The sequence below is a fragment of the Neophocaena asiaeorientalis genome, unplaced genomic scaffold (assembly GCF_003031525.2).
Source record: "Neophocaena asiaeorientalis asiaeorientalis breed wild unplaced genomic scaffold, Neophocaena_asiaeorientalis_V1.1 scaffold308, whole genome shotgun sequence".
In the NCBI taxonomy this organism is placed as follows: domain Eukaryota; kingdom Metazoa; phylum Chordata; class Mammalia; order Artiodactyla; family Phocoenidae; genus Neophocaena; species Neophocaena asiaeorientalis.
Window position 1 is genome coordinate 1,160,578 of NW_020172768.1, and position 72,089 is coordinate 1,232,666.

The following is a 72,089-nucleotide window of genomic DNA, read 5'->3' on the forward strand; positions in this document are numbered from 1 at the left end:
AGGCTTCTAGGTTCATCCTGACACTTATCACTTAAGTTGCAATTGTTTTGGTCAAGAATACTGGCTTTACTTTTACAAAAATAATTATTCAAGCTAAGAGAATAGCATTATTTATGCTCTGCTAGTTTACTTAGGGTAGGAGGAGTAATAATGCCTGTGATTACTGGGATGCTAAATTAGTGAAAAACAATGTAGTCGATTATTTAATCATCCCTTTATTTTACATTCCATTGTTTAAAAATAATATTTTAATGCTTGTGGCAATAATATTCTACAATGACATCAATAAGACATCCTTCATTGTCCTGTTGGAAGTTTTTTTCAAAAGTTTTTATTAAATAGTAAACAATTAAAAAATAATATTAATGGAAAATATGTAAAATATACAAAACTCTGATACAATGAACACCTGGGTCCCACTACCTAGTTTAAGGAGTAGAGTGATGTCTGTACCTTGGATGTTCCCAGTGAACCTTGGGCTGATTCCGTGCCCTTCACTCCCTTCACAGTAGAAGTCATCACTCTCCTAAATTTTGGGTTCATTTTTTCCCTTGTTTTAAAGTTTTACCTCATGTGTCCATATTGCAAGTTTTTGATCTTTATATTAATTTAATTCTACTGAAATTTTCTTTTTTTCACTGAAATTTTTACTTTTTCGACATTTATGTCATCGCATGTGTGTGAAAGTAATTCATTAGCCAAAGTGTAGTATCCCATTGTGTGAGTAGATCAACATGTCTTTTTCTGCTGTTGTTTTTATTTATAAATAATATGAATTTCCAGAATGTAAGAATCCTTTGCTTTTAAACATCCATAATGTTTTGGTGGGTTCTTCATACCCGTCAATAGGTATAGATATGACACAAAGATACTATTACCAGCCTCCCTGCAAGAATTCCTTCTATTAGGGAAAAGAAAAATAGAAAACTTTATTCAGTTTGGATTTGCCCAGTAGCAGACAATGAGACGAGGGTTTGGGTATAACCCAATTTATTTGAAAGATGATCCCAAGAAACATGATAAGGGAATGTGAAAGTGAGTCAGGAAAGGATAGTCAATTAAGCAAGTGTCAATGAATAGTTTACTGCTGTGGGGAACGGGGCTCAATCACACTGGAGATTTTCTGGAAAAATGGTCTCTAAACACCTCCAAGTTGTCCCACTAGGGTGAAAAGGAAGCTGGGGTATTTTTGTACTGACTCCTGCCCCACATTGGTTCGTGGCCTGCCTCATATATGTAAACCAAAAAAAGTCCTTGGCCAGAGACTACTGCCAGGCAGAGGATGTGGGGAGTCCTCAGGACATAAAGACATTATCTGAAGGTGACCTCTGGAGTGGGCTGGAAGGGTGTGAACAGAGGTCCTAAGAAATGCTATGGTCATAATTCATTCACTTCTTAAACTATTATCTTTCCAAAATGCAAACCACGTAATACTGCTCTGCTTCTTTAGGATCTTCAATAATTTATTGCTTATACGTTGCATTAAAATAACTTAATAACTTTGCATAGTATTATGGAACTAACACTCAGACCCAGCCTACCTCTGTAGTCCCCTCAAAGCCATTTGTTTACCCAGTAGCACACACATCTCTCTCAGGCACAGTCTACTATTTAGCTAAAATGTCCTCACCATTGCCTAGAGACACCCCTTTCATTTTTCATTCATTCATTGACTTGTCCTTTCAAGAAACACAGATTTATTGAGCATTTACTATGTTGAGCACTGTAGTTACAAAGATCTAGAAGTCCTATTCTTTAGAAGCTCATACCTGAGCATGGGAGGTAAATATACACTTGATGAAAATAAAAGGTAATAAATATTTAACAGAAATATGTAAAATATATAATGATTAATCCTGTACAGATGTTGGAGAAGGTTTCCAAAAAGCATTTAAAATAGATTCATTCACAATTTCGTGCCTTTAAAAATTTTACTCTCGCCACTTGGGATGCCCTTCCCTGATTCTTCTGCTGGAAAATCTTCTATACATCCTTCAAAACCCAAGTTAAATATTCATTTTCTTTGTGGAATATCCCCGTCTCAGACATAGTTAAGTTCTTATTTCTTTGTGTTCCAATTTTACGTCATAGCATACAGCATCAATTAATCATGTGAAAATAAGATTGGTAAAGTGAACCTCAAGAGTAACAGTTAACTAGATGCAGGGAAGTGAAGAAAAGGAGACAATATTTACAGTTCAGAACTGTCCAGCCCTTCATTTGTTAACAATAAATGAAAGTGTGACTTCTCAATGACATTTTGTTGATGGCCAGAACCCCAGTCTATACATTTGTCAGATGTTATTAAGCATCTGTTAAGAACAGATTCGTGTTCTTCTTTGAGAGGAATAAACTGTAGTAATCATTAAGCCAAGAGAAGTGATAGAATCAGAGATAGTTTTAATTTGATCTTAACATGTAAGCATTTTATGACTTGTGATGTTACTTAGCTAATTTAAATTGCTATGTTTTAATTAGCAAAATGGAGATATTTAAACCTACATCATTGAATTGTAAAGATTGACTTGGATGTTTCTTTAAAGCAATTCACACTGTATCTTGAACATAATAGGGATTTGGCAAATGTTATCTTCCTCTCTTCTCTGTTTCTTAAGAAATACATTTTAAGTAATACTTTTTTTAAAAAGCTAAAGAAAGGCAATATTTAGTTTACAAGGTTTTCCTTTGGATATAATTCTTCAAGAATATTAGGGGCAAAGAACACTGTTTAAGAGTGTGCTGGGCTTCATAGCCAGACAGTTTAAGTTCCCACTGGTCATTCGTGTGGTGTTAGGCAGGCTCTCTGAGCACACGCTCTTCAAATGCACTATGAGAAGGATACAAGTACCCAACTCACAGGTCACTGTGAAGAATAGATATTATCTGTAAAGGGCTTAGTACAGGGCTGAGCATGTAATGAGTACATGGTAAATGTTAGCCAGTAGTAAGTATAATAAAATGTTTTAATTTAATATAAACTATTTTATACATTAATTTATAATTATGTAATATTTTGAATTGAGGCAAAATTGGATGAGGCTCTTTCCTGTGATAGTTCTCACAATTACTTTTCCTTCACTTAGTCACTAAAATGCTGAACCCTTGAATATATGATCCCACAAATATATGATAGATGTTGGAATATTGGAATTATACATTTTATCTCAACCCAACATCTATTTATGTTTTTTTTCCACATGTTTATTGGAGTATAATTGCTTTACGATGTTGTGTTAATTTCTGCTGTAAAATAAAATGAATCAACTATGTGCATACACACATGTCCTCATATCCCCTCCCTCTTGAGCCTCCCTCCCACCCTCCCTAGCCCACCCCTCTAGGTGGTCACAAAGCACTGAGCTGATCTCCCTGTGCTATGCAGCTGCTTCCCACTAGCTATCTAATTTTACATTTGGTAGTGTATATATGTCAATGCTACTCTCTGATTTTGTCCCAGCTTCCTCTTCCCCCACTGTGTCCTCAACTCCGTTTTCTATGTCTGCACCTTTATTCTTGCCCTGCCACTAGATTCATCAGTACTGTTTTTTAGATTCCATATATGTGCGTTAGCATAAGGTATTTGTTTCTCTTCTTGACTTACTTTCTATTTATGTTTTATCTACAGCTAACAAATTGTAAAGAGATGTGAACAAAGACTTAGAAAAAAAGCCAAAAAAGACCGTTTTTCCAATTTGCCAAAAAAAGTAGACAAGATAAAAATTCTTAGGAAATATCAGAAATGCTGCTGCCGCTTAAAACTGCTACCAAAATTTGAGACTTTGTCAAAGCCATTTAAAAGAAGCAAAAATACAAGCTTAAACGTTATATTAGATTGAAAAGGACTTATAATAAAGAAGCAAGCTGATAGACATTAAATGATAACTGTAGATGGAAAAGGATAAACTGAAGCTACCAAATCATAACTGTAGATGGAAAAGGATAAACTGAAGCTACCACCAGAAAATGTTTGAGATACCAAGAAAATGTAAATTTTTGTTGTGATTAGCTGAGATTTATAGAGCATATATCATGTGCTGAGCACTATGCTAGGTTCTTGCCATTCTTACCTAATTTTATTCTCCTAATGACCCTTTGAGGTAAATGCTTATCATTATTATCCCTCTTTTACAGTTAGAAAAATGCAACTGAGAGCATGGGAGACTTGTTCAAAACCATACATGTGGTGGGTACCTTGGCTAGCATTCATCCCTGTGTTTGTCTTACTCTGTTACTGGCTGAATTGTGTTTTTCCCCCAAATTCATATGTTGAAGGCTTAAACACCCCCTCCAGACCCCATATCACAGAATGGCCGTTTTTGGAGATAGGACCTTTATAGAGATAATTAAATTAAAATGAGGCTGTTAGGGTGGACCCCAATCCAGTGTGACTGGTATTCTTATAAGAAAGGAAATCTGCAGACACAAAGAGACACCAGGGCTGCACTGCCGGGGGAATGACCACGTGAGGAGGCAGCAAGAGGGTGGCCAGCAGCAAGCCAAGGAGAGAGGCTGGCAGATCCCTTGTCCTCTCAGTGGAAACCAACCCTTCTGTCTCCTTGATCTTAGACTTCTAGATTCCAGAACTGTGAGAATATTAATTTCTGTTGTTTAAGCCACCCAAGTTTGTGATGTTTTGTTGCCAAAGTCCTGGAAAAGTAAGACACTTCCAAGCCCAGCTCTGCTCTACTGCCTCTCATATCCAATGTATGATTTGTGATACTGATAATAGCACGCACTTTCTACGTTTGTTGTTTACCCTCGGCATCACGTGGCTGCCTGCGAGCTGGGGCTCACAGCTGCTGCCCAGCATCACGAGAGAGTATCCCACCACACATCGTGAGCCTGGGAAAATATCAAAATTCAAAATTAGAAGCAGGGTTTCTTCTAAATGAATGTGGGTTTTGCATCATCAGAAAGTCAAAAAATCATTAGTTGAACTATTGCAAGTTGGGGACTGTCTGCATTTCATTGTTTTAAATAGCCTCTTCACCCATTTGTGCCTCACCTTGCTGTCTTTGGTTCAGTAGTATGAAGATTATTATTTATAGACACCTTACTTTGTATGCAGGGCTTCCCTGGTGGCGCAGTGGTTGAGAGCCCGCCTGCTGATGCAGGGGACACGGGTTCATGCCCCGGTCCGGGAAGATCCCACATGCTGCGGAGTGGCTGGGCCCGCGAGCCATGGCCGCTGAGCCTGCGCGTCTCCGCGATGGGAGAGGCTGCAGCAGTGAGAGGCCCGCGTACCGGAAAAAAATAAAAATAAAAATAAATAAATAAAATTAGATAATACATGAGAATGTGTTTCTATAAATGGTAAAGTTCTATACAAATGAGGGGAAACAAGTGACTGAGCAGCCCATCACCACATACAGCCTTTGAAGAAGCAGAGCTAACTCAGAGCCTGGGAGTATGTAGTATCTATGTCAAGTCAGGAATAATTTATTCCTTCCTGTCACAGACAGACCTATTCCTGAACATAAAGACTCAGTATGTACAGGATGGTAGAGGTCAGCCTGTGGCCTGATGTTAACATGAAATGCAAACTCTTGGCTACTCCAGCTGGGCAAACACCCAACTAAAACAGAGAATAACAGAGAATGAAAAAGTCTCCTTTCTACCCATAACAAGGAAGTGAGTGGGTCCAGGAGCAAGAAAGAGTGCATCTATATCACTATGAATGGATATTCTAAGGTTTGTTCTAGGTGTAGAAATTAGATGGCTACAATGGAACCGAATGTAAATCATCCTTCAAGAACAGAAAAGGAGTCAAAATTAAGACATCATTGTTGCATAATGATAGGAACTGAGAATAATTTAGACTCATTTTAAATACTCCTTTCCTGATTTGAACTCATATCCTGAGAGGATTAAAGCCTGTGAGTTTATGACTAATACATTCCAGATTTAATTTTCCTCAATGATTAACTGTTTTAGCATCCTCTAAGAATTCAAGTAGACTATACAACTTTATAATAAATCTCACAGTTCCTAGTCTCCTGAGAAGCCAAGGCAAAGCTCTGCAGTGAGCTCTTTGAAGCACAGGCCTTGCAGATGAATCGTGGATTCCAGGAAGAGTTCATTTTCAGTCTCAGGAAATAACAGAGTTGAGACTGTTGTGGTAAAGACCACAGAGCAGGGATGATGGAAGGTGAAAAAAAATCCTAGAAGCACAAAACCAAGAAGAAGCCATCAGTCAGATTGTTGTCTCTAGGCAGAAATGAAAATGAAATCATTAACTATAATCTTTTCAAGTTTTCCCCAAAAGACATTGATACTCTTTGTTAGTCACCTAGACCATGTGTTATAGTCCTTAAATGTATAATATAATCCCTTCTTCTGCAGATTCCAATTTTCCTAAAGCTTGAAATAAACAGAACTTTGGAGGTAACAAGTTCATTCTTCTATGTCCATAGCAATATACAATAAAGAATATAATAAGGCAGAGCCAGACTGAGACTCTGGATTTTTTTTCCTTCTTCTTGGGATCATTCTGCAAAGTTTTGAACAAGGAGGTGATTGGCTTGGCTATGCTTCTGCCTAGGCTCGTTCACCAGGCTTTGGAAGGCTCTTGTGGGCTATACACTTCCTATTGCAAACATCTACCCTTTCATGTTGATCTGTTATTTGTGAAGAATACAGCTTTTAATACCTCATGTGTGAAACTCTTAAGCCCACCTAAGAGTTAACAGAAAATCATGGATCAGCATTATTCTCTAGATATCCATTTATATTGTTCAAGAAAAAGAATGCCTGGAAACTATCAAGCTGTCAGTTGACATCTGTAAGAACTATCCTGACTCACCTTCACTGATCATTGTTTCTATGACTTCTGTTAGTGAAAGACAGAAGAATGCCACAACGCATAATATGGATTTCAAAGTCAATCAGAGTTTTCTAAGTGTTCATAGTCAAAGACCTTAGTATAAAGAAACCTCAATAAATACTCTGTTGCAGACCTTTATTAAACAGATTTTTTTAAAAAACAAAGCAGAAAAAAAAAAAGAAAACGCTGTGCCTGGGTAAATATTCTTAATTATTTAAAATTTCCTCTCTGATAATTCCAATATTTCTACCATATCTGAGTTGGGTTCTCATGTTTCCTTGATGTCTGCGGAATGTTCTTTACCTTTCCATTTGACGTGTCTTGTGACATTTTAAAAACATCTTTATGGAGTATAATTGCTTTACAGTGTTGTGTTACTGTCTGCTGTATAACAAAGTGAACCAGCTGTATGTATACACATATCCCCATGTCCCCCTTCCTTGTGTTTCCCTCCACCCTCCTTATCCCACGCCTCTAGGTGGTCACAAAGCACCGAGCTGATCTCCCTGTGCTATGCGGCTGCTTCCCACTAGCTATCTGTTTTACATTTGGTAGTGTGTATATGTCCATGCCACTCTCTCACTTCATCCCAGATTACCCTTCCCCCTCCCCTTGTCCTCAAGTCCATTCTCTACATCTGCATCTTTATTACTGTCCTGCCGCTAAGTTCTTCAGAACCATTTTTTAGTTTTTAGATTCCATATATATGTGTTAGCACACGGTATTTGTTTTTCTCTTTCTGACTTATTCCACTCTGTATGACAGACTCTAGGTCCATCCACCTCACTACAAATAATTTCATTTATTTTTATGGCTGAGTAATAATCCATTGTATATATGTACCACATCTGCTTTATCCATTCATCTGTCAGGGACACTTAGGTTGCTTCCATGTCCTGGCTATTGTAAATAGTGCTGCAATGAACATTGTGGTACATGACTCCTTTTGAATTATGCTTTTCTCAGGGTATATGCCTAATAATGGAATTGCTGGGTCATATGGTAGTTCTATTTTTAGTTTTATAAAGAACCTCCATACTGTTCTCCATAGTGGCTGTATCAACTTACATTCCCCCAACAGTGCAAGAGGGTTCCCTTTTCTCCATATCCTCTCCATTATTTATTGTTTGTAGATTTTTTGATGATCCATTCTGACTGGTGTGAGGTGATACCTCATTGTGGTTTTGATTTGAATTTCTCTAATGATTAGTGATGTTGAGCATCCTTTCATGTGTTTTTTGGCCATTAGTATATCTTCTTTGGAGAAATGTCTATTTAGGTCTTCTCAATTTTGGACTGGGTTGTTTGATTTTTTGATACAGAGCTGCAACGGCTGCTTCTAAATTTTAGAGATTAATCCTTTGTCAGTAGCTTCACTTGCAAATATTTTCTCCCATTCTGAGAGTTGTCATTTCCTCTTGTTTATAGTTTCCTTTGCTGTGCAAAAGATTTTAAGTTTCATTAGATCCCATTTGTTCATTTTTGTTTTTATTTCCATGTCTTTTTTTCTCAAAAAGGATCTTGCTGTGATTTATGTCATAGAGTGTTCTGCCTATGTTTTCCTCTAAGAGTTTGATAGTGTCTGTCCTCAAAAGTATTTTGTTGAGGATTTGTACTTCTGTGTTCATCAGTGATATTTGCCTGTAGTTTTCTTTCTCTGTGACATCTTTATCTGGTTTGGGTGATGGTGGCCTCGTAGAATGAGTTTGGGAGTGTTTCTCCCTCTGCTATATTTTGGAAGAGTTTGAGAAGGATAAGTGTTAGCACATCTCTAAATATTTGATAGAATTCACCTGTGAAGCCATCTGGTCCTGGACTTTTGTTTGTTGGAAGATTTTTAATCACAGTTTCAATTTCATTGCTTGTGATTGGTCTGTTCATATTTTCTATTTCTCCCTGGTTCAGTTTTGGATGGTTATACCTTTCGAAGAATTTGTCCATTTCTTCCAGGTTGTCCATTTTATTGGCATAGAGTTGCTTGTAGTCTCTTGAGATGCTTTGTATTTCTGCCATGTCTCTTGTAACATTTCCTTTTTCATTTCTAATTTTATTGATTTGAGCCCTCTCTCTCTTTTTCCTGATGAGTCTGGCTAATGGTTTACCAGTTTTGTTTATCTTCTCAAAGAACCAGCTTTTAGCTTTATTGATCTCTGTTATCATTTCCTTTATTTCTTTTTCATTTATTTCTGATGTGATCTTTCTGATTTCTTTCCTTCTGCTAACTTTGGGGTTTTTTTGTTCTTCTTTCTCTAGTTGCTTTAGGAGTAAGGTTAGGTTGTTTATTTAAGATTGTTCTTGTTTCTTGAGGTAGGGTTGTAATGCTATAAACTTCCCTCTTAGAACTGCTTTTGCTGCATCCCATAGGTTTTGGGTCATCGTGTTTTCATTGTCATTTGTTTCTAGGTATTTTTTTATTTCCTCTTTGATTTATTCAGTGATCTCTTGGTTATTAGTGCATTGTTTAGCCTCCATGTGTTTGTATTTTTTAGTTTTTTTCTGTAATTGATATATAGTCTCATACCGTTGTGGTCAGAAAAGGTACTTGATATGATTTCAGTTTTCTTAAATTTCCCAAGGCTTTATTTGTGACCCATGATATGATCTATCCTGGAGAATGTTCCATAAGCACTTGAGAAGAAAGTGTATTCTGTTGTTTTTGGATGGAGTGTCCTATAATTATCAATTAAGTTCATCTTTCTTAATTTGTCATTTAAAGCTTGTGTTTCCTTATTTATTTTCATTTCGGATGATCTGTCCATCGGTGAAAGTGAGTGGGGTGTTAAAGTCCCCTAGTATTATTGTGTTACTGTCAATTTCCCTTTTATGGCTGTTCGCATTTGCCTTATGTATTGAGGTGCTCCTGTGTTGGGTGCATAAATATTTACAACTGTTATATCTTCTTCTTGGATTGATCCCTTGACCATTATGTAGTGTCCTTCCCTGTCTCTTGTAATAGACTTCATTTTAAAGTCTATATTGTCTGATATGAGAATTGCTACTCCAGCTTTCTTTTGATTTCCATTTGCATGGATTATCTTTTTCCATCTCCTCACTTTCAGTCTGTATGTGTCCCTAGGTCTGAAGTGGATCTCTGTAGACAGCATATACACGGGTCATGCTTTTGTATCCATTCAGCCAGTCTGTGTCTTTGGGTTGGAGCATTTAATCCATTTACATTTAAGGTAATTATCAGTATATATGTTTCCATTACCATTTTCTTAATTGTTTTGGGTTTGTCATTGTAGGTCTTTTCCTTCTCTTGTGTATCCTCCCTAGAAGAGTTTCTTTAGCATTTGTTGTAAAGCTGGTTTGGTGGTGCTCAATTCTCTTAACTAGTAGACAGCATATACATGGGTCATGCTTTTGTATCCATTCAGCCAGTCTGTGTCTTTGGGTTGGAGCATTTAATCCATTTACATTTAAGGTAATTATCAGTATATATGTTTCCATTACCATTTTCTTAATTGTTTTGGGTTTGTCATTGTAGGTCTTTTCCTTCTCTTGTGTATCCTCCCTAGAAGAGTTTCTTTAGCATTTGTTGTAAAGCTGGTTTGGTGGTGTGCAATTCTCTTAACTTTTGCTTGTTTGTAAATATTTTAATTTCTCTGTCAAAACAATTTATGTAGAGAATTTGTAGGAAATTCTGAAACTTGTTGAGGGCCTTTCACTCAGTTCATGCGTGAAGCCAGACATATTGAAGCTGGGTACAAAGGCAATGAACAATTGCATTTCTGGACAATAGAACTCAGAAATATATCCCAGCAAATCCCACAATGGGACAGTACATTTATTATTTAAAGAGAAATGCAGGAATCAGGACTTTACCTTATTTTGGCTATTAACTCTGCTATCAATTACTCACTTAAAGAAAAATGTTCCCTCTGAGATTTGCTAGTTCATAAATTCTCTAAACAGTCTAGAACATAACTCTTGGTAAAGGAGAAAAGGAACACTGGGTCTTTAGGAGAAAGCCTTCTTATAATTTTAACTGTCCTAAAATAATAATTTTCTTTCATATCAGTACTGGAACAGTGTGAAAAATTAATCTATATTAATTTTCCCTATGAATTAATTAGGCCACAGTGTTATGTGGTCTAAGTAGGTCTCTATCAGTGAAGGGAATTATTATCAATTGGAAATTGCTTCAGTGAGAATCTTAGTAAACAGCTCCCTCTGATGGGGACTTTTGTATTAGACAATATTTGAATTAAAAGGAAAAAAAATTGTTTGGAATATCCCAAGAAGGCTTTAAGAACATTTAAAAATATCAAATTAAGATCCTTGAGATATACATATATCTTATTTTTAAAACTGCAAAAGATATTATACATATAGTGTGGAAGAAAAATTGGGTAATTATTTTTCACTCTCTTAAAATGTGAGAGAAAAGAAATGGTCCATAAAATTTAAAATAAACTGGATGTTATCAAAATTAAAGACTTTTCCTCTGAGAAAGATAATATTAAAAGAATGAAATGAGAGAGGTGGTCTGGCTTGAGGCAGGAAGGTGGGTTGTGATCTAGGATGCTCCTGTCAGCCATGTGTCTGCAGGCTGTTGACCTGTGGGAACTTGTTCTAAAAGAAGTGAGTGATAGGAGGAGCTTCAAGATGGTGGAAGAGTAAGATGTGGAGATCACCTTCCTCCCCACAAATACATCAGAAATATATCTACATGTGGAACAACTCCTACAGAACACCTACTGAACGCTGGCAGAAGACCTCAGACCTCCCAAAAGGCAAGAAACTCCCCACGTACCTTGGCAGGGCAAAAGAAAAAAAAAAACAGAGACAAAAGAATAGGGATGGGACCTGCACCAGTGGGAGCGAGCTGTGGAGGAGGAAAGGTTTCCACACACTAGGAAGGCCCTTCACGGGCGGAGACGGGGGTTGGCGGAGGGGGGAAGCTTCAGAACCACGGAGGAGAGCGCAGCAACGGGGGTGCAGAGGTCAAAGCGGAGAGATTCCCGCATAGAGGATCAGTGCCGACCAGCACTCACCAGCCTGAGAGGCTTGTCTGCTCGCTTGCCGGGACAGGTGGGGGCTGGGAGCTGAGGCTTGGGCTTCGGAGGTCGGATCCCAGGGAGAGGGCTGGGGTTGGCTGTGTGAACACAGCGTGAAGGGGCTAGTGCGCCGCAACTACCTGGGAGCGAGTCCGGGAAAACGTCTGGAGGTGCTGAAGAGGCAAGAGACTTTTCCTTGCCTGTTTCCCGGTGCGTGAGGAGAGGGGATTAAGAGCGCGGCTTAAAGGAGCTCCAGAAATGGGTGCGAGCTGCTGCTATCAGCGTGGACCTCAGAGACGGGCATGAGACAATATGTATGCTTGCTACAGACACCAAGAAGCCTGTGTGCAAGCACACGTCACTATTCACACCTCCCCTCCTGAGAGCCTCTTCAGCCCACCACTGCCAGGGTCCCAGGATCCAGGGACAACTTCCTCGGGAGAACACATGGCACGCCTCATGCTGGTGCAACATCACGCTGGCCTCTGCCGCCACAGGCTCGCCCCGCATTCTATACCCCTCCCTCCCCCCTGCCTGAGTGAGCCAGAGTCCCCAAATCAGCTGCTCCTTTAACCCTATCCTGTCTGAGCGAAGAACAGATGCCTTCAGGCGACCTACACGCAGAGGCAGGGCCAAATCCAAAGCTAAACCCCAGGAGCTGTGTGAACAAAGAAGAGAAAAGGAAATTTCTCCCAGCAGCCTCAGGAGCAGCAGATTAAATCTCCACAGTCAACTTGATGTACACTGCAGCTGTGGAATACCTGAATAGAAAATGTATCTTCCCCAATTGAGGAGGTGGACTTTGGAAGCAATATACACATATATATATATATATACACACACATATATATAATATACGTATATATTTAATATATATATTATATTTAATATATATATTAAATATATAATTTGTATTTTGCATATATATATATAAATAGATATTTTCCCCCTTTTTCTCTTTCAGTGTATGTGTATGATTCTGTGTGTGATTTTGTCTGTGTAGTTTTGCTTTTACGATAGGTTTCTATCTGTCGGCTTATTTTGTTTTTTTTAAGTATCGTTTTTAGCACTTGTTATCATTGGTGGATTTATTTTTTGCTTTGGTTGCTCTCTTGTTTTTTTTAATTAAAATTAAAAAATTTTTTTAATTTTAATTATTTTATTTTATCTCCTTTCTTTCTTTTTTTTTCTTCCTTGTATTCTGAGCTGTGTGGATGACAGGCTGTTGGTGCTCAAGCCAGGCATCAGGGATGTGCCTCTGAGGTGGGAGAGCCAAGTTCAGGACACTGGTCCACAAGAGACCTCCCAGCTCCATGTAATATCAAATGGCAAGAATCTCCCAGAGATCTCCATCTCAATGCCAAGACCCAGCTGCACTCAACGACCAGCAAACTACATGCTGGACACCCTATTCCAAAGAACTAGCAAGACAGGAACATAACCCCATCCATTAGCAGAGAGGCCGCCTAAAATCATAATAAGGTCACAGACACCTCAAATCACACCACCAGACGTGGACCTGCCCACCAGAAAGACAAGATCCAGCCTCATCCAGCAGAATACAGGCACTAGTCGCCTCCACCAGGAAGCCTACACAACCCACTGAACCAACCTTAGCCACTGGGAGCAGACAGCAAAATAACGGGAACTACGGACCTGCAGGCTGCAAAAAGGAGACCCCAAACACAGTAAGTTAAGCAAAACGAGAAGACAGAGAAACACACAACAGATGAATGACCAAGGCAAACACCCACCAGACCTAAGTAATGAAGAGGAAATAGGCAGTCTAACTGAAAAAGAATTCAGAATGATGATAGTAAAGATGATCCAGAACCTTGGAAATAGAATGGAGAATATACAAGAAACGTTTAACAAGGACCTAGAAAAACTAGAGCAAAAAAACTGGTGAACAAAACAATAAATGAAATTAAAAGTTCTCTAGAAGGGATCAATAGCAGAATAACTGAGGAGGAAGAACGGATAAGTGACCTGGTAGATAAAATAGTGGAAATAACTACTGCAGAGCAGAATAAAGAAAAAAGAATGAAAAGAATTGAGGACAGTCTCAGAGATCTCTGGGACTACATTAACTGCACCAACATTCAAATATTAGGGGTCCCAGAAGAAGAAGAGAAAAAGAAAGGGACTGAGAAAATATTTGAAGAGATTATAGTCAAAAACGTCTCTAGTATGGGAAAGGAAATAGTTAATCGAGTCCAGGAAGACCAGAGAGTCCCATACAGGATAAATCCAAGGAGAAACACACCATGACACATATTAATCAAACTCTCAAAAATTAAATACAAAGTAAAAATATTAAAAGCAGCAAGGGAAAAATGACAAATAACATACAAGGGAACTCCCATAAGGTTAACAGCTGATTTTTCAGCAGAAGCTCTGCAAGCCAGAAGGGAGTGGCATGATATACTTAAAGTGATGAAAGGGAAGAACCTACAACCAAGATTCCTCTACATGGCAAGGATCTCATTCAGATTCGATGGAGAAATCAAAAGCTTTACAGACAAACAACAGCTACGAGAATTCAGCACCACCAAACCAACTCTATACCAAATGGTAAAGGAACTTCTCTAAGTGGGATCATAAGAGAAGAAAAGGACCGCCAAATAGAAATCCAAAACAATTAAGAAAATGGTAATAGGAACATACATATCGATAATTACCCTAAACGTGAATGGATTAAATGCTCCACCGAAAGACAGAGGCATGCTGAATGGATATAAAAACATACCCATATATAATGTTGTCTACAAGAGACCAGACCTAGGGACACATTCAGACTGAAAGTGAGGAGATTGAAAAAGATATTCTATGCAAATGGAAATCAAAAGAAACTGGGCATAGCAATACTCATATCAGATAAAATAGACTTTAAAATAATGTTACAAGAGACAAGGAAGGACACTACATAATGATCAGGGGATCAATTCAAGAAGAAGATAAGAATTATAAATATATATGCACCCAACACAGGAGCACCTCAATACATAAGGCAACTGCTAACAGCTATAAAAGAGGAAATCAACAGTAACACAATAATAATGGGGGACTTTAACACCTCAGTTACACCAATGGACAGATCATCTAAAATGAAAACAAATAAGGAAACAGAAGCCTTAAATGACACAATAGATGAGATAGATTTAATTGATATTTATAGGACATTGCATCCAAAAACAGCAGATTACACTTTCTTCTTAAGTGCACATGGAACATTCTCCAGGATAGATCACATCTTGGGTCACAAATCAAGCCTCAGTAAATTTAAGAAAATTGAAATCATATCTAGCATCTTTTATGACCAGAACACTATGAGATTAGAAATCAAGTACAGGGAAAAAAACGTAAAAAACACAAACACATGGAGGCTAAACAATACGTTACTAAATAACCAAGAGATCACTGAAGAAATCAAAGAGGAAATCAAAAAATACCTAGAGACAAATGACAATGAAAACACGACGATCCAAAACCTAAGGGCTGCAGCAAAAGTAGTTCTAAGCGTGAAGTTTATAGCTATACAAGCCTACACCAAGAAACAAGAAAAATCTCGAATAAACAATCTAACCTTACACCTAAAGAAACTAGAGAAGGAAGAACAAACAAAATCCAAAGTTAGCAGAAGGAAAGAAATCATAAAGATCAGAGCAGAAATAAATGAAATAGAAACAAAGAAAACAATAGCAAAGATGAATAAAACTAAAAGCTGGTTCTTTGAGAAGATAAACAAAATTGATAAACCATTAGCCAGACTTATCAGGAAAAAGAGGGAGAGGACTCAAATCAATAAAATTAGAAATGAAAAAGGAGAAGTTACAACAGACACCGCAGAAATACAAAGCATCCTAAGAGACTACTACAAGCAACTCTATGCCAATAAAATGGACAACCTGGAAGAAATGGACAAATTCTTAGAAAGGTATAACCTTCCAAGACTGAACCAGGAAGAAACAGAAAATATGAACAGACCAATCACAAGTAATGAAATTGAAACTGTGATTAAAAATCTTCCAACAAACAAAAGTCCAGGACCAGATGGCTTCACAGGTGAATTCTATCAAACATTTAGAGAAGAGCTAACACCCATCCTTCTCAAACTCTTCCAAAAAATTGCAGAGGAAGGAACACTCCCAAACTCATTCTATGAGGCCACCATCACCCTGATACCAAAACCAGAGAAAGATACTACAAAAAAAGAAAATTACAGACCAATATCACTGATGAATATAGACGCAAAAATCCTCAACAAAATACTAGCAAACAGAATCCAACAACACATTAAAAGGATCATACACCATGATCAAGTGGGATTTATCCCAGGGATGCAAGGATTCTTCAATATACGCAAATCAATCAATGTGATACACCATATTAACAAATTGAAGAATAAAAACCATATGATCATCTCAATAGATGCAGAAAAAGCTTTTGACAAAATTCAACACCCATTTATGATAAAAACTCTCCAGAAAGTGGGCATAGAGGGAACCTACCTCAACATAATAAAGGCTATATACGACAAACCCACAGCAAACATTATTCTCTATGGTGAAAAATTGAAAGCATTTCCTGTAAGGTCAGGAAAAAGACAAGGATGTCCACTCTCACCACTGTTATTCAACATAGTTTTGGAAATCCTAGCCACGGCAATCAGAGAAGAAAAAGAAGAGGAGTCCAAATGGGAAAAGAAGTAGTAAAGCTCTCACTGTTTGCAAGTGATATGATACTATACATAGAGAATGCTAAAGATGCCACCAGAAAGCTGCCAGAGCTAATCAATGAATTTGGTATCAAAGTTGCAGGATACAAAATTAATGCACAGAAATCTCTTGCATTCCTATACACTAATGATGAAAAATCTGAAAGAGAAAGAAACACTGCCATTTGCCATTGCAACAAAATGAATAAAATACCTAGGAATAAACCTATCTAGGGAGACAAAAGATCTGTATGCAGAAAACTATAAGACACTGTTGACAAATTAAAGATGATACCAACAGATGGAGAGATATACCATGTTCTTGGTTTGGAAGAATCAATATTGTGAAAATGACTAAATGACCCAAAGCAATCTACAGATTCAATGCAATCCCTATCAAAGTACCACTGGCATTTTTCACAGAATAGAACAAAAAATTTCACAATTTGTATGGAAACACAAAAGGCCCTGAATAGCCAAAGGAATCTTGAGAAGGAAAAACGGAGCTGGAGGAATCAGGCTCCCTGACTTCAGACAAAGCTACAAAGCTACAGTAATCAGGACAGTATGGTATTGGCATAAAAGCAGGTACACTTTAGTTAGGTACCAGAGCCTTGTAGAACATCCCTCTGCTACAGCAATCATGGCTGAGGAAAACTCCCACTTCCAAGCTCATTCAGAAACAATGCTCTAGGAGCTCTCTCTGTCCCTTCACAATTCTTTCTTTCATTCCATTTCTTTGTGAGATGAACAGTGGGTTCAAAAACTGGGCTCTGCATCATTAGCTGTGGGATTTTGATTAAGTCACATAACTATTTCCTTATCTATAAAACAGGATGAGGAGACTTACCTTTTAATAGGAATTAAAGTACAGATTATGGAGTAATCTGTTATGGAGTACAGATTTTCCTTCTGAGAGACAAAAGGGAGGAGTCAAATTACCATGTTGAAAGAGTAAATCCCAGTAGGACAAGGTTTTGCCATATATTATTGTTTGTGTTTTGAAAGCAGGAAATCTTCCTTTGCAAAGGGGAACCCCTGTTTTGCAGTTAGACAAAGAATCCTGACATTACATGTGACAATCTATTCTGTAGCCAAAAATACTATTGGTTAATTTTTAATCACAATCACAATCCACAGATATGTAGACAAGTTGATAACAATTTCAATTACATTTCTGACAAAATATCAGTTGACCAATACCATAAACAGAGGCATTTGTTATTGGTGTGTATTGTGAAAGGTGAGCAGAATAGTGTAGCTGATACATTCTCAAGCATTCTCAAGAATAAAGAACCTTAGTTCAACAAAGTATTCAATTGCTATATATATGCATACTGAAAATCTAGAATAAGAGTGATTAATAAACTCTGAAAAATTCTGGAAATATTTACAAGTTTACCATACCCACAATTTTTGTCATTCTCTGTTTTATGAAATTGTAAGTAATCATTGAAACAGGAAAGGGTGCTGTGTAATGAAACCAAAAAAGAAAAAAAATTGATTAGACAGCATACCCCTCCATGGCTTACCTTGGATGGGAAAGACACAAGAAAAGAAGTAAGTAGTGTTATCCTTAGATGGGAAAGGTTATTGGCCCATTGTCTCCAACTTGTGTAGGGTTACTAAGGGCTGAGAATGATCATCTAGTCCAAGAATAGGCCCATGGGGTTACATCATGTGGCAAGAAAAGAAAAAAGAAATTAGAGAAGAAATCCTGCCAAGAAGAATTTAGAAAGACAAATGAAGAAAAAAAACGAATAGTAGGAAGAAGATAAAGTGGAGCAGGAAGAGAAGGAAAAGACAAAAATGGAGGTATAAATGGTTCAGCTCAGTTTGTAATTCTCTTCATGGTTTTCTTCAGAGCAATTTTGACATCCTTGTTCCTGAGGCTATAAATGAGAGGGTTCAACATGGGTACTACATTGGCGTAAAACACTGAGAAAAATTTCCCCTGACCCACAGACCCAGCAAATGATGGCTTGACATGAATGAGCAGCCCAAGTCTATAGAATAGACTAGCTGTTATTATGTGGAGCCATGGTGCTGAAGGCTTTGGACCAACCTTTATATGATGGTATGTGAAGGATATTGAAAAGAAGGTATAAGAAACAGAGATAGTGAAGCTAGATACCATGACAACTGTACCCACAACAACAGAAACCACAAGTTCATTGGCATAGGTGCTGCTGCAGGAGAGCTGGAGGAGGTGGAAGATGTCACACAGGTAATGGTTGATGATGTTGGAATCACAAAAGATCAGCCTGATCATACACCCTGTGTGGACCACACCACCAGCAAACCCCATCACATATGAACTAGACATAAGCAGAGAACAGACCTGAGGGGACATGGTGACTGTGTACAGCAGTGGCTTACAGATGGACACATAGTGATCACAGGCCATGGCTGTCTACACATAGCACTCAGAGTTGACAAAAAATCAGAAGAAAAATAGCTAAGACATGCATCCTGTAAAGGAGATGATGTTCTTCTCTGAAATAAATCTCTTTAGCATTTTGGGGTAAAGACACATGAGTAACAGAGATCAATAAAAGACAGATTAAAGCCGAAAAAATACATGGGTGTGAGAAGGTGTGAATTTAGACAAATTAGATTCATCAAGCACAAACTGCCTACCACAGTGACCATGTAGTTCACCAGAAACAGGAAAAACAAGAGTAGTTGGAGTTCAGGTTGGTATGTGAATCCCATAAGGATAAACTCAGTCACAGAGTAGGCATTTTCCGTAGCCATTAATTGCACAATTGTGATCTGCAGGAACAGGGGTAGAAACTGACATTAATAATGGACTTTTCCTCTTTGTTTTCCAAGGGAGAGCTGGATCTGCTTGTTTATAATCTCACTTTTATAAAGACATACATTAAGACATCCAAAAAGCAAGACTTATGATTATTCCTGATGATTCCTCATTTTCTCCTTTCTACCCTTACTACCGTTGTTTGTCTCTGTTCAGAAATCATGCTGGTAGACTCCCAGTGTCCCTGCATGTCATTTTCTCCCTTCTCCCCTGTGTCCATTAAGGATCAGGGCTGAAAAGAGCAATTAAACAGGTAGTGTTCCCCACAACCATTGATTTATGTAGTTTGGGGTCTGAAAAGAAAAGGGGGGGTTGATTCAACCCTCACCTTTTTTCTGAATGCCTCACTGTCATTGAACCTTAAGGCCCCTTCTGCCTTACAGTCCTGAGAGGGTCAAAGTTTCTGACAATGAAGGAGGCAATATCCACCAGCACGGTCCTCAGTCTTTGACTTGCTAAAAGAGGTATGCTGGGGAACAAGCCATAATTTGAGAATTTACCCAGAAGGTCCTCTTCAATTGCAAGGAGGAAAGCAACCTTATATGAGCTCCAAAACAATCAGTTGATTCAAATGAGATTCTATTCCATGCCCTATAGTTCTGGGAAAATTGATTGGGAGCACAGAAAATTATTCTCTCCCTCATGATTTCCTTTCAAGTTAAGTGAGCCCACTGAGGGTAGAAATTACTGAGTTTGTGTTTCCATCCTGTATCATAGATCCTTGGAGACACAATGTTCTACTCAGTTTATAATTTCACAATGAGAATTCTTAACCCCCAATGCAGAAAAATGGGTGCCCCTTTTGTACTTTCTTCATCATCTCCTGGTGTCTATGCACAGTTCTAAAAAAGGAACATTTGGGGCATAATCACTTGACTTTACTAGCACTTTCCTAGAGCCTCTGGGATTGCATTAGTGAAATAGTGTATCATAGCTTTAGCACTGTCCATGCTTATGGATTTCACCTCTGTAAAGATGTGTTGTAGCAAAATGGTTAAAAGAATGGGCCCCTTAAGTCAGACTTAGTTTAAATCTGGCTGTTAAACTTCTTAATTGTAAGACCATAGACAATCATATAACCTCTCTGATCCTTGCATATTTTTATATACTTATCCCTATGTATATCTATAAAATGAGGCTAGCAAAAGAGCTATCTCATAGGGCTGTTTTGTGGATTAAATTAGTTAAATCACCCAAAGTTTATTAGGAACATGCCTGACATATAATAGGAGCCTGAGAAGTGTTCCCATTGCTATTAATCCATATTCATTATAGTAGGATTTCTCAAATTAGCACTAATGGTATTTTGAAGTGGATAATTCTTTGTTGTGTTCTGTGTATCATAGGATAGATCACATGGTAGGGCACAAAACAAGTCTCAACAAATTTTAAAGGACAGAACTTATATCAAGCATTTTTCCAACCATATGGTATAAAACAAAAAATCAGTTACATAAAGAAAAATGGGAAAACCACAAACACATGGAGACTAAACAACATGCTACTAAAAAAGCAATTGGTCAATGAAGAAATCGAAGAGTAAATCAGAAAATACTTTGAAACAAATGAAAATGGAAACAACACAATCCAAAATCTGTGGGATGCAGCAAAAGCAGTTCTAAGAAGGAAGTTTATAGTGATACAAGTCTTCCTCAAGAAAGAAGAAAAATCTCAAGTAAACAACCTAATCTACCACCTAAAAGAATTAGAATAAGAAGTAAGAAATCCCAAAGTCCAGGAGAAGGAAGGAAATAATAAAGTTCAGAGAGGAAATAAATAAAATAGAAATAGAAAAACAACAGAAAAGATCAAGGAAACAAAGAGCTATTTTTTTTAAAGATTAAAAAAAAAAAGATAAACCACCAGTCAAGCTCACCAGGAAGAAAATATAGAAAACACAAATAAACAAAATAAGAAAAGAAAGAGAAAGAACAACTGATACCACAGAGATACAAAATATCATAAGAGAATGTTGCAAACAGTTATATGCCAACAAGTTGGACAACCTAAAAGTAATGGACAAATTTCTAGAAACATACAACCTTTCAAGACAGAATCAAGAAGAAACAGGCAATTTGAACTGACCACTAGCAGTGAAATTGAATTTGCAATTAAATGTCTCCCAGGGGAAAAAAAAAAGCCCAAGACTGAACAGCTTTACAGGGGAATTCTACCAAAAATATGGAGAAGAAATAATACCTATCTTTCTCACACTGTTCCAAAATATGAAGAGGACAGAACATTATCAAACTCATTCTACAGGGCCACCATTACCCTGATACCAAAATCAAGCAAAGACACTACAAAAAAGGGAAGGTAGAAGCCAATATTTCTGACAAATATAGATGCAAAAATCCTCAACAAAATATTAGGAAACCAAATCCAACAATATATAAAAAGGATCATACACCATGATCAAGTTGGATTTATTCTACAGTCACAAGGATGGTTCAGCATTCACAAATCAATCAATGTGATAAACCACATTAAGAAAAGGAAGAATATGGGCTTCCCTGGTGGTGCAGTGGTTGGGGGTCTGCCTGCCGATGCAGGGGATATGGGTTCGTGCCCCGGTCTGGGAGGATCCCACATGCCGCGGAGTGGCTGGGCCTGTGGGCCATGGCCAGTGGGCCTGCGCGTCCGGAGCCTGTGCTTCGTGACGGGAGAGGCCACAGTGGTGAGAGACCTGCATACCGCAAAAAAAAAAAAAAAAAAAAAATGAAGAATAAAAAGCACACAATCACAGACAGAAGAAACATTTGACAAAATTCAACATCCAGTCATGACAAAAAACACTTAGCAAAGTGGGTATTGAGGGAACATATCTCAACATAATAAAGGCCATTTATGATGAATCCACATGTAACATCATACTCAATGGTGAAAAGCTGAAAGCCTTTCCTCTAAATTCAGGAACCATACAAGGATGCCAGTCTTGCAACTTCTATTTAACACAGAATTGGAAGTCCTAGCCACAGCAATCACACAAGAAAAAGAAATGAGGTATCCTAATTTGAAGGGAAGGAGTAAAATTGCCACTATTTGCAGATGACATGATACATTATATAGAAAATGCTAAAGTCTCCACCCCAAAGCTATTAAAATAAATGAATTCAGCAATGTTGCGGGATACAAGATTAACATACAGAAATCTGTTGAGTTTCCATACACAATAAACTATCAGAAAAAGAAAGTAAAAAATAAAGCCCATTTAAAATAGTTTGAAAAAGAATAAAATACATAGGAAGAAACTAAACCAAAGAGGTGAAAGATGTATAATCTGGAAAATATAAAACATAAAGGAAACTGAATATGATACAAAGAAATGAAATGATATTCTGTGCTCTTGGATTCAAACAATGTTGTTAAAATGGCCATACCACCCAAAGCAATCTAAAGATTTAATGCAATCCCTAACAAAATACCTATGATATTTTTCACAGAACTAGAAAAATTAATCCTAAAATTCACATACAACCAAAAAAGGCCCCAAACTGCCAAAGCAATCTTGAGAAAAGAAGAACAAAGCTGGATGTATTACCCTAGCAGCCTTCAGACTATACTACAAAGCTAGAGTAATCAAAACAGAGTGGTGCCTGCACAAAAACAGACACACAGATCAATGAAACAGAATAGAGATCCCAGAAAAAAACCCACACATTTATTGTCAATCTACAACAATGAAGTGAAGAATATACAGTGAAGAAATGACATTCTTTTCAACAAGTGATGCTGGGAAAACTGGACAGCTACTTGTAAAACAATGGGATGAACATTTCCTGACCATATACAAAAATAAACTGAAAATGGATTAAAGACCTAAATGTAACACATGAAACCATAAAAATCCTAGAAGAAAACATAAGCAGAACACTCTTTGACATAAACTGTAGGAATATTTTTTTACATCTGTCACCTAAGGTAAATGAAATAAAAGCAAACATAAACAAACGGGACCTAATTAAACTTAAAAGCTTTTGCATAGCAAAGGAAACCATCAACAAAATGAAAAGACAACATACTGAATGGGAGAAAATATTTATAAATAATATGACTGATAACGGGTTAATATCCAACATATATAACCAGATCAACACAAGTTAAAAACGGGTAGAAGTCCTGAACAGACATTTTTCAAAAGGAGGCATATAGATGGCCAACAGACACATGAAAAGATGCTCAACATCGCTAACTGTCAGGAAAGTGCACATCAAAACAACAAGATATCGCCTCACGGCTGTCAGAATGGCTATTATCAAAACTCTACAAATAACAAATGTTGGAGAAGATGTGGAGAAAAGAGAACACTTGTACACTGTGGGAGTGTAAATTGGTGCAGCCACCATGGAAAACAGTATGGAGGCTCCTCAAAAAAATTAAAAAATAGATCTACCATATGATCCAGTATTTCCACTGTTGGAGGTATATCTGGGAAAAAAACAAAAACACTATTTAAAAAGATACATATGCCCCAATGTTCATAGCAGCACTATTTACAATTGCCAAGATATGGAAGCAACCCAAAGGCCCATCAATAGACGAATGGATAAAGATATGATACATAGATAAAGATGGAATATTACTCAGCCATAAAAATATTGAAATTCTGCCATTTGTAGCAACATGAATGGATCTAGAGATTGTCATACTGAGTGAAGTAAGTCAAACAGAGAAAGACAAATACTGTATTATATCACTTACATATGGAATCTAAAAAAATAATAAAATGAATGTATATGCAAAACAAAAACATGCTCACAGATATAGGAAACAAACTACTAGTTACCAAAGGGCAGAGGGAAGGAGGGAGGGGCAGGTTACGTGTATGGAACTAAGGCTTAAAAACTACTATGTATAAAATAAATAATCAGCAAGGATATATTGTACAGTGCAGTGAAATATAGCCATTATTTTGTAATAACTTTAAATGGTGTATAATCTATAAAAATATTGAATCACTATGTTGTGCAAGTGAAACTAATATGATAGTATAAATCAACTATACTTCGTTAAAAAGGAAACATAAATCTTAAGTGTATGGCTCAATGAATTTTACCTATATATATATATGCCCATATAAAATATAATTCAAGATACACATTTCCTAGAAAGTTTCCCTTGTTCCCCTTCTCAGTCAATACCCATCCCCTCGCCAGAGGTAACCACTATTCTTCTTGCCCTCCAAATACATCTGACATTCTAAATATACAAACAGAAAAGTGCTGGAGAAATAGGGAAATTAGAGAAAACAGCATCTACTTTAAATCTGTTTATTATCTTATTGGGTAGACAAGGTGTTACGGTCAAGTGTTGAAATCCTAAACCCCCCAAAGATGATGATATTGGGAGATGGAGCCTTTAGGAGGTACTTAAGTCATGAAGATGGAACCCTCATAATTGGGATTAGTACCTTATAAAAGACATCTCACAGGAATCACTAGCCCCTTCCACCTTGTGAGCATATAATGAGAAGGGAGCGACCCAGAAAAGTGCCCTCACCCATTTATGCTGATACCCTGATCTTGGACTTCCAACCTCCAGAACTGTGAGAAATAAATTTCTGTTGTTTATGTCATTGAGTCTGCGGTATTTTGTTACAGCAGCCTGAATGGACTGAGGTACAGGTTTAAATAATCGCAAAAAATGTTGAAAAAATATAGTTTATTATCTTTAATATACACCTTTTTTCATGATAAATCTCATTAGATAAGTAAAACAATGTCTAACATATTTCTCCTAACTTAATGTGCATTATTTTCCTTTAAAGTGATAAATAACAAACTATGCAGTAAGAGCTATATGCTCTTTTTAAAAATATTTGCTGTCATTGTAGATAATAATGAATGCAAGTTTTATAATAAACCAGTCAGCCCCCTTTCTAGGATCCTAAAGTACACATGTATTATTCCTTTAATGGTACTTTATTAACACCATCTTTGGCAGTAAAAGGTGGAGCTACATGTATTCTCTTCAATATTAAATGAACTGGGCTGATACAGGCTCTCAGAAACAGGTGGTAAATTGTATAGATTTTGCCATTCTCAAAGGGAACAAGAAAGGGCAAAATATAAAAAGGTTGATAAGAAATATAGAACAAAAGGAAAAGATCAGAGAATCTGATGATACTTCAAGTTATATACTAGTTTGTATTAAGACATTTTATTGAATCCTGTTCCCTATACCAGCAAGAGTATCGACAAGAATGAGAATATTTCTACAGTGTTTGGCACTTCTGTTTAGATGAGTAAGATATAATTTTAACTTTCTGTGATTTATGATTCACCATATTTGTCCAGATTAGGAATAGCTCAGAAGATGGAAGTATGAAAAAATTATATTTTAAAAAGGTCAGCATATTTATACCTTTTATAAACATGTTGTTATTCAGTAAACTGATATGAGGTGCAGTAGATACAGAGGCCAAATATGAGACAAGATCAGCAATGAGGGAAGTGATAAGACAAGTCCATACCACATATTAAAAAAATCTGTAGAAGCAACATGGTGATAAATACACTCTTCTTGAAAGACACCAGTAAAAATAAATAAAAAGTTGAATTTCTTTACAATATCGCTGATTCAAATTAGAACATGGTTCTCCTCTGGATTCTTAAACAGGGATTTCCTCAGTGTAACTTTGATATCCTTGTTTCTCAAAATGTAAATCAAAGGATTGACCATGGGCACCACATTAGTATAGAAAACAGAATAAATTTTTTTCAGGTCCATAGATCCAGGAGAAGAATATTTAAGGTACATGAATGCTGCTGAACCAAAAAAAAGAGCAATGATGTGGGAGCTACACGTGCTGAAGGCTTTCGATCTTCCCTGAGCAGATTTGATATGAAGAATGCAAGTAAGGATGAAGATGTAAGAAACTAGGATGGTGAAACTGGGTACTGTGATATTAATACCCACAACAATGAGAACTACCACCTCACTGACATAAGTGCTAGTGCAAGAGACTTGGAGGAGTGGGAGGATGTCACACAAGTAATGGTTGATATTAACGTTGCAGAAGGTTCGTCTAAGTATGCACCCTGTGTGGGCAGAGGCTCCAGTAAACCCCATCACATACACAGCCAAAGATAGCACCAAACAGACCTTATGGAACATGGTGACCTTATACAGCAATGGAGTACAGATGGCCACATAGTGGTCATAGGCCATTTAGGTCAACGTATAGCATTCAGAGATGACAAAAAAGAGAAAGAAAAACAGCTGAGTCATGCGCCCAACATAGGAGATGATATTATTCTTGAATCCAAAGTTCATCAGCATCTGGGGGGTGAAAACAGAGGAGCAACAGAGATCAATGAAGGATGGTTGAAGACTAAATAGTACACGGGGGTGTGGAGGTGAGAATTTAGACCAATAAGAATGATCGAGCCCAGGTTGCCCACCACGGTGACAATGTAGATCATTAGAAACAGGTAAAAGAGGGGCTGCTGGAGCTCTGGATGGTCTGTTAATCCAGCAAGTATAAATTCAGTCACTAAGGAGTCATTTCTAGCCAGCATTCTCAACTTTGGAAATCTGTGATAATAAAAGAAAACTACATTAATAGGGAACCCAGCTCTGTCCTTACAGACTCTCTTTTATATGAGCTTTACAAGAAAGAGACTCAGACTGGCAGAAATCACATCTTCCTTTGCTTCATAGGGTCTGTAAGTACTGCAACACATACCCCTCTACGTTTAAATCACTGTCTTTTGTTGCATGAACTGCATGGGACAAACAACAGCTTTATCTTTACTAGAAGACAGAGGGATGGGGTAGCTGAGGAACAAGCCTACCTGTTGATGGGCTTTGGTGGTGGGGTTGTATCCCCATCTCTCCATCCTATTCATCTGACCAGTCACTTTTTAGTTCCTACTCATGTTTCCATCACTCTACGAGTTATCTCAGTTCCCCTGTGATGACCTTCAAGAAAGAGAGAATTCCCACAGGGCAGAGACCATAACCATATTCTCCTTCCTAGAAGGGAGTTGCTAAGAGTCTCTCGGATTTTCAGGTACTTTACTACAAGATTCCATGAAGTCAACAATTGATAACAGGTATGGAGGAGAGCCTTGGTGGCCTAAACTTTATACTTAACCATATACTGCATTGTTTCCACATATTCTCCTCCTCTATTCCATCCTAGCTGAACATAGAATGAATAAAGGAAGGTGGATGTGCTTTCCCAGGTTTTGTAGGATGGCATGAAAGCGAAATAAATTAATTTGGGTGCTGATTAAATTATCTGTTGTTAGTGAATATATATCAAGCTGTATACTTATTACGACATGTAAACTTGTACAGTACATATATTTTGACAAAAAAATTTTTTCCCCACACTGTATTTTATTTTTACAAGAGATAAATAAACTGACACCAAGTATTGTAAATGGATGCAAACAATGATTGCAATTACCAAACACGAAACACACTCATACTACGTCATAATATTGACATTCAGTCCAGTGATCCTCCACTGTAACAGCTCCTTTACTTTGCAGTGAAAATTGATTTGTATATTTTTTGCCTCTGAGTCCTTGTGGGATTTTCTTTTATACAAACAGAAAGTCACAAAAATTGTAATCATCCTCAGCAGTTCACTCAGTCCCATGTAATTAATTTTTTTATCTCGATCTTTTGTTAGCACTTTTATGAATTCATCAGTTTTCCATTAGAGTTCTGAAAATGCTTATTCATTCAGTTCAGCAGTATAGTCAGTTACCAAAAACCTGTACTTGTCAGAGTCTTTTCCATGAATTCCTTGAAGATGAAACCCTTTTATAGGAACATTTTTGCGAAAGCATCAGAGTACACCCAGAACTGTCTGTAAATGACAAAAGACTTAAAAATGACCATGGTTAAAGATTTGATGAAAGTTCATAATAATGCAATTGACAAGGAAATTTAGTTATTTCTGAGATATACATTTTAAAGTAATAACTAGAATTATGACTTATAACATTATACCAGAACATATAAGATTTTTAGAAATTTCATGTAAGGTCTGAAACATTTATATTAACATATATCCATGCAAATAACTCTGGCAACCACAGACACTACAGAATTAAACATAGCCAAAATCCTAGCCAGGATACCAAAAATTCTCACCCTAATAGCCATTAACTAAGTGGTTAGTACCTGAGACAGCACATTATCTTTCAACAAAATATTACAAGACAAAGAAACAGTCTTAAGAGGTAATGCAAGCCACAGAACCAGACTCAGATAAGAATGAGATGTAGAAGTTATTGAACAGGAAATTAAAATGTCTATAATGAACATGTTAAGGACTCTAAGGGAAAAGTAGACAACGTGTAAGAATCGATGGGTAAACAGATGGAAACCCTAACAAAAACTATCAAAAGAAAATGCTACAAATAAAAGGCACAGTAACATAGATGAAGCATTCCTTCTATGTGCTCATCAAAACCCAACAGTTTAGAAAAAGAACCAGTGGCTTGAAGATCAGTCAATTGAAACTTCCCTAAATCAAATCCAAAGAGAAAAAGAGTGAAAAACAGAACATTCAAAAACTCTGAAACAACTTCAAAAGTGAAAAAATATGCATAATTGGAATATCAGAAGGTGAGAGTGAACGGCTGATCCTCCTCTTCCTTACATTTTCTTGAGAAGTGATTTATATAACTAAGTTAATTTACACTTTTAAATCATTTACATTTCTTTTTTTGATTTCTTACTATTATCTCCATAGCTTTATATGTTGTTTGCCCTTATGAGGATTTGGCATCAATAACTAACACAGATTTCATTCAGAACACCCTTTTATGCAAAGTCTTACTCAGTGCAACTTGGACATCTTTGTTCCTCATATTGTAAATGAAAAGATTCATCATTGGCCCCACAATGGTGTGAAAAACTGTGGATACTTTATCTCGATTCAGAGACACAGCAGGAAAAGGCTTCAGTTACATGAATGCTGATGATCCAAAGAAAAGAGAAACCAGAATTATGTGAGAGCTGCAGGTACTGAAGGCTTTGAACCCACCCGCTGTAGAACAGATGCAGAGGATGTTGGAGAGGATCAAGGTATAATAAATGGAGTTGGTGAGACTGGGCACTATGACATTGACACCCACCACAACGAAAACCACCAGCTCATTGATGTAGGTGCATGCGCAGGAGAGCTGGAGGAGAGGAGGAATGTCACACGTGTAATGATCGATGATGTTACCGTCACAGAAGGAGAGTCTCAGCATACACCCAGTGTGGGCCATGGTACCCACAAGCCCCATCGCGTATGCACCCACCATCTGCGTGAGGCAGACCTGATGGGACATGGAGACCTTGTAAAGCAGGGGCTTACAGAAAGCCACATATGGATCATAGGCCATTGATGTCAAAATACAGCACTTTTCAATAACAAAGAAGGAGAAGAAACAAAGCTGAACCATGCACTCTGCTTAAGAGATGACGTTTTGGTTTACAAAACTCATCAGTATTTTAGGGGTGATGACAGAGGAGCAGCAGAGATCAATGAAGGAAAAGTTGAAGAGAAAGTAGTACATGGGAGTGTGCAGGTGAGGGTTCAGACCAATCAGAATAATCAAGCCAATGTTCCCCACCACGGTGACCAGATATATTCCTAGGAAAACGAAAAAGACAGGCAGCCGGAGTTCTGGCTGTTGTGTTAGACCCAGCAGGATAAACTCAGTCACTGAAGAGTCGTTCCCTGGGGCCATTCTTCCCTAGGACATATCTGTGGGAACAGGACAAAGGGTAACACTAAAATGAGTACCCAGCTCTCTCCACCCAATCCCACTATAATGAGGTTGAGACCCAGAATAGGAGAATGAACCCAAGCCAACCCTCTGTGTGCCTTTGTTTTCTCCTTTGTGTAAAGGCTGAGGGAATTTTTAAAGATAGTATATATCAAAAACACTAACGGGCAAGTTCTACAGGGATAAGATTCAGTAACCCTGTGACCACTCATGACTACAGCATCTCTGCTCCACTTCTGCTTTGATAGCTTACCAGGCCCACCGAATGATCAATGATTGTCTCAGCAGAGAGAAGGTGTGTCATTTCAGGGAGTCCTTGGCTTTCTGAGATGAGGTTTGGAAGAGTAACATGACAGATAAAATTCAACACTCACCCTTTTACATGGGGACCTCAATCCTGCTGGATTAACTGAGCTCAGAGAAATAAAGTAACTTCCATCCTCCCAGACTGTCAGACTTCCACAAGCTCTCAGAAAGGTCCCTGCTGAATGCAACACAGACTCAGATCAAAGTTGCTAAGCTCAGAGAAAAGAATATAATTTCCATCCTCCCTGAATGTCACAAAGAGGACTTCCACAGACTCTCAGAAAGGTCTCAATGTCTCTCCCTGACTGCCTAGACTCAGATCAAAAGGCAGATTTGGGTCAATACAGGAAGTTTTCAAATGCCAAAATCAAGGTCAGCTCACTATGAGAGGCCATTAGGAACCATTCGACATTTTTACTTCTTTTCTGACACAGGATTGAACTAATCTAAGTGCAAGCTTAGAAAGAGTAATATGGCAATGGCTGGCAGAATGGACTGGCATAAGAGAGACCGGAGGCAAGGTGACTCGCAAGAGGCAATTACAATAGTCAATGAATGATAAAAATGCCCTGAATTAACAGTGCTACTGTGAGCAATTCCAAGAAACAAACACATGCAAAAGACACTGAAAGGAAAGAGTCATCAGAACTTCTCACAAAGGGGATAGAAGTAGACCAAACAAAATCCCAAAGATATTAGCCTAGGTGCTTAGTTAAATTATGGTGTTAACTACAGAGAGAATTCAGAAAGAATGGAAATATTCATAAACAATAGGCATTCAGCTTTGAACATGGTGATCTTTAGTTGCCAGCTGGACAAGAAGTAGAAGTATACAACCTAAATAAGGCTAAATAATGCTCAAGAGGAAGACCAGAATCTGAGAAAAAGATTTGGGGACCATTTCCACAGAGGTTAAAGCCATGGAATCAGGTGAACTCAATGAGAAAGAATAAAAAGAAAAAGAGCAGAGAGGCAAGAAATACATGTGGGAAATCCCTCATATGGGTTTTACACGTAGGATAGTTGAAAACCTAATCATTACAAAAATGAGTCCCAATTATTATCATCAGACCCTTAGAAATTACAAGGGGACTAAAAATTCCTTAGGGCAAACTTGAAATGTGTCTCACAAGACAGACATTCTTGGGCTTAGCCTTGATGAGGACCTTAGAGATTCATTAAAACTATTTTATTTCCTGGAAATGTTAAGAACTCTTATTTAGGTGATGCAAGAACCAGAAACACTCCCTTTAAGTTTATATTACATCAAATCACATTACAAGAAAAGTTTATAGCAAGGTACTAAATTAGAATTAAAGGTCATTCTTTCACTTTTAATACAACCAGTTTAAATACAGGCAGAGAATGAGTGTAGAGATACTCTGAGCTTATTCTTACATTGCAAAACTACCTATTACCCTCCTTTCTTCTACCTACATGATGGTCACAGTAGCCTGATCCTTTTCACTGAGATATACCATGGTATCTTTTGTTAATTCTTGGCTCCTTTTTAAGTAACTCAAGCCCAATATGTTCTAATTTATCAATGTCAGTGGTAATTTAAGTTTTATACCATACTATATTATCATAAAGATGCAAAAAATGTAAACCTTTTTTAACTAAATAGAATTTTAATTTGCAGTATTATGTCACACTGAGCTAAGCTGCTGCAAGCATCTGGAATCACTGGCTAATAATATATTTTTAAATGTAAATATATAATGGAAAGAAAGTTAAATCTGCAAGTGTCAGGAAGAAAATGGGAAGGCAAAATCTAATTCAGCAGATCTTGGGTGGGGTCCTAGATTCTGGTCCTGATTCTGGTTTTTTTTTTGTTTGTTTGTTTGTTTTTAAACAAAAGTCAGTAGAAGTGAAGTGATCCATGCAAGATTTGACTGTTAGTGACAGAACCTGAGGTAAACCCAGGTCTTCTGACTGGAAGTTCAATGGATAAACAGCATGGTAGAGCTGAAGGAAGAAGCCTCTACTCTTTTTTTTAAAAAATTAATTAATTAATTTTTATTTTTGGCTGTGTTGGGTCTTCGTTTCTGTGCGAGGGCTTTCTCTAGTTGCAGCAAGCGGGGGCCACTCTTCATCGCGGTTCGTGGGCCTCTCACTATTGCGGCCTCTCTTGTTGCGGGGCTCAGGCTCCAGAAGCACAGGCTCAGTAGTTGTGGCTCACGGGCCTAGTTGCTCCGCGGCCTGTGGGATCGTCCCAGACCAAGGCTCGAGTCCATGTCCCCTGTATTGGCAGGCAGATTCTCAACCACTGCGCCACCAGGGAAGCCCTGTTTTGTTTTTGAAAGGTGTAAAGTCTGTGTCTAAACTCATGTTTTTGCAAATGGGCATCTGATTTTTCTAGAATCATTTGTGAAGAAGACTACCATTATTCCATTGATTGCCTTTGCTCTTTTGTCAAAGATCAGTTGACTATATTTTGTCGGTCAACATCAGGTTCTCTCTTCTGATCCATTGTCTTTTCTTTCATCACTACCACACTGACTTGATTACTGTAGTTTTATAGTGAGTCCTGAAGTTGGACAGTATCTGTCCTACAACTTTGTTCTCCTTCAGTATTGTATTTGATATTTAGGGTCTTTTCCCTTTCCATATAAACTTTAGAATCAGTTTGTTGATATCCACAAAAACTTGCTGGGATTTTGATTGGGATCACATTGACGATACAGATGAAGTTAAGAAGAATTGACATCTTAACATAATTGAGTCTTCTAATCCACAAACATGGAGTATCTTTCCATTTATTCAGATTTTTTATTACTTTTATTAGAGTTTTGTAGTTTTCCACATATAGATCCTTAATATATTTTGTTAGACTTATAACTAAGTACTTCTTCTTTTTGGAGGGTAGGGGTGGGGTGACAATATGAATAGTATTGAGTTTTTCATTACAAATTCCAATCATCCAGTGCTTGGTATATAGGAAAGCTATTAACCTTTGTATGTTAACTTTGTATCCTGTGACTCTCCTCTAGCTACTTATTAGTTCCAAGAGGTTTTTTATTCATTTGTTTGTTTTGTAGTTGTTGCTGTCAATTTTGAGGGACTGTCTACAGAGACAATCATGTCATCTGAGAACACAGACAGTTGTATTTCTTTTTTTCCAATATGTATTTAAAAATGGTTTAAAGTTATCATTCCAAGAAGCAATACAGGCTCAAATATTAATAAATTTGAAAAAATGTATCTCAACATCCTTTGTCCTAAGGAAAATGCAAATTAATATTATAATGAGATACCACTGCATACACACTAGAATGGCTAAAATTACTGTCTATACCAAGTGAACATGTGGATGTGGAACACCTGGAACTTTCATACACTGCTGTTAGAAGAGTAAACTTATATAGGTACTTTGGAAAACAAACTGGTATTTTCTAATAAAGTTGCACCATATGTAGCATCTGATCCAGATATTCCACGGCTATCACATATACAGAGAAGTTAGTGCATAAGTCAGAAAAAATACTTGTACAAGAATGTTCACTGAGGTTTTATTTCAATAGCCAAATTTCCATCAATAAGAGAATAGATAAGAAAATTGTAGAAAATACATTCAGTGAGATATTTCTCATAAAACAATGTTCTGATACATGCACCAATACGGTTGAAATACAAAAATCATTATGTTGAATGAAGATGGAAGACTCAAAAGAGTATAAACAGTATGACTTTATTTATAAGATTTTAAATAACAGGCAAAATTAAAGTGATAGAAATGAGAGCAATGGTTACCTCAACTGGTGTATGGGATTTGTCTATTGACTAGAAAGTGACATAAGGGAAATTTCTGGGGTCATGGAAATGTTCTGTATCTTTTTCTGGGTGGTGATTAAATGAATTTATACTTAGGTAAAAAGTCATCAAGCTGTAGACCTCATATTTGTATATTTTACTATATGTAAACTAGACCTCATAAAATATAATTTGAAATGTTTTTATAAAACTTTATAAGGAAAATTTATTTGTGTAAAAATTTATACAGCTCAATAGTTTAAACTATTCAGTAGATCTCTCAGGACTTACTATGGAAAACTAGTCTGTGTTTTTGTAACACATCTCTAATATCTACTATCAGTATGGGTAGGCCAATCCACACCTTTCCATACCAACCTTAGAGTCTTAATACTGGATCAGATGGGTCAGTAGTCTTACACAGGATTGGGCTTGGGTGTTTCCATAAAGAATATTCTGACTTATATTGAATCCATGTCTCCAACCTGGGGAAATTCAATGAAGTTGACATAAAGAAAGAAAACCGAGAAAAAAAATAATCAGATACAACTGGGACATTAATCACTTCCCATTTAAGCTTGTGCTCCATGAGCCCTGCCAATTATTACAGTGTGTTTGTGTTTCTATCACCAATAGTGACAGCCAAGCTTCAATCTCTTTTTATCTTTCTTATAAAAAATTTACAAATGAGTAATTTCAGTTTAAAAATATGGCAACATTTCATGTTTAAAATAACAGGAAATCCAACTAAAAACTAGCTTAAAATTTGGCATGCAAAAAGCAGGAAAATTCAATCCACAGTGAGGAAAAACCTCAATCTGTAGAAACATACTGAAAATAACATATTTTAAAATCAGCAGACAAGAAAAAAAAAGAGCTGTTATTAATATATTCTATATATTCAAGAAAAAAAATGTCAAGGCATGACAAGGCCCATATTGACTTCCTTGATCTGAAAAATACAACGTGTGAAATGAAAAATACACCAAATCCAAAAAAATACGGAATCCAAAAATAATCATGAGAAAAACATTAGAAATCCCAATTGAGGGATATTCTACAAAATACCTGACTAATACTCTTCAAAACTGTCAAAGTTATCCAAAACATGGGAAGTCTGAGAAAATGTGACAGCCAAGAGGAACCCAATGAGACATGACTAATCAACGCAATGTGGTATCCCGAATGGGATCCTAGGATCGAAAAGGGACATTAGGTAAAAACTAAGAAAATCTGGATAAAGTATGGACTTTAACAATAATTCTCAATATTGGTTCACTAACTGTGACATATGTAACACACTAATGTAAGATAGCAAGAGGAACAAGATATGAAGTATATAGTAACTCTCTGTATTATATTAACAATTCTTCTATAAATCTAAAATAATTCTAAAAAATTTATGTAAAAATAAATGTGTTGAATGGAGTTAACACCACATCAGAAGAAACGATGAGTGAACTTAAAGAACAGCAATAGAAAGTAACCAAGATGATATCCAGAGACAACAAAAAAAGCCTAGAAAAGAATGAACAGAGCATCAGTGAGCCCTAAGACATCGTATTATGTAATTGGAGTAACCTCATATGTAATTGGAGTCCCAGACAGCAGAGAGGAGGAGTGGTAGAAAAATATTTGAAGACATAACAGCTGAAGACATCCACCTAAAGTATCACTATACAGTGAATGCCCCCTTACCACCTAATCTAATTTGAGAACAAAGTTGACTAAATAAGCTATTTAACAACTGTCATTTCTGGTATTGTTGGGCTAGGCTATTGGGTCTACCACCCACTCAAAACAGCTAAAAATACTGAATAAAATATTCTATTTTATGAACTGGTTTGTGATTACATAAATTTTGCATTATTTATTAAATTGAAAATGTATGTATTATGAAGTTTTCAGGATATATTTGATGGTAAAATCAGAAAAGTTGGTATATTCATTACCTACTATAATAATGTAAATTATTCAAACATCAAAAATATCTCTTAAATGAGATTTATCATTTTTTATTAAATAACATTCCCAAATAAAATATACTCATAATTCTAAATGAAAATTGGTACTTGCTTCTGGAATGTAATTTCTTTGTTAACAGGCTTTGTGCTTGAAATAGTTATTTGCAATTCTTGAGCAAGAATTTTTAATGACTATATCTCCAATTTCTTTTATAATCATCATCAATGAGAAATTTTGTATGCACAGTGGTAGAGTTTAGATCATTCTTACCACCATTTAAAACTTTGCCATTGAAATCATATTTAAATAATGTGAGTTATTTTTTTTTTACTGACAAATTTAATGTTCAACAAATTTGGAACTAATTTCGCTTTTTCATTTCAAATATTTCAAAATAACAGAGAAACCCAATTTGCAGAAGGCTTGTGCATTCTTAGAGCAATCACACTTCAACTAGTTTAGATGCCACGAAAAGGATAAATTGGCTGGAGATGGACAGAAGTACATGAAATGGGGAGCCAGAGACTAGGGCATCTGCCTGGAGCTGCGAACATCAGGACTCCTTGCCTGGCATCCACCACAGGCCAAGCACTGTGCTCCTGGGCACCTGAAACAGACTCCCCCAGCATCCCTGTGGGACTCTGGTCCACCACAGGCACTGAACCCTCTGCGTGTGGCTGCTGTAGCTGGTAAGCAGGTGGTGGAGTGCCTTTTTGGTCGGGCTGTTGAAATAGAGCAGTGAGTGCCTCACTTGGCTGACCATTCTTGACGCTGGCCAAAGTACGGTATATGCCATCACGTCAGACACATTCTATTCTTACCCTTCCAAGAGCATCTGTCTAGGATATACTCTAGGCTCAATGCCTTTAATGTGAATTCATCTGGGGATTCCGCATGAAGAAAACAAATATTTTTCCCAATTAAAATTGTATTTATGCAGCATATACAGAAGGATAATAAAGCCATATCTACCCATATCTTCAAGAAATTCATCAAGTTATGGACATAATACTTCCAAATATCCTAAAGGTGTTTTAAAAACGCTTGATATATTGAAATAATTTTTACTTCAAATTCTATAATTATTTTTAAAACACTACAATTGAATTTTTAATCATTTTAGTTTTACATGAGTTGTGATTTTAATAATTTTAAATGATCATTTTTGCCATGTTGATCAAAAGAATATAAAGTCAACCTGATTCACAAACCAAGCCAGGCATTTTACTGACTCATACTGCCAGCAGAGTGTGCTGGGAAATTGGATATCACATTCAGACTACAAGGCATGTGTCATGCCTGCAACTATATTTTGCCTACATAAACCAACATAATCCCAAAAAGTGTGTGAAACTGGTAAGTCATGAATATACATGGCCTTTTATTTGGCTGGACAGGGCCAACAATTCATGGAGGCGTGTCTCTCTCCACGCATTTTGTCTGCTTGGTTCTACTGCATTTTAACCTCAGATAAACTCTCCCCATGTAGTGAAAACAGGACTACTAGAATCCCTAGATTTAATCTTACCAATTCAGTAACTGCAAGAAGAAAAGTTTGTTTAAATAATTTTGGCAGAAAAGACTGTAGTCAAATGACTATTTCTGACTAATCACTGTCATCAGGGTTTGGCATGTGCTAATTAGACAGGATATATCTTGTGAGATGGGCAAGTCAGTCCAACAAAATCACATAAAAGGTGTTCCCTGTTTCAGGGCTTCCCTGGTGGCGCAGTGGTTGAGAGTCCGCCTGCCAATGCAGGGGACATAGGTCCGTGCCCTGGTCCGGGAGGATCCCACATGCCGCGGAGCGGCTGGGCCTGTGAGCCACGGCCGCTGAGCCTGCATGTCCGGAGCCTGTGCTCCACAACGGGAGAGGCCACAACAGTGAGAGGCCCACGTACCGCAAAAAAAAAAAAAAAAAAAAAAAAAAAAGATAATTGGATATATAGACATTGCAAGGAGGAAAGAGCAAAAGATGAAGCAGAGAAAACATAAAGACTAATAACCTATAAAAAATAGCTACCCAGAACTGATAGAACAAACAGAAAGAATAAGAAGCATAACCAGATTCTAGAATCTAAGAGGAGAAGCTCTATAGGATTGGTGCTTGGATTAATGGAGGGTTTGGAGATGCCCCACAGCTGGTGCTTGGACCTCTGCAATAGAGGCTCCAAGAGGGTGCAAGGCCCAACATGGAGGGAGACCAAGAAGAAGGCCTGACAAGTGCTTGAGCCACTCAAGGGGCAAAGTCAGGGCAATAAAGTGAGGGAGGATACTACAGCTGTTAAGGAGCTGTTGTCCAGCTATTCACTATACATAAGGGGGTTTACCAAGTTAGGCACATTTCCATGTGCTTACTGGCTATTTACATATGTTCGTTTGGGATGTGTCTTTCAAATCATTTGCCAATATATGATATGATCTTTTTATCACTGAGATACATTTTAATTAATTTGTTATATATTCTGGATACAATACCTTTATCAAATATATGTTTTGCAAATATTCTTCCAGTCTGTGTCTTGCCTATAAATATTTTTTTGATAAACAGAGTGTTCTAATTTAAATGAAACTCATTTTCTCTTTTAGATTTAGTGCTTTCCAGAATATGTTTAAGAAATCTGTGCCTACACTAACATACTTTTCTATGTTTTCTTCTAGAAGGTTTATGTTAAAGTTTCATGTGTATAGTTTTGATCTATTTAAAATTAATTTTTGTGTATGATGTGAGGTAGAGATCAAAGTTCATTGTTTTCCTCATGAGTAGTATTTCCAGCATCAATTGCTTAGAATGATTTTTCTTTACTTACGGATTTACACAGTTGCTCAGTTAAAAATCAATCAACTATATAAGTGAGGATCTGTCTCTGAATTTTCTATTGTGTCCCATGGATTTATCTATATTTATAACAAAACCAATCTGTCTTGATTACCATATCCTAAAACTAAGGTTTAAAATCAGTTAGTGTTAAGTCCTCTATGTCATTTTAGAGTTCTCCAAGAAACAGATGCTAAGAAATGATTAGACTTCCAAGACATTTATTGTGGTAAGTGCCTGTGAAGGATAAAATGGGAATGAGTGGGAGTCAGTGAGAAAGCCTTCAGACCAGGATGAAAGTGTGATACCTACGAAAGGAGAGAGAGAAGAAAGGATTGGGTAGGAAAACCTCAGACCACAGTGCAGTTCAAAAAAATCTCAAATAGGATGATAGGAAGTCCCTAAACAAAGACTGCCTATCAGAAGAGATTCACGTTACACAGAAATTGGCCAGGTCCGGTATGATCCACCATGCTAAGCCATTGGCTGAGGCCATCTTAGAGTAAGCATGGACTCTGCCTGAACACTATGGTGGATACAAAGGAGTATTGGCTATAGACAGTCAATGATGCTCCCCACAGGTGGCTCTACTGAAAGGGAGTTAGCAGCACCTCTCTATGGTTGCCACACTTTACTCCTCAAAAGAAATTTTACCCCAAAGTTCTTTCTGACTTATTTTTTGTTATTGTCATTTATTACTATATTTTATTAATTATTATTTATAACATTAAATTTATTACTGTTATTATTCAAACAAGATAATCCAATTCAACAAGAATATTTTTGACCTACAACTATATTTGATACTCTAAATATATGAATGGGAAAAGCATTGGAGAAATAGGGAAATTATAGGGAGAAGCATCTAGGTAAATATATTTATTGCCTTACTGGTGAGACGAAGTTTAAGTATGTTCAAAAAATGTTGCTAGGAATATGGTTTACTATATTAATACACAACTTTTTTCATGATACTTCACTGGATAAGTGAAACATGGCTAAAATGTTTCTCCTAACACCATGTGTAGTATTTTCCTAAAGTGATAAAAAACGAAATTGACAGTAAAACCATGTGCTTTTTTCAAAATATCTGGTGTCATTTTGGAGAGTAATAAACACAAATTTTATAATAAACCACCCATTATGCTTACTGGGATCCTGAGATACATATGTATTATTCTTCTAATCATCCTCTCTTAATACCATGTTTGGCAATAAATGGTGGTGTTATATGTATTCTCTTCAATATTAAAGGCATTTGCCTTATAGAGGTTCTCAGAAGCAGGTGGCATGTAAAACAGATTTGGCCATTTTCAAAGGGAACAAGAAAAGTAGTAATAATAAAAGGAAAAGTGTATGAAAAATAGAACAAAATGATAATATCAGAAGGATCTGATCCTACTTTAAGCTATATATGCAATTTGCAATGAAGACATTTCTTTGAATTCTTCTTCCTATACCAGGAACAATATTGTTTTAAAAGACAATTATTCTGCAGTGTTTGGGCACTTCTGTGTCTAGAACAGCAAGCTCTAATTTTAACTTTATGTATTTATGAAACTCACCATATTTGTCCAGATTAGGAATAGCCCAGGAGACAAAGATGGTATGAAAAAAATCAGTTCATATTTTCCTCTTATAAAGATGCTACTAGTTATTTAGGAAACTGGTACAAGGTGCAAGAGATAAGTAGGAAAAGTTAGACAAGCTATAAGGAAAGTGATGAGACAAGTCTATTATACCACATATAACACAATCTGTAGAAGAAACACAGTTATGAACAAATATCATCTTGGAAGACAATAAAAATTGAATATCTTTACATTATTGTTGTTTGTAATTAGAACATGTTTCTCCTCTGGATTTTAAACAGGGATTTTCTCAGTGCAACTCTGAAATCTTTGTTCCTCACACTAAATCAGAGGACTGAGCATGGGTCCCACATTAGTATAAAAAACAGAAGAAACTTTTCCCTGCTCCATAGATCCAGGAGAAGAATATTTAAGGTATATGAATGCTGTTAAACCAAAAAAAAAGAGAAAGAGCAATGATGTGGGAGCTACACATGCTGAAGGCTTTTGATCTTCCCTGAGCAGATCTGATATGAAGAATGCTAGTAAGGATGAAGATGTAAGAAACTAGGATGGTGAAACTGGGTACTGTGATATTAATACCTACAACAATGAGAACTACCACCTCACTGACATAAGTGCTGGTGCAAGAGACTTGGAGGAGTGGGAGGATGTCACACAAGTAATAGTTGATATTAACACTGCAGAAGGTTCATCTAAGCATGCACCCTGTGTGGGAAGAGGCTCCAGTAAACCCCATCACATACGCAGCCAAAGACAGCACCAAACAGACCTTATGGGATATGGTGACCTTATACAGCATTGTAGTACAGATGGCCACATAGCGATCACAGGCCATTGAGGTCAACATATAGCACTCAGAGATGACAAAAAAGAGAAAGAAAAACAGCTGAGTCATGCACCCAACAAAGGAGATGATATTCTTCCTGAATACAAAGTTCATCAGCATCTGGGGGGTGAAAACAGAGGAGCAACAGAGATCAATGAAGGATGGTTGAAGACTAAATAGTACACGGGGGTGTGGAGGTGAGAATTTAGACCAATAAGAATGATCGAGCCCAGGTTGCCCACCATGGTGACAATGTAGATCATTAGAAACAGGTAAGAGAGGGGCTGCTGGAGCTCTGGACGGTCTGTTAATCCAGCAAGAATAAATTCAGGCACTAAGGAGTCATTTCTAGCCAGCATTCTCAACTTTGGAAATCTGTGAGAATAGAAGAAAACTCCATCAACAGGGAACCCAGCTCTGTTCTTACAAACTCTCTTTTATATGAGCTTTATGAGAAAGAGACTCAGACTGGCAGAAATCACATAAGTCCTCCTTTGCTTCATAGGGTCTGAAGGTACACACCCCTCAACATTTAAATCACTGTCTTTCATTGCATGAACTGCATGTGACAAACAACTGCTCTATCTTACTAGAAGATAGAGGGATGGGGTAGCTGAGGAACAAGCCTACTTGCTGATGGGCTTCAGTGGTGGGAATGTATCCCCATTTCTCCCCCCTATTCCTCTGATTCATCACTTCCTAGTTCCTACTCATGTTTCCATTACCCTACTAGGTACCTCAGGTCCCCTGTTTTGACCATCAAGAAAGAAAGGATCCCTACAGGGAAGAGACCATACAGATATTCTGCTACCAGGAAGTCTCTCATAGTCTCTAAGGTTTTCAGATACTTTACTATAAGAATCCAGGAAGTTAATAATTGATAACAGGTATTGAGGTGAACCTTAGTAACCTAAGTTTTATACTTAACCATATATTCCAGTGTTTCCACACATTCTCCTCCTCTGCTCTAACCTAGCTGGACAGCGAATGAATAAAGGAAGGTGGATGTGCTTTCCTAGGTTTTGTAGGATGGCATGAATGAGAAATTAATTTGACTGCTGATTAAGTTAGTTATTAAGTTTGTGAAAACATTTCAAGCTGTATACTTATTATGATATATCAACTTTCCTCTGTTTATACAGGTCAATAAAAAAATTTTAGAAAGAAAACACAAATTTCTTCTGATGTTGCTGTCTGGATTTGTCACTTGGAACTGCTACAGTTCTCCTGCTCCCAGAATGAAGATGGAGTCAACACAGAGTGTATGCTGCGAACAATACAGGCAGTAGAGTCAGAGCTTCAGACTTTGGAGTTTCTTGTTATTCAATATAAATACTTCTCATTTTTCAGCAACAGAGGGAATGAGCAAGTATACAAACTTGGTTATCTCACTCTCCATCCATTGAGGGAACTCAGTGCTGACCCTTTATACGTGTTTTACCTCCGCTGTCCTGAAAGAAGAACTGGCCTTGGAGATATCAAAGCTGAGCAGATGTAGTCACAGAATCTTCTTCCTTCCCTGGAAAAGAGTCATAGCATAGATCTCACAGTATGAATGTTCCAACAGTCAGTCTATGATTTAGATCAAACTTGTGGTTATAAATTTACTAAGAGACCATGAAGGGTAACCACAGGCTTCACATCTGAGCCACAATGTCATAGAGCACACAGCATTTGCTTAAGGCTTATAATTCTTTTGGACCTGATTAGAAATTCAGGTATAGGGGTCCCCCAGGACTTTCCCATCATGATACGCTCTGCAGGGGAGAAATGTGTCTGTGTTTACACCCTAATTGTTACAGTAAATGTTAATTTCCCATCATTCCCCAGAGCATAGGAGAAAGGCTCCTCTGCTGTCTCTTATAAAGATGCAAATAATTAATGTCATTGAAAATTCACTAATTATAATTCTAGGTAACATTAGTTTCAAGAATTTAAGTTCATAAAGATATATGACCATTTCAGAAAAGTTTATTATGGCCCTTTATAATAGTGGAGTCTCTTTAAATAATCAGTGTTTATGCAAATTTTATAGACATGAACCAAAGAATCTTTTTAATTGATTTCAGAGATTATTGTTTAATAAAACACTATTTACTATAAAAATTATTCCATGGAAATTTAATTACCTTGAGTTGTTCTGATTCAATATGCTTTTAATAGATTAAAATCAAATGTATAAGAAAAATCACTGTAAATAAGCTACTATTACAAGGAAATATGACTTTAAAATTCCTATGTATGTATTAGCTTATGATCATGCTTATGAGAAAAAAAATCTAAGTTTAAAAAAAATTTTAAATTATTATACATTCCCAGGAAATTTCAAAAATAATGGATAGAGTCCCCTGAAATCTACCCAGCTTCCTATCATGGTGACATCTTTGACAACTGTAGTATAATAGCAAAACTACAGACATTATTTAGCTTTGAGCAATTTTATATGCAGTATGTGTTTCTGTCGTGTGTGTGTGTGTGTGTTTGTGTGTGTGTGTGTGTAGATCTATGTAATGTGATCACTTGTGTAGATTCATGTAACTACCACCATCATGGTACAGAACTCTTCCACTAACATAAAGGAACCCCTTACACTACCTCTTTATAGTGACACCTATCCCCTCCCACCTTCATCTGTCTTGCAGCAACCACTAACCTGTTCTTCATCTCTATAGTTGGGTCATTAGGAAGACAACGGATGAAACTATACAATATATAACTTCTGAAATTGGCTTTTTTCACTAAGCATGATGCCCTTAAGTCCATCCCAGTTGTTGCATGTATCAACAGTCTGCTCCTTTTATTGCTGAGTTGCATTCCATTTTATACAACCCACATTTATTCGAACTTCTGTAGTAATTTTAAAACTACTAGGTTCTTGTTTAATGCAAAACTAAATCTGTTTTATTTATGGAAAATGTTTAAGGCGCAGGGGATATAAGATCACAGTTCAGATTGGCTCTTCCTATAATATTCTCTTTTTAATCAATTTTATTGTGGCATAATCTGGATACAATAACATGCTCTCATTTTAAGAGTACAGTTCAGTGACTTTCAAAAATAATAGTCATGTAAAGACCACCATGGTCAAGATCTAGAGCATTTCCCTCACCCCCAAAAGTATATTCATCTCCCTTTGCAATCCACCCCCTTTTTTATCATTAAAGGATGTTGAAATTTGTCAAATGCTTTCTCTGCATCTAGTGAAATAATATGATTTTTATCTTTCATTCTATTAATCTGGTATAGCACATTTATTGATTAGTGTACGTTGAACCATCCTTGCATCCCATGGTTAAATCTTGCTTGATCATGGTGTATGATCTTTTAATGTGCTGTTGAATTGGTTTGCTAGAATTCTATTGAGAATTTTTGCATCTATATTCATCAGACATTGGCCTGTAGTTTTCTTTTCTTATACTGTCTTTACCTGACATTAGTGTGAAGGTAATTCTGGTTGTAAAATGAGTTTGAAAGCTGTTCTTTCTTCCATTTTTGGAAGAGTTTAAGAAGTTTTGGCATTTATTCTTGTTTAAATGTTTAGTAGAATTCACCAGTGAAACCATCTTAGTTTTTGGTCCTGGGCTTTTCTTTGTTGGGAGGTTTTTGATTATTGATTCAATCTCCTTACCCGTTATTGATCTGTTTTTTGTTTTTTTTTGTTTTTTTGCGGTACGCGGGCCTCTCACTGTTGTGGCCTCTCCAGTTGCGGAGCACAGGCTCCGGACGTGCAGGCTCAGTGGCCATGGCTCACGGGCCCAGCTGCTCCGCGGAATGTGGGATCTTCCCGGACTGGGGCATGAACCCATGTCCCCTGCATCAGCAGGCGGACCCTCAACCACTGCGTCACCAGGGAAGCCCTATTGATCTGTTTCGATTTTTCTGTTTCTACATAATTCAGTCTTGGTATATTGTTTGTTTCTAAGAATTTATCCATGTGTTCTATAGTATTCAATTTATTTGTGTATAATTGGTCATAGTAGTCTCTTATGATCTTTTGTATTATTGTGATATCAGTTGTAATGTTTCCTCTTCATCATGATATCACTGCCGTCTTTGTCTCTTGTTACAGCTGTTAAAGTTTATCTTGTCTGATATATTTATCACTGCTGTTTTTTGGTTTCCACTTGCATAGAACACCTTTTTTTATCTCCTCACTTTCAGTCTGTATGTGTCCTTAAAGCTGAAGTAAGTCTCTTATGGACAGCATATAATTGGGTCTTGTTTTTTATTTCATTTTGTTTTAATCCATTCAGCCACTCTTTTCTTTTTGACTGGAGAATTTATATCATTTACACTTAAAATAATGATTGATGGGTAAGGACTTACTAATTCCATCCTAATTGTGCTCTAGCTGTTTTGTAATTCCCTTGTTCTTTTCTTCCTCTCTTGCTGTCTTCTTTTGTGATTTAATGATTTTCTATAATGGTATGTTTCTATTTCCCTTCTCTTTATCTTTTTATATTAATGTAGGCTTTTGCTTTGTGATTACCATGAGCCTTACAAAAAATATCTTATAGATATAACTCTATTTTAAGGTGATAACAACTTAACTTTGGTAACACACAAAAACACTGCCCTTTTACTCCCTTCCCACATTTTATGTTTTTGATGTCACAATCTACCTCTTTTAATATTGTGCATCCATCAGCAAGTTATTGAAGTTATAGTTATTTTTAATAGTTTTGTTCTTTAGTTTTGTCAACCTTTACTACAGTTGACTGGTTAACACACCACCGTCTTATAGTATTATATTCTGAATGTGACTATATACTTACCAGTGTACTGTATACTTTTTTACATTTCATGTTACAAATTAGTGTTCTTTTGTTTCAGCTTGAAGAACTCCATTCAGCATCTCTTAGAGCAGGTCTAATGCTGATTAATTCTCTCAGCTTTTGTTTGTTTGGGAAAGTCTTTATCTCACCTTCATTTTTAAAGACAGCTTTGCTGGGTAAAGTATTCTTGATTGGCAGGGCAGTTTTTTCTTTCAACACTTTGAGTATATTATCTCACTCTCTCCTGGGCTGCAAGCTTTCTCTTGAGAAATCTGATAGTTTAATGGGGGTTCACTTGTATTTGAGTATTATTTTTCCTCTGGATGATCTTGAATTTTTGATTTTAGACAGCTTAATTATAATGTGTCTTGGAGAAGATCATTTTGAGTTGAAGTATTGGGGTGACCTATTAACTTTATGAAGTTGGATGTCCAGATATCTCCCCAGATTTGGGAAGTTCTTAGCCATTATTCCTTTAAACATGCTTTCTGCCCCTTTCTCCATCCTTCTCCTTCTGGGACTCCAATAGTGTCTACAATGTTTCTCTTAATGGTATCCCACAGTTCATATAGGCTTTCTTCACTTTTTTTCATTTTTTTTCTTTGTTCTCTACTGACTGCATAATTTCAAATGTCCTGTCTTCTACTGCATAGAATTGTCCTTTTGCTTGATCTAATCTGCTTCTGCTGTTCTTATCACATTTTAAAATTTCATTCATTGTAATTATTCAGCTCCAGGATTTCTATTTGGTTCTTTTTTATGATTCTATTAAGCTTCTCATTTTGTTTGTCATGATTTCATTGAATTGTCTTTCTTTGTTTTCTTGTAGCTCACTGAGCTTCCTTAAAACTGTTATTTTGAATTCTTTATCAGGCAAACTGCAGATCTCCATTTTTTTTGGCTCTGATTCTGGAAAATTATTGTGCTCCTTTGGTGATGTCATGCTACACTGATTTTTCAAATTCCTTGAAGACTTTGCTACTGTCTTCAAATCTGGAGAAGCAGTCACCTCCTCTGGTCTTTCTGACAGGCTTCAGGAGAGAATTACCTTCTGTCAGCTCTGCTAGTAATTCTGAGGCTTTCTCAGATCTTTTCTATGGTGCTCCACACTTGTTTCAACTTACAGCAGAGTTCTTATGCTTGTATGCCTTCTTTCAATGCTGCAAAACTAGTTCAGTTACTGATAGCCTCCTTTTTGCTTTCCCTAGGGTGGTGCTGCATGCTCAAGTTTGTGGTTTCTCCCAGGCCTGCGCAGTTGGGCCAGAATTTGAGTTGGTCTTATAATCAGTCAAAGACAGGGTATGTCCCACTACTAACTCTTTGTGAAAATTCACAACATCATCATTATGTGCCTGTGTTTGTGTATGTATTGTGTTTTCTTGTTAACAACAAAATGTGCAGAATCTCACTTTAGGAGATGTCTTATGCAGCATGGTGTGGGAGGATACAGATAGGAGGCTCTTAAGAGTCTTGGCTGGGGTCCCAGTCTTTGGCCTCTCCATGGGCAGAATGCCTGTTAGGGTTTTCCCTTAGCAACAGGCCTGGAATGGTCTGCTCAGAACAGTGACACACCAGGCCACATGAAAACAAACTAAGGAGCAAGCATATTAAGGCCAAGAAATGCTCAAGTTCATCCAGCTCCCCAGTGACCTTTTCCACCTGAACAAAAGTCCCTGGTGTCACCACTCGCTGGACAGTGGCTTTGGTGGACAGAGAGATAAAAGGGAGTGAAAGTGACAGTGTCCCCCAAGCCCCACCATTCTCCCTTCTCCATGCTGGGAGTCAGAACTGCTGCCTTTGCTCAGTGGCCTTGTTTCTTAAACTCTTTCTCTCTTGGGATTTCTTAGACTTAAAAACAAAAACAAAACAACAACAACAACAAAAAAGCTATTTGTAATGATATAGCAGAAACACTAATTTCACAATGCTAACACCTACATGTTGAGGGGGGGATTGGCTTTTGGTACCAAAAGGTATCATTCCAAATCAAAGTTACTCTCTGGAGGTGAAAAAATACAAGAAAGTTAAGAGGACAGATTTTGCAGGTTGGTAACAAAGAGGAAAGGCTCCAAGAACAGGGTAGAGATGGGGTCTGCTGGGCACCTGTAGAGCAAGGACCACTCCCACCCCATGGGGTGCCAGGACCCCTCCAGAGCAGTGGGTTGGGGCTCAGCAGCCACCATACTCTGCCTTCACCTGTTCAAGAACAAGCGCTCCACATTCAGCCCCTTTCCGGGCATAGCTGGGGATGGTGCCTGTGAACACGTGTCTGTGGGGCATGCCAGGGACTCTTCGTGAGGCTGGGGCATCATCCATCCATACCAGGTTTTATCGTGTACAAAGCCTAGTGCGCTCACTCCTCACCAGATGCTGGCCACAGCCTTGCTGGAGGAGGGGGCCAGGTCTGCTTCAAGGGCTTGTCCTATCACACTTGCCAAGAAAGGCATTTTTTGAAGCTGGCTCCACCCCTCCCTCCCAAACTGCCTGCAACCAGCTCGCTTCCTCACAGCAAAAGGATGGGCCGTCAAGAAAGGTGTCTGGAGGCAGGGAGGGAGGCAGTGAAGGAACCGGAATACAAGCAGGACAGGAAGTGAGCCCCCAGCTGCCTGAGATGCAGGTGGGAGAGAAAGGGTCTGAGGAGGACAGAGAGGACGGGGGCTGCCAGAGACAGCAATGCAGCAGCAGAGTAAGGAAGCTGCAAGGTCGGGAAGTCGTGAGCAGAGGGGAACCCCAAGACCACGGAAGGCCCAAGACAGGAGGCCTGAAAAGAATGGGGAACTGAAGTACAAAAAGGTGACCCCTACAAATGGGGGACTGAGGCACAAAGCGATGGGACCCTGAAGTGAATGAGGGCCCAAAGGGGGCCGGAAGCCCAAAGAGACAGTGGAGGCAGATGCGTAAGAAGGGGAGGCTGAGAGCCCAGACACTGAGTGTGAGAAAAGATGGGAGTTGGGGGAGCAAGGCCTGGGGCAGTAGGGGCCCAGAGCCCCAAGACCGGAGAGGCCGATGGGCGAGAGGCAGGGCATCCACTGGTGGGCCTCAAGGGGAGCCGCGCTCCGCCGTGTTCAGCGGCTTCCAGGCTGCTTCGGCACGAGGGCCAGGTGCCCGTCTGACGGGCGGCAGTGACGCGGGAACCCCGGCCTGAGCAGCTGCCCGGGAGACGGACTTCTTGTTTTAGAACATATCCAGGGTTATGGACGGGCACTTACCCAGCTTGCTGCCCCTGGTGTCCTTCTTGGCCAGGCCCTGGCCCGGCAGCCCCGTAGGGCTTTGCTTCTCCATTTTGCGGAAGACCCGAGGCGGCAGCGGGCGGGCTCTTCGTGCGCATGCTCCTCACACGGCGCCACAGCCGCCGGCTCCTACGAGGCGGGTGTGCAGCTCGGCGGGCCTGGGGTCCCCATGCTGCAGAGGAGAGGACGGACGAAGCTTTGTCCTTGCGGGACCGTCAGGGGCCAGGCCACGGGCAGCTGGTGGGCGGCCTAACTGGGGGCTGCAGTGGGCCGGGGCGTGGGCTGCAGGGCACTTCTGGTGCTAGCCGCTGATTTGCCCCAGGGTGCTTTCCGTGCCGTCCATCTCGCAGTTGCTGCCGTAGGAGGCCTTGGCGGTGGCCCAGGCCACGCGTGCCCGCAGGCCCCACTCGTCTCCCGTGACAGCCTCCGAGCGGTCACCCAGGCCCAGCCGGCCGCCCGGGGCTCTCAGGCTGCCTGTTCTCTAGCGCCGCTTACTTCGGGGCCCAGCAGATGCCGGAGACCAGGGAGCCCTCGCGCAGGACCTCGCAGGGTCCGCTAGCCGCCTCCTGCGCCCGCCGGGTCTTCAGAGATTCTCCGGAGAAGGTAAGAGTGAGGCTGCGCCTGCGTTTGGGCACAGGGCACAGGCCTCCGGGCTGCCCCTGGGCTCCGGGAGGCTGCGGTGGAGCCAACCTTGGCCCGCGCGTCGCGTCAAGCGGCGGCGGTAAAGCTGCGGCGGCAAAGCTGCGGCGGTGGCGGCGGCTGTGGGAGGAGTCGAGCGGGTGGAGCCGGCCGCTCTCGCTGCTGAGGCGCTGGCTCCCCAGATCAATATTATTCTTCATAAGCAAATCAGCCGGGAAAAGGCATTTGAATGTAACAAAATTTCTTTTATCTACAATTTATTATTATTCCGTCAACCCCAGTATACGTGGAGTAGGGTTTCAGAGTTGGAAACACATAGCCCTGTGAGACACAAATTCAGCAACTAGAGTACGGTGTTTATACACAGTTCGAAGAGCCAGGCAGAATTTGGCCTTGGGAGGAGTCCTGTGTAAAATATCACAGACTCGCATTGTTCTTACATAAACTTCAGCACTTTCTGAAGCATCAACATTTCTGATTGTTGTGTGCGTTGGTTGATTTCCAGAGTGTTGAAATCATTGTGTTTGTCGATTTTGGCCAAGTTTATGGATGTTCTTGTGGAGAAGATTTGCTGACCTCACTCAACCATAAGTTCCACTGAAGAAGGTCCTTTTGATTTGACTTACCCATATTTTTCAGGAAATATAAACTATGTTTGTAACTTCTAATAATTTTCTGTGGAAAAATCCAAAGTTGTAGCAAATGAGTTTATGTTGCATGAAACAGGACTTACTGGGAAAACCAATAGTGACATTGTTTGCCAAAGAAGAAGCTAGAATATTCTCTTTTGAGAAGTGAGGTACAAAGATTACACAAATTTCAGTGATTAGCTGAGAATTAAAACACCCTGAAATCTTGTACACCTTATCCATATTTCTAACTTAGAATTTAACCCATTTGACAGATACGTGTTTTGCCAGTTAGACCATACTTTGGCTGATACATGTGGGGGAGAAATATTGTATCAGGGTTTATGTGCACAAATAATAGAAAGTGACTCTAATTCAGTGCTGTATGTCAATTATACCTCAATAAAACTAGAAAAAAATGGCTAGCTCTTTCAAATAGAAAAGAGTTAATATAAAGAAGATTGGGAATTCAGACAATTGGTTTGAAGTTCTAAAACCAGGGTTGGAGAATAGGCAGATGTGGCAGGTATCCGCATCTATAAGACATCTTATAGACAGCTTGGTAGACAGAGGTTCTGCAAAGGTGGGGCAGGCCAAAAGGACTGGCAGCTGTGCTACCACTGACAAAGGATGCTCACCCAATTCTGAGCAGTTGGCAACACCCACATCATGTAGTGTAATTGTGGATATGTTATTCTCTCAGTGTCAGGAGAGCAGAGCAGGTCAATGATTCTGCTAGTCTGAGGTTTTGACTTGCGGCAAAGCGTTTAAGGGAACGGGTCGTCAAGTCAGACTTTCTGAAATTTAAACCCAGATGGATTCTCCACTTTCTAATTGTGAAATTTTAGACAATTTATGTGACCTCCTTCACCGTTGGTATCCTCATCTGTGAGATGAGAATAATTGTCTTTTGGCATAAATGACTTACTACATGTAAAATGTTAGAACACTGCCTGGAACATAGAGTCTGATAAGTTTCTGTTCTTCTTCTCCTCATTCATATTCACCTGAATGTACAGCCTGAACCTGTTCCCTGCCTCCTGGACGGTTCTGTTTTATGTCTGTTTATGTTCCTCAAGTTAAAGTGCCCCAAACTGCAGTCAGCGTTTATTTGGCGATTCTCAGCACTGCTTCTCCTCTGGTCATCAATTTATAAGCTTTTTTTTCACTACCACCTAGGCAACAAATAAATTGTAAACATCTTCTCACTCAACTTCTTCATCCAGCCTCCAAGTCCCAGAGAACTTATCTCCTTGAGATCCTGGTCTGGCCTTTCTTTCTCAATTATACTGATTTGATAAGCTTCTCCTCATCTCATGTTTAGATTACTCTAATAGTTTCCAGTGTGAGTTCCTGTGGAATCTTACCTCCCTCTCACCACCACCCCCACACACACACGCGCGCCTCTCTTTCTTGCAATATGGTTATAACTGTAAATTGTTAGATAAATCTTGGCAGTTAGATTATTAAACAGTATTTATAGATAGTACATAAAATGCTATTTTTGCTTTCGTTTCCTATTTTGTTTTCCTTGAAGTGAATATTTTAGGTGCTTTCATTTGCTTAATATTCTATGGATTTCTGTGATTTATCCCTAAACTCGTGCCCATTTGTACAGATCTCCTCTCAGTATGTACAGCTGTAGCTATATGATGTTAGCTGGTAGTCTGAAAGTGTTATCTTCTTTAAGATGTCTTTCCAATAAATTTATGATCCACTCCAGGGACGACAGGATGCCCTCTTACTTTGTTGAAGATTTAACATCTTGAGATCCCTCTTCACCATCTTTCTGGGGATACTCTTCACCTCTTACCTATGTTAGGTCCCTGTACCTATGTTAGGTCCCCTATTCTCTGGATCCTATATCTTCCTGTTTCCTGGTTTCCTTCTTCATTTTTTTAAATGAATTTTATTTTTTAGAACAGTTTTAGATTTATAGAAAAATTGAGAACACAGTACAGAGAATTACCATATACCCCAAATTCTGTTTCCCCTATTATTAACATCTTACAGTACATTTGTTACAATTAATAAACCAATATTGTTATGTTATCAATAACTAAAATCCATATTTGATACAGATTTCCTTAGTATTTACCTAATGTCCTTTTTTTTAACATCTTTATTGGAGTATAATTGCTTTACAATGGTGTTAGTTTCTGCTTTATGACAACGTGAATCAGTTATACATATGTTCCCATATCTCTTCCCTCTTGCGTCTCCCTCCCTCTCACCCTCCCTATCCCACCCCTCTAGGTGGTCACAAAGCACCGAGCTGATCTCCCTGTGCTATGCGGCTGCTTCCCACTAGCTATCTATTTTACGTTTGGTAGTGTATATATGTCCATGCCACTCTCTCGCTTTGTCACAGCTTACTTTTCTCCCTCCCCATATCCTCAAGTCCATTCTCTAGTAGGTCTGTGTCTTTATTTCTGTCTTACCCCTAGGTTCTTCATAACTTTTTTTTTCTTAGATTCCATATATATGTGTTAGCATACGGTATTTGTTTTTCTCTTTCTGACTTACTTTACTCTGTATGACAGACTCTAGGTCCATCCACCTCACTACAAATAACTCAATTTCGTTTCTTTTTATGGCTGAGTAATATTCCATTGTATATATATGCCACATCTTCTTTATCCATTCCTCTGTCAGTGGACATTTAGGTTGCGTCCATGTCTTGGCTGTTGTAAATAGTGTTGCAGTGAACATTGGGGTGCATGTATCTTTTTGAATTATGGTTTTCTCTGGATATATGCCCCAGGTGTTATTTTTGAGAAGACTTTCAGGAAGCCAGAAAAAATGACAGCTGCCTAGATCGGCACCTCCCAATATTTCTGGTAAAAGCAATACAGAAGAATAAGATGAACAAATAAAAATCTGTAAAAACAATATCTACAGCATAATCCAAAGACAAAAATATGCCCGAACTTCAAAATAACTATAAATTAAGAAAGAAAAACTCCAAATCCCAGGAAGCAATCTCTCTCACTCCTGCTCTAGAGACCTCAAGCTTTTGCAATGAGCAAGAGCAGGTGGAAAAAGCTTAGGTAAGAGAGAAGAGTTGTGATTGTGATGGATCTAGTTTGATCCAAAACCATGGTCAGAAAGAGTTAAGTTCACACTAAATGTGAAAAGGAAGAATCTGTCTCGAGAGATGAGAGTGAGATATACAGGAAGGGAAGGGAAAGGATGTGCAATTTGAAGTGTCACCTCTTGGTACCTTGAGAGAAGAAAAAAAAATAAAATTATAAAAGTACTATGTGTGGAGTAAAGAAGTAATAGACACTAATAACAGAGAGGTCAAATACAGAATAAAATTTGTGTTGTAACGGTTTTAAAAATAAAATCTTAAAGATTAGAACACGGAAAAGAAGAAAAATAGGCAAAATCAAACAAGCAATGAGATTCTTCACTGGGTTGGTCTCTCTCCAGTCCCTTCCTGGGAATGATATTCTCTTGAAATCTCACCCAGAGTTAAGCAGTTGAGGGTGAGATCATTTTCTTGGCATCAGTCATGGTTGAAAGATGCATCTCTTTTAACAGAATACTGAAATTAAAAGTACAGGCATTGCGCAGCATATATTGAGTCTTTTCCTTTCTCTTTATTTCTTCTCCTCATTTTGGACTATAAAAGCTCAAAATACCTGTTGGGTAGTCTTGGGTGAAGGGTGATAATGTTGATGCCTGCCACATGTTGACACTGGAAGTTACAAACGTAGGTACCTAGATAAGAGCTACTCAATTTCATGTGATCTGAGTATATGGAAAAGGGTGGTGGAGCCCCACAGAACAAGCTAGTCCCATATGGTCTCATGGTAAGCCATTTTCCCCTTGAGTTATACCCCAACTCTTAGTAAGGTCCATTTTGAAATTTCAGCTAAAATAAGATCAAGCAAAGGAAGTGATCTTTTCATTGCATGAGTCAGAATAATAAAGGTGGAGATACATATTCGTGAGGAACAGAGTAGAGTCTTCTGGTCTACACAAGGAGAAAGTCTGTCTGAGAAAAAAGCCAGGTAGAACCAAGCATATTCAAGTAATTGAAAGAAAGAGACACAACCCTCTGGATTCCTCGGATGCATTCAATTCTGAAGCCTAATGCATCCCTGGATTTGCCAGTTAAGTGAACTTTTTTGTTTGTCTCAATATCATTTCACTTACAATGAAAAGTAATTATTTATTATAATGAAAAGGTTTTTAATTAATACATGTCACTACTGTACCTTGTACAAAGTTCTATGATAGTAATTACTCCCTTTTTTCTGTAGAGCACTGTAAGAGAAATTAATTTTATATTAAGAAAGATCTGTGTTTAAATCCTGGCTCTGCCATTAGTTGTTATGACTTTGGCAAATTTCTTTTTAACATCAGCTTTGGTTTCTTCATATGTAAAACAGAAATACTGTTCTCAAATAATTCTGAAGATTATAAAGGATAAGTTAATTAAAGAGTTTAGTATTGTAGCTAGAGCCAGATATCTATAAATTGTGCAGTTCTCACTTTCTTTTGTTGCTTCTCTAATTAGAATGAGAGAACCAAGGGGCAGGATCTGCATCTTATTCCTTTTTGTATTCAGAGTACCTTGCAGCTTAAATCCACCGAGACCATTATTTACTCTAGAGAAAACAGGCTTGTGAAGGAAAAGTAATCAGCATATTTTACTCCTTAGTTGTGCAAAGCATTTACATCCTCATAATCATGTAAACACTGAATATTAATGGAACTTTAAAAATTAGCTGTACTGGGAAGATGAAGACATTAGGAAGTATGTTTGCAGTGGTAGAAGGTGAAAATTGGCTAGATTTCGTTTCCCAGACTTAAAGTCGATTGACAAGACATAATAGTGAAAAATCAAGAAACAACCGCATGTTATTTAGAAATATAAAGATCAAAACAAAAAAAAAGAAAAAATAGAAAGAAAGACCTGTTAATAGCAGCATGAATAAAAATAAATAAGATTGACTTCCTGCCCTCTAGGAGTTTACAGTTTAAATGAAGGTCCGCATGTAAACTCACTGTATGTAAATGGGAGAAGATAAATGCAGGAGATGCTTCAGCAGCACACAGAGAAGGCACTTTAGGTTCCGGGAGTAGAGACAGGAGAAGAGGTCAGAATAGATGTTCTATCAGAAATGATGACAGAACAAGTCTCGGAGAATGAATAAGTGGTATCCAATGCGAACAAGGGAGAAGGCATTTCAGGCAGATGAAATGGCATGAAGCCAAGAAATCATCAAAATGCGTGAGAAGTACTACTAGAGAGTAAAATTCAAGAAGTAGACACACGGGAGAAGAGGCTGTGGACGCCAAATTTGGGGAGCAGACCCTAGAAGGCTCTTTCTGAGGAATTTGCATCTGTGTTGAGAGAGAAGCCAAACAAGGGAATACAGCATTTTCACAAGTAATTCCATATAAAATGTGTGAAGAATAGATTTCCAGAGAAGATAGATATGGCAGGCAAAATTCTGAAACATGACCCGCCCCCCAATGTCTTTTCCTCTTGTATAATCCCCTCTTATTTGAATGTGGAAGGAACCATATATATAATGATATATCACTTTAGGGATAATGCATGTTATATGGTACAGTTGACCTTAAATTAGGGAGATTATCAGGGCAGGCCTAATGTAATCACATGAGCATATGAAAACAAGAGAGTTTTTCTCAAGCTAGTGGCAGAAGGGGAAGTTGGAGAGATTCAAAGCACAGCAAGGATTCTCCATTTACCGCCAGGTTGAAGACAAGAGGGCCACATAATGAGGAATGCAGGCAACCTCTAGAAGCTGAGAGTGACCCCCAGCTGACAGCCAGCAAGGGAATGGAGCTCTCAGTTCTACGACTACAGGAACTGAGTTCTTCCGACAACCTGAATGAGTTTGGAAACAGATTCTTCCCCCAGAGCCTCCAGAAGGGAATGCAGCCCTGCCTACACCCTGATTTCGGCCTGGGCAGAGAATCCAGCCACGTGATTCCATACCAGACTTCTAATTTACAGAACTATGACTAATAAGTGGGTGTTCTTTTAAGCCACTAAGTTTATGATAATTTATTACATATCAATAAATTCTTAATGTGAACTGATAGTTGGAGAAGAACATTGAGTCCCAAATGTACCAATATCAACTTACTAACAAAAGATGTAAACACAGGCTCAGTAATTTCTTCCCTAAGGAGCCTGATCAAACTGTGATCCTAAATGAGGCTCATTTTCCAAGCTTCCAAACAAGTTGCTGAGATCCACAGAGAACAAGATGCGTTCACACTATTAGCCCGCTGATGGTTTGGAGACATAAAGCTGATGCATTTGCCTTGCCCTGAAGACATATGTGAATCTACAGACAGAAGGGATGTTGTCTCCTCCTTTGTCAAAACCTCTGTCTCCTTCCCGCCAATGAAGGGAAAAGAGCACATAAGGCCTGGTAGTAGTGAAGTCTCCAGGTTGAAGGAAGTTGGGTGGCGAGTCTTCTCTGTTCTGATGTTTTCATTCCCACTGCTACAGCAGTGGAGAGATGTGGGAGGTCACCTGCCCTTCTTAAACAATCCATTGTGATTTTGAGGTAAGATTGGATAAAGGGAATGGGTGGGAGGAATGCAGGATCGCAGGGGACACTCTCAGTACTTTTGCTAAGCCTGGTGCTGAGTTTCTGAAAGGTAGGAGGAAGAGAATAGGTTGAGCAGTGGGCACAGTGGGGATCACAGTGACCTCACTGTCCCAAGCTTCAGGAATTTCCATAGCAAGGAGTCCCGGGTACCACTCTGGACTCCTTTCCTCTCTTGCTGTATGGCCTTGGCCAGCCTACTCATCTCTTCAAGATATTTTTCCTTAGCTCTCAGATGTGGACACCACTTTGGACCCCTGCTGAAAGACTTTATCCTGGATCGTGTCAGCCCAAGGGAGGTGAGGAGTTGCAGCTGAGATTTGAAAACATGGAAGGGAAGGACAGATGAGAGAAGAAAGTTGAAAGATACGGAGTTGTCACTCTGGCTCTTCTAGAGTGCTGTCCCAGCAGTCACCCTTGAGCCCCCATGGAACAAGTCCTCGGTCTAGAAAGAAAGGATTTCAGTCTCTTCTTGATGTGACATTGTTTTCTCATTTCCTCACAGATCACACCCCTGCCGATAATGTCTGTGGAAAATGGCTCAGTTCATCCTGGTAGGACTTACAGACCAAAGTCAACTCCAGATACCCCTCTTCTTCCTCTTCTTATTGAACTGTATGGTCACTGTGGTAGGGAATTTGAGCTTAATTCATCAGATATGCCTGAACTTTCATCTTCACACTCCCATGTATTTTTTGGTCTTCAACCTGTCCTTCATGGATCTCTACCACTCCTTGGTCATTACGCCTAAACTGCTGATGAGCTTTGTGTCAGAGAACATCATCTCCTTTGCGGGGTGCATGACTCTGTTGGGTTTTTCTTTTCTGTTTCTTTGTCCATTCTGAATGCTATGTGTTGACAGCCATGGCCTATGATCGCTGTGTGTCCATCTGTAAGCCCCTTTTGTACACAGTCACCATGTCCCCTCAGGTCTCTTCTTTGCTGATGTTTGGTTCATATGTAATGGTGTTTGCCGGTGCCATGGTCCACACAGGGCACATGGTCAGATTATCCTTTTGTGATTCCAGCATCAACAACCATTACATGTGTGACATCTTCCCCCTCCTCCAGCTGTCCTGCAGCAGCACTGATGCCAGTGAGCTGGTGGATTCCATTATTGTGAGCACAGTTGTAATAATATGTAGCTTCATTATTTTTGTTTCTTATGCTTTGATCGTCTCCAGTATCCTCCACATCTCATCAGCTCAGGGTTGGTCCAAAGCCCTCAGTACTTGTGGCTCCCACATAATAACTGTTTGCCCTCTTCTATGGTTCTGGGTTGTTTACACATCTCAAGACCTTTTCTGATGGTTCTGTGGGCCAGGGGAAGTTCTTCTTAGTATTTTATACCAATGTAGTCCCCATGTTGAACCTCCTCATCTATAGTCTAAGGAACAAGGATGTCAGACTTGCTCTGAAGAAAACCCTAAAGAGTTGCGAACTAAGCAGAACCAGTATTGCTGGGTTGTCGGGTGTGTGTGTGTGTGAATGTGTTTTCCCGTAATTTTCTTCAGAACAAGGTTTTTGCCTTAGATCCTTTTTTCTGTCTAATCATGCCATTTAAACATGCAGGTATTATTGAGTCTCATGATTGTCCTCGGTTCCATGCTTACTCACTGAATGAGCTTTATTCTTAACAGTGGGCTCCAGAGACTCAGCTTGACTCCTGCTCCTTTTCGCACCACCTCCCACTTTGCCTCTTTCCATGTACTTCTCATACATCAGCATGAATGTGGTCTGATGCAGCCACCCCTCTTTGTTTTCCCTAAAAACAATGTTAATGTAGCCCTTTCTGTTTTTTTAACCATTTGAGGAGTTCCTTCTGTGTAAGTTATAAATTTTCTAGAATTTCAGTGCTCTTTTAGGCATGGTTTCTTTAGTACTGCATTTCCATACTCAGCAAAGCTTCAGTAGTATCTATGAGATATTTATGCTTAGTTAACAGGGATCACAAGTGTTAGCTTCTAAGTATGGAATGTGTTAATACCAATTAGGAACTGAGAGAAATGAACCTAGTTACTTTAAATCGATTTAGTCTTACTCGTTGTAATAGCATCAGGGGTATGATGTATATGTATATATACATGTATCAGATATGTACATAATATGTAATGTACATGTCCATAATTTTGTTTACATCTCTGCCTAATCAAATAGAATTTGACCACCTAGTGTTTACTCCTTTCTCCTATACGGTTAGACTAGAATCTGGTAAAATAAATATTCATGAAATTAATAGTTTGAACTTGTTTGATACAGATGTTTTCTCTAAAGCAAACTAAAAGTTTTTGTTAGTAAAAACTTCCTTTTTTTCAGAAAATGAGTTTTCTTAAAATTCGTGGCCATAAATCTTCAAAACGGTGAAGAGTCTGGTTTGATACAATAGAAGGAAATGCCATTCTTTTTTCAGTTTGAAGTATAGCCTTCTGCATTTCCGATTAGGCAGGTCTAGTGGTGATGGAATCCCTCAGCTTTTGGGTTTTCCTGGGTCTATTATAACATAGGTATCTTTCAAATTGACTGTTTCAGGTAAACAGCACTCCTGTTTGCAAACTAGCATGTTCCTCCTGAAGAATTTGGATCCCTTTTGGAAAAAAGAAGAACTGTTTGGTTTGGTTACAAAATAAATTAGGAAAAGCATGCAATTTTACCTTCAGAAACTAAGATAAAATCAGGATTTGTTGTACTACTTATTATATACATGAAATTTAAAACCTGTCTCCAGTGATTAATGATGTTGAGCATTCTTTCATGTGTTTGTTAGCAATCTGTATATCTTCTTTGAAGAAATGACTATTTAGGTCTTCTGCCCATTTTTGGATTGGGTTGTTTGTTTTTTTGTTATTGAGCTGCATGAGCTGCTTGTAAATTTTGGAGATTAATCCTTTGTCAGTTGCTTCATTTGCAAATATTTTCTCCCATTCTGAGGGCTGTCTTTTGGTCTTGTTTATGGTTTCCTTTGCTGTGCAAAAGCTTTTAAGTTTCATTAGGTCCCATTTGTTTATTTTTGTTTTTACTTCCATTTCTCTAGGACGTGGGTCATCTCACACCGGTCAGAATGGCCATCATCAAAAAATCTAGAAACAATAAATGCTGGAGAGGGTGTGGAGAAAAGGGAACACTCTTGCACTGTTGGTGGGAATGTCAATTGATACAGCCACTATGGAGAACAGTATGGAGGTTCCTTAAAAAACTACAAATAGAACTACCATACAACCCAGCAATCCCACTACTGGGCGTATACCCTGAGCAAACCATAATTCAAAAAGAGTCATGTACCAATATGTTCATTGCAGCTCTATTTACAATAGCAGAAAAAAGTCATGAAGAACCTAGGGGTAAGACAGGAATAAAGACACAGACCTACTAGAGAATGGACTTGAGGATACTGGGAGGGGGAAGGGTTAGCTGTGACAAAGCAAGAGAGTGGCATGGACATATATACACTACCAAACGTAAGATAGATAGCTAGTGGGAAGCAGCCGCATAGCACAGGGAGATCAGTTTGGTGCTTTGTGACCACCTAGAGGGGTGGGATAGGGAGGGTGGGAGGGAGGGAGACGCAAGAGGGAAGAGATATGGGAACATATGTATATGTATAACTGATTCACTTTGTTATAAAGCAGAAACTAACACACCATTGTAAAGCAATTATACTCCAATAAAGATGTTAAAAGAAGACAAATAAAATAAAATAAAACCTGTCTCCAAAATGTAACCTATGCATGTGTTAGTAGAAGATAATAAAACCAAGTAAATAAATTAGGTGTGCCTGCAAAGCGGCTGTGGCATTTTTAGAACCCCAAAATGCATCATGGTAGGTAAAATTTTGTTTCTAAGGGTGGCAGCAGAAGTATAACAGACATATCCCTGCTGTTGTGCACAGTCCCCATGCTTGGCTTGAACCGTGGCTGAATTGGATTGCATTTCAGTTTCCTCGGTAGGATTGACAGTTGCCTTGCCCTGAATTTTAGGCTGCTAGAATGCTAGGTATCAGATACCACACTGAGAAAACTACCCTTCATCATTGGTATGTTACCTTCAAGTCTTTTCTCTTTACATCTGCAGATATATTTAGGGGGAAATGGGAGTGATATTACACATAAATTTATGCATTCTTTTTCCCACTTTTACTGAGATAAAACTGACAAATAAAAATTGTATATATTTAAGGTATAAAACATGATTTTATATATATATATATATACACACACACACACACACATTGCGAAATGATTACCACAATCAAGCTAGTTAACCCGTCCATCAGCTCACATAGTTACCACTTTTTGTGTGTGGTGAAAACACTTAAGATCTACTCCCTTAGTAAATTTAAAGTATAAATCTCCAGAACTTATTCCTATCATAATTGAAAGCTTGTACCCTTTGACCAACATCTTTCCATTCCCTACACCTCTTAGCCCCTGGCCACCACCATTCTACTCTCTGCTTCTATGAGTTTGACTTTTTTTAGATTCCACATATAAGTGAGATCATGCAGTATTTGTCTTTCTGTGTCTGGCTTATTTCACTTAGCACCGTGTTCTCAGGGTCCATCCATGTTGTTGCAAATGGCAGGATTTCCTTCTTTCATGGATGAATAATATTCCAGCGTGTGTGTGTGCGTGTGTGTGTGTGTGTGTGTGTGTATCACATATTCTTTATCCATTCATCCATTGATGGACATTTTGGTTGTTTCCATATCTTGGCTACTGTAAATAATGTTGCAATGAATAGAGAATTACAGATATTTCTTCAAAATCTTGATTTCATTTCCTTTGGATATATACTCAGAAGTGGAATTGCTGGATCATATGGCAGTTCTACTTTTAATTTTTTGAGGAGCCGCCATACTGTTTTCCACAGTGGCTGAACCAATTTACATTCCCACTAGCAGTGTACAAGGATTCCCTTTTCTCTGCATCCTCACTAACACTTGCTATTGCTTGTCTTTTTGGTAAAAGCCATCTTAACAGGTGTGAGGTGATATCTCATTGTGGTTTTGATTTTTGTTTCCCTGATAATTAGTGATATTGAGCACTTTTTCATATACCTGTTGGCCATTTGTATGTCTTCTTTGGAAGAATATCTATTCAGTTCTTTTGTCCATTTTTTAATCAGGTTTTTTCTTTTTTTGCTATAGAGTTGTATTGAGTCCCTTGTATATTTAAACCCTTATCAGATCTATGGTTTGCAAATTTTTTTTCCCATTCTATAGGATGCCTTTTCATTATATGGATTATGTCCTTTGCTCCTGCTCTCTGTTTTTTGATCCCTTTCTGTCATGAGCATTTTCCTGTGTCAGTAAATATTTCCTTCTATGAAAGCACTGTTCCTGATGCCATGCTCTCTCATGCCTTTTAGACTTCTTACTGATATTTCTTCTTAGGGTGGTACTTCCTCTGGAAAGTTTACTTTGACTGTGTTCTTTTACCACCACCACCATCTCTGTCTAGATTTTTCTCCTTTCCTATATGTATATATAGAATTAATAACTCATTATATAAGGGAAATATGGCTTCTTAGTATTGGGGTCCTTTTTAATTATTTAGTTTTTGAGTCCATAATGCATTCACATGGTTCAAAATTCAAAAGCTACAGAAAGGGTATACAATGAAAAGTCTCCCTTACATTCCACATACCCCAGTTACCTACTTGTTCTCCCAGGAGGCAGGCAGTCCTATCAGTTACTGTCAGTGCTGTCAGTGACATTTTATTCACATATAATAAAGTTCATGTATATTAGCCCACTGATTTTACATAAATGGTAGCATTCTGTGTGCACACTGGTTTAACCTGCTTTTTATCTTATATATACCATTTCTTGAGACACAGCTAGAGAACGAGTAAGACTTAGGATCCAGGAAAGAGTAAATTCAGAAGACTAGTGAAGTCCCAGGATGACAGCTGTGTAGCTAGCCTAAAAGCAACCAGTCCAGACTGGAACAGTGGTTTAGGAGGGTTTTTTCCACTTAACAATACATTTTGGATATCATATCATATATATATATATATATATAAAGATAGTCATATATGATATATTCTTATATATATAAAGATAGTCTTAGTTTTTAGTACACCTACATAAAATTTTTGTACAAATGTCCAAAAAAGTATTTGAACAGTCTCTTTTTGATGGATAACTAGGTTAATCCCAGTTTTTTGTTATTGTGAAAAAAGGTTAAAATTAGTAAACCAGTACATAAATCGTTAGGCATGTGTATAGGTTTTTAGAGTGCATTTATTAAGCCTAAGGATATGTATATATGTAAATTTGATGAATATTGTCCAGTTGCCCTAATAGACCTGTTTCTTTGATTCATGTAAGTTTAAATTACCTCTCAGTTCAAATCCACCCTTCTGTACTTTTTTCATGATACTGGGGCTAAGCCTCTGGAGCTTATATTTCTGCTTTGCCAGCTGGCTTACTATTCGGTTCCACTAGTATTCAATGTCGATGCCAGAAATAAAAAGCATCTTAAAATTATGAAAACAAATTGAAACAGGTTACAGGAAGATGACCTGAATCGTCTTGGCATCGATTTAATCACATGCAAGGAAAAAACAGCAAGTGCTCCACTCCCAAATGTCATATTGGATATTATGTAAATAAACAACTAACCAGAGTTGAAAGTATAGGTTCACTCTTTCAGTAGATATGAAAAAAACAAATGTGTGGGCATGTATCTTGGAGGATAATCTTCCATTCAGTGTCATGTTGATGAGATTGAGTGCCCAATTTCCCACTGGAGAATCCAGGTAGGAGAGAAACACCTCCCCCATGTCCCTAGGCTCACAGAAAAGAGGCACATTGACCTAGACGCAGCCAATTGCATGCTTCCACCGGAGAAATTAATCTGATGGGAATGATGTGAACACAGTGAGACAGTTGGGAACCATTTTGGTGGCTGCAGCATGTCCAGGGGCCGTGCCAGTTGTATGGAGCAGGGTGTGGCGTTGTAGCAAGACTGTTCCTGCTGAATACGCCCTGCTCTTGGCCTCTGGGTTGCCTCGGTTCTGCCTTTTCTCCAAGTATAGCTTTACAGGCTCACACCAAGTGCCTGCATCCCCAGTATTCTTTCTGTAAATTACTAGAGTGACTTGCTTATCAACATAAATCCTGAGACAGGATTTTCCCCTGCATCCATATATGCCAAATCATGGACAAACTGGCCAAAGATATGTACATGAAAAGTTAAACATTGTGAAAACTGGTTTTAGGGTGCTTTGATTCATGATTAATGATTGAAAGTGGTAGTTTTTGTAACCTCCTCTGTACCTCACTTATCAAAAGAGAAAGTTCTAGCTTCCTCCTCTGGCAAGTAATGTCATTATTGGCTTTGCCAATAATGAATCCTCTTTCATGTAACATCAACCTCATCTGCTATGATTTTGGGGTTTTGCCTCTAGAAACTGTTAGAGATGTTATGCACAAATTTTCCTTCTATTAAAAAGTATGAGGAAGACAGGATCAAAAAGACTTAGTTCACCTGAATTGTCTAATTTAAGCTACTCTCAAGTCACATTCTCAAGATATTTGGTGATAATACCGTGGCACTTTGGTGCCCAGCTAAATTCAGCATAATGTTAATTTAACTCACTGTGGACTCTAGAACCCACAATATTTATTCAGGATTAAATGTGGAACAGAAGAGAATAAACAAGACAGCAAGTCCCAGATAATGCTCATTGTCTCTCAGCTCCACACTCTTCTCTTCTATGTATTTCCAAGGTTAGAAACCTGTTGCCTACATATCAAAAACACCCCTGACATCTTGACACAATGGCAAATAATTTAAACATGTCCCTTGTCCCGGAAGAACTGAAAGTCTGTGGTGGAATCTGACAAATATTTATACTTACAGTGAGGATAATAGGTACATTTGTATCCAAGCATATAAGATTGATTTAAGAGGCTGGGAGACTTAATGGAGAAAGTAATGTTTCAACGGAGGACAGAAGAAGGATATGAGTTACCTGAACAAAAGTAGAAGTGTGTATTGTCAGGTGAGAAGTGTGGGGGCACAATAGGGAGAGTGAGGAAAATTCAACAAGGAAAAGCATGAAGAAAGGGCCAAAGATGACAGAGCATGAAGCACTTCAGGGAGAGCATAAGCATGCAGTGGAATTTATTTGGAAATTACAAATTAGGATTGTAAGGAATTACAACCAAATGTTAACAGCAGTACATTTTGGATGATGTCTAAGGTGTGGCATAGAATTTAGGGTGAGGATCTACTCAGTCCCCGCAGGGGCTCGAATGTAATCAGGTGTCCAAAACTAAGGTTGGGCACCAATAGAAGAAGCTAGGGGAGATTGCAGCAGGCCAAAGAGGATGAAGGCTCACAGAGATTTAGCATATGCCCACCAAATATTGAGTTTAGGAATAGGGCTGATATCTCTGCTTGATGGGCATAGATACCCATATTGCCCATTTTGGTTACTTTCAGCTCAGGAAGGAATATAGATGAACCAACAGAACACAGACTTCAGAACTTGTGACTGTGTATTACTGGGGAAGCATAGAAAGACGCCTCCCTCTCCAAGGTATCCAGTCTGAGAAACTCTTGCTGTTTTCTACATACCTCTGTTATTTAGAAGTAGAACACTAAAGGAATTCACTGCTCTGATCTTTCTTTCAGTGATGACTCTCCTAAATTGCCTGAAGAAATAATTAGGGGTAATACTCATTGATTCATTAATTCAATCATTCTACAAAAAATTTTTGAACACCTATCATAGTAGGTGCTACGTGTGGGATATAATACAGAACAAAACAGAGTTCCCTACATTCATGAACTCACACTATGGTAAGGAATTGTAGTTATGAAATATCCTATTCTCCTAATTTTTATGATTGACTATCAAACAGAAAATAGGTCAAAATGTGATTAAGAAAAATCAACCCATGAAGGGAGTAATTTGGTTTTACTCAGAGAAAAATGGCCCTTTTTCATTTGTGATTAATATTGTTCCTTTTTAAAGGAGAGAAGTTTTTTTGGTATCACCCCATCTTTCCCAAGTATCATCAGAATTACAATTGTAATTAACAAATGAAACGCACCAAATAATTTATTTCATTATGAAAGCTAATGATAATGGGTGTTTGCTAATGAAAATGTTCGTGATGGGATTTACTCTGACTCACAGAGTCTCCTGATAACAGTAGAAGAGGAAAAGTAAACTCTTAGCTAAGATCACTGAGAAAACCTGCCTGGAAGATTTTGATCTTCCAACACCTGTTTCTAAAACTTTCTCTTCTATGTAGGATGGACAGAGTTGGAGGTTAAGACAGAAACCCAATAATGTTAAACTTGTTTAGCTGGCTGAAAGAACAAAGATTTGGGGAAAACCTTTATGATCTAGGGCTAGGCCTAGATTTTTAAGACTTGACATCAAAAAGCACAGTCTATAAAAGGAAAAATTTGTAAATTTAGACTCACCAAAATTAAATGTTTTGGCTCTGTCAAATACCCAGTTAAAAGGATAAAAAGACACAGAGATAGGGAGAAAATATTTGCAAGCATATATCTCACACGTATCAAGATTATAAAAAGAACTCTCAAAAACTTAAAAGTAAAAAAAAAGAAACAAGTAGAAAATGAGAAAAAGACATGAGTAGACATTTCACTAAAGAGGACATGCAGGTGGCAAATGAGCACATGAAAAGATGTTCAGCATTATCAGGGAAACATAATTAAAACCACAATGAAACAACATTACATATTTATCAGAATGGCTAAAATAAAAGTGACAGCACCAAATGCTGGCAATGATATAGAAAAACTGGATCAGTCATAAATTCCTGGTGAGAATATAAAGTATTATAATCACTCTGGAAAATAGTTTGTTTCTTCTAAAACTGAACACGTGATTACCTCGCAGTTAGAACCTTGGGCATATATCCCAAAGCAAGGAAAACTTTCTTCACACAAAAACGTGCGTGAACTATTGATACAGGCAACAACCTAGATGAATTTCAAGGGAATTATGCTGAGTGAAAAGAGTCAGTCCCAAAATGTTACGTATTGTATTGTTCCATTTTTATAATATTAAATGAAAGAGTAATGCTGGTAGAGAGCAGATTAGTGGCTTAAGGATTAGAGTTTAAGGCTGGGAATGAAGTTTAAGGAGGAAGATGAACATCATAAGTTAAGAACATCACAAGAGTTTTTTTTTTTTTTTTTTTTTTTTTTTTTTTGCGGTACGCGGGCCTCTCACTGTTGTGGCCTCTCCCATTGCAGAGCACAGGCTCCGGACGCGCAGGCTCAGCGGTCATGGCTCACGGGCCCAGCTGCTCCGCGGCATGTGGGATCTTCCCGGACCGGGGCACGAACCCATGTGCCCTTCATCGGCAGGCGGACTCTCAACCACTGCGCCACCAGGGAAGCCCCACAAGGGATCTTTGTGGTGATGAAACTGTTCTGCATATTGGCTGTGGTATCGAATACACAAGCCTACATATGTGATAAAAATTGTACAGAATTAAACACACACACAGGGACTTCCCTGATGGTGCAGAGGTTAAGAATCCACCTGTCAATGCAGGGGACATGGGTTCAATCCCTGGTCTGAGAAGATCCCACATGCTGCAGAGCAACTAAGCCCACACACCACAAATACTGAGCCTGCGCTCTAGGGCCAACAAGCCACAACTACTGAAGCCTGCATGCCCTAGATTCTGTGCTCTGCAACAAGAGAAGCCACCGCAATGAGAAGCCCACGCACCGCAATGAAGAGTAGCCCCCACTCGCTGCAACTGGAGAAAGCCTGCGCACAGCAAGGAAGACGCAACGTAGCCAGACACACACACACACACACACACACACACACACACACACACACACATGAATGAATAAAAGTAAAACTGGGAGAATCTGAATAAGATCAACGCACTGCATCAGTGTCAATATCCTGGTTGTGCTATTATACTGTAGTCTTAGGATGTTACCATTGGGGGAAATTGAATAGAGGATACATGGGATCCCTGCATTATTTTTAAAACTGCATGTTAATCTACTATTTAAAAGGTTTAATTTTTTTTAAAAGATATAGGCTTTTATCTCAGAAACAGAGAAATTAAGGCATTTAAGGGAATTTGTAAATTTTATTCTCCTTGAAACTAAAATCTTAGGATATCGCCCATTTAGATTAATTTTATTGTTATCTTGAATTTAACTTGAGATGAACAATGTCAATGTAATCAACGTTGTAAGTACTAGAACAGCTTTCTTAAACTTTAGTGTGTCCTTAGCACATATTGTTATGGGGCATCCTATGTGCATGTTGCTCCTACCTGAATAAATTTCCCCACTAATAAAGCCACCCAACACACCAAGGGATTCCAAAGATTCAAAATGGGCCCACTAGAAGTGTGTGTCTTTCATCTCACATCAGTACAGGTTGATGAAAATAAAGTTACATTCAAACAACTTAGGCTCAGTATTCAGAATCAAAGAGTTGATAATATATGCCCGATCCCTACATGCTTTTATGACTCATTCTCCTTGTGTGTACGAGGTTGCCCATGCCCAACACGGCCAAAATCCACCTTTCTTCCCTACCCCTTCCACTACTTCTGCATCCAAATAACTTTTTAGTTATTCTTCACCTGGACTATCCTTCCAGAAATTTCTCTTCAATTCTCTCCATTCCCAAAAGCATCCATACTCTTCCTTTCCAGGGAAGATTTCTACCAGCTTTATAGCAACGAAAGCTTCATACAATCCTGAACATAAAGGAGAAAGGAAGACCAAGGCTTCAAAATACTCAGTTTCTGGGCTGCTTAAAGATTTAGGAACTCCATCATCTCCATATCACATATCACATCACGTATCACAGTGATTGATGATATGGCTCACTCAAGTGAATCACAGATGTTTTTAATCTGTGATTCACTTGGATTTTTATTATTTAGATTAAGCCTACAATTTCATCTAAAACTCAATAAAGATTGTGTTATTTACCAAAGCAAGTAAAATCAATACTTATTTAGCAGGAGTTCAGATGAACCCAGAGGAGATTCATAATGTCTGATGAAGTTGTGGATTTCATTAATTCATGGTGAGATGATCTGATTTGGCTCCATATTTATTTGTTGGGATGAATGCTTCATGAGAACTAGAACCATATCTGCATAGCTCAGTGCTGTATCCCCAGTGCCAAATGCAGGGCCCAGTACATTATAGATGCTCATTTAAATGCTTCTTACAGGGATATGTGGAAAAGGATAAAAGCAATGAAAGTGGCCACCATCCAAAGCAGCAGATGTGTGTGGGAGGTGGGAAACGAGGGACCAAGGAAGGGGAATTCTGTGTCAGGGCCTGGTAACAGCCTTGGAGAATGTGTCTGTACTCCCATGGGCTGGTCTCTGAGCTGTGGCAAGAGAGGGCAGCAGGCACATCTGACAGAAACTCAGGGGCGGGAGCAGCTGATCTTCTGCTCTGCAGAGCAGTGTATCCTCCAGTCTTGGGGTACAGGGAAGGTTGCACAAGGGATTAGTGTGCTGCCAGTGAGACGACTGGTTCCTGAGCACAACAAGATCTTTCTGGAGATTCCCAGAAATTCTTGAGGAAATTTCACAGGAGTTGAATTCCTGCATTAGCTAGTGGAAGTACAAAAGCAGAAGTGGAAGCAGACAAAAATGATCTATTTTAATGAATCATTAGTAGTTTTAAAATCTTAGAATTAGAGGTCATCTAGTGCAACCACCCCCATCCATGGTGAAATACCTTTTAAGACATTTCTGGCAAATGATCGTTCAGCTTCTTCCCAGTTATTTCTAGTCATGATCACTTGGAAGAAGAGCCATCTCAGATTATAGATATCATGAATCTGACAAGACCCCAGACTCTATTAAATGGGTATAAATCACCCGCAAAACACACAAACCCTTTAAAATGTTGCAAAGCAGTAAAACAATAATTGCTTTTAATTTGCAGAATATTAAGTTCCTGTGGAGAGCAGGATTATAATTTAAAACTTCGTGAGGCTGTTCTTGCCCTCTAGAAATTAATTAACTTGGCGAGGAGACAAATCATCCAATCACATTGCTATTAGAGGACCAGTATGTATAGGATTTTGAAATGCCTATATTTGTTTTACAAAAAATTGTGAAATTTTAATTATGATAGTTATAAGCTTCTTAATGTGATTTTTAAATACAAAAAAAGAAAAAGCCAGGTCAGGACAGGAATGGAGACACAACTCAGGAGAGAAACTTTTAAACACTGAACCAAGTAATTATTTAAGCAGCCACCAGGTTGTGCTGGTGACTCAGTGAAGTTGTTTTTTAAAAAAGTGAATTTAGTTTAAAATTTATATTTTGCATATTTTTAGGCCCGTAAATGTATAACCAGAGATTTTACATAACTCATTATATAAAATTTTCAATTCATTGTTAAAACACATAAACTTTAAAAAAAGATGTGTTTTAGAGCAAAATTTAAATTAAGCAGGTTGAATATATTCAATTTGCAAGTCTTATTGGATGCTTACTACGTTATGTGGTGAAGAAAGAATGGATGAGACATGGTAATCACAATATAAATAACATATACAAATATAAACTAATTATTCCAATTTAACAAATAAGTTGAATCTAAGCTCCGAGTATTTTTTGTTTTGTTTTGTTTACTGCTCTCTCCCCCAAACCTGGAATATAGTAGGAATACAATAAAAAGTTGAGTGAAAGAAAGATTTTATAAGTTAGTGATTATATAATGTATATTTATAGAAAGTGTCATGAACATAAAATCTAGTTTTAAATGCTCACCAATATAACTTATGATCTAAATTTATTCCTATAAAACAGTGTGTTTAACCATCTTAAAACCATTTGATAAAAATTTAAATTTTACAAATCCCAAGGCTCTGATATATACCTCCAAGGAGTAATTTTATTTGCCATTCTTTAGAATAAGTGGTGTTAAGAAGATAAATTCTTTTAGGTATTCTCACCAGAGTATTTTATATCACTGAATTGCATTATGACATTATTTGTACTTAATTTACTTTCAAATATACAAAATCATGTGACAATAATTTTTTTTTTAACTATACACGGTGTCCCTGAAGATTCTGACCTATTCCCAGAATGAGGTTGATCCATTCTCCAGTCTCGTTAGAGTTATTGTTGAAAACAAAGCAAGGTTAAGTGTTCCCTTGTAGCTGGCTTTCTTCATCCAGCCCTGGAGACAAACTTTTTAAGAATATGTGCAAGTGTCTATTTTGGACTCTTAAACCAAAGTAAACTATATCTCACTCACAGGGATTTGGGGCACCAACACTGTGTCCATCCTCTCTTTCATGCTGATATGCAACCATTTCTCCAGATTGTCACGCTCTCTGTTCCTCTCATATTTCTCTATTTCATATTCCTATTTCTTTACATTCCTTTCTAGAAAGCGATGTGTATTTGTGCAAAAAAGCGTAGGAGTTGGAGTCCAATAAAGTGGAGTTTAAAAATAGGATCTACCACATTCTCGTGACCTTCAGCAGATTCTTAACTCTGGAATTCAGTTTACTCCTCTATAAAAGATGATAGCCAGGAGAATACACATTATTTCTACCTTCTAAGAAGCTAAAGGCAAGTGGGAGTTGCATGGAAAGGTACAATCCACTGCTAGGAAGTTTCTCTGCCACATTTCTTTCCTTTTTCAAAGAGGAATAAAAGATCTTCATTTGCACTAGGGAGCTGTTTTGCACAGTTAAGAAAACAAAGAAACTTCATGCTGCAGATAGCCCTTTGACCCTTAGCTAAGGACAATATACTGTGGTTTTTGCTCTTAAAATTGTGAAACCCAGAATATTTGTCCAGAACTTGGAAACAGCTAGAAAATAAAAGGAG

At 38.2% G+C, this 72,089-nt stretch overlaps 2 protein-coding genes and 3 pseudogenes across 2 annotated transcripts; 1 reads left to right on the top strand and 4 right to left on the bottom strand.

Moving 5' to 3' along the window:
- Positions 1-18,371: 18,371 nt before the first annotated feature.
- On the bottom strand, positions 18,372-19,303 carry LOC112396860 (olfactory receptor 143-like; annotated as a pseudogene).
- A 6,637-nt stretch (positions 19,304-25,940) lies between these two features.
- Positions 25,941-26,881, bottom strand: LOC112396835 (olfactory receptor 8B3-like). Its single transcript, XM_024740760.1, is given in 2 exon segments — positions 25,941-26,686; positions 26,689-26,881. Coding segments are annotated over 2 exon segments (939 nt in total).
- A 2,253-nt stretch (positions 26,882-29,134) lies between these two features.
- LOC112396852 (olfactory receptor 147-like) lies at positions 29,135-30,079 on the bottom strand (annotated as a pseudogene).
- Positions 30,080-40,785: 10,706 nt separating this feature from the next.
- LOC112396863 (olfactory receptor 8B3-like) lies at positions 40,786-41,725 on the bottom strand (annotated as a pseudogene).
- Positions 41,726-56,512: 14,787 nt separating this feature from the next.
- On the top strand, positions 56,513-58,745 carry LOC112396836 (olfactory receptor 143-like). Its single transcript, XM_024740761.1, is given in 4 exon segments — positions 56,513-56,540; positions 57,782-58,053; positions 58,055-58,498; positions 58,500-58,745. Coding segments are annotated over 4 exon segments (990 nt in total).
- Positions 58,746-72,089: the final 13,344 nt, after the last annotated feature.